Raw genomic sequence first — 72,089 nt, 5'->3', positions numbered from 1 at the left:
GTTTCCAACGGAAGACCTTATTGTTTTCGTACTGTTTCTTATTATTATTATTAAGGTCTTCCGTTTCCAACGGAAGACCTTATTGTTTTTCTAAGGTTTCTTTTTCCCTATTATTTTTATTGTTTTTTTTTTCTGTCACGTTTTCTCAAAAATGCTTCAGCCAATTTTCATGAAACTTTTAGATCTTATTCATGACAAAATTTGTAAGAAAAGTACAAGGGCTTTTTTTGATCGTCACTTCCGGTACCGAGATATTAAAGATTTTACGTTTTTGCTTGTTCACAATTTTTCTCAAAAAGTATTTACGATAGAAACTTCAAATTTTCAGAGAAGGTAGAGAGTGAACGGCCGCAGTGTCCTTTGCATATCCGAACGTCCGCCGTCACTTCCGGTCGTCACCGGAAGGAAATGAAAAACCTTAATTTTTCAAATTTTTAGATTTGAATTTTATTTATGTTTTTATTCGATAGAGACGCTTAAAACACTTCAGAATATGAAATTCGTGTTAAAATCGATCCAGGCATTCCCGAGATTTTGAGTTCAAAAGTTCTGAAGCGAGAGTCCGCGTAGCTCAGTCGTTAGAGTGTTGGACTTATGCCCAGGCGACCCGGGTTCCATCCCCGAGTGCCGATTATTTGTTCTTCCCTAATTTTCTTTTGTTTAACGATTTTACCTTTAAAATGAAGGTTTTTATTGTTTTCCGTTTTATTTTTATCATAAATAAAAATAATAACAGTTTTTTTAGTACAAATATAGAGCTCGTTTTTGTCAGCAGTTCGCATCGCCGCCATCAAAGACATGCCGCCGAAGCGCCCCTGCAGTACGACCGCATTAGAGTTCACTGGGTCGCTTTGCCGGCATCAAAGAAATGCCGCCATCTCAATGACTGTATGCACACAACATTTAGCAATGCACCAACGTTATTCTACATGACCTTAAAAGGAGGACTGATTAGTATTTGTTCACATATATAGATACACGCTTGCATGTATGCATGCGTTTATTGACATTCGTTGCTGATATACTGATTCCCTAAACACTATAAAAAACTAGAAAATCTCTCTCTCTCTCTCTCTCTCTCTCTCTCTCTCTCTCTCTCTCTCTCTCTCTCTCTCTCTCTCTCTCTCTCTCTCTCTCTAAAGTACTTGTACAGGTAACATGCAGTAAATTGGATAGAGGCTAAATGTACATTGGCGTCCAAAAAGTATACATGTATTTATTTCAAGTTACGGGATAATGTCTATGGATTCAAATAATTTGAAATTCATTGCTTAATGATTGTCTTCATACTGATTGGAAGTCAACGCTAAAATTAAAGATGGTGGACTTTTTCCTTTTTTTGTGCATGTCTATATACTGATACAAATCTGTTGCCTGTCTGGGATTAAGAAAAGCCTCCAAAGTTTATACACGTAACTATACAAACGAACGGGTGACTGCGACAAGGTTTGAAAACTGACCAGCCGTTTATGAGTGTTTGAGCCTAAGATAAACAGATGTTAAAAAATCAATAGTTACATCTTTCAAACAACGCTTATACATTGTTCTAACATATGTATATTGTTTAGAAATTGTGTAATTTGTGATATTTAGAATTTAATAGTCTACGTTTAATATAGAAGTCACCGACCGACCCCCCCCCCCATTCATAAAATCATTTAGTTTTTCTGGCCCGATTTTCCTTGATCTTTGATCTTGGGCCTTTAACTTCAACTAATTACCATTCTAGATTACTGTACTAATTACCAGACCAATTCGTTCATTATTAATAGAGTTATGAAGTTTTTGGCATCTGAGTTTCAATTGTCGTGATTGACATGTACTGTAAAAAAAATCATAACTCCCAAGCCCTTCACTCAATCCTAATGAAAATTCGTGAAAATGAACCTCGGACACCATTCTTATTGTCTGCCAAATATGCAGCGGATTGAACAATCAAGTCGAAATTCCTGAGATTAAACGGCGCTTATTGCCTATACCGGAAAATTAAATTTACACAGTACACGCACCGACCCCCCCCCCCCCCCCTCCTATTCAGAAAATCATTTAGTTTTTCTGGCCTGATTTTACTGGATCTTTCATCTTGAACCTTTATTTTCAACCTAGTTCAATTCTAGATTACTGTACTACATGTAATGACCGAATCCGAGATCCACACCTCAAAATTCTATTTTCGATTTATTTACGACGAAAATCAAGCTCAGGTTTTTTCACCCCCCCCCCCTCCAGACACCCCTGCGAATGTTATTGTCATTCAAATTTTAGACCACGTGGTTTTATTTTACCCTTTCAGTTTCGCAGTAAAAATCGTACCTCGTGTATAAAGTCTATTTCACAGTACATGTATTTAGGTTCTTAATATAGGTAGTCAAATATAAAATCTAGAGGTTTATTGATTTTAAACTTTATCTTCATTAATTGGTGAATAAAATGTGTTCTAGAAATAAATGTGACTATACAAAAATTAGTTTTTGTTTGCTGTTGCAACAACTAACATGTTTAAAAGAGATCCCTCCTGAGGATTAATTTTTGATCCGCGCCTGACCTAGTAATAACATCAATAGTGAAACAGACTATACCATTTTATGCAGAATGTTCCTTGAAAATGGCTCGATATACTAAGTTTTAATGCAAAACAGACACCCACTATTTTTTTTTAAAACATGGTATTGCACACCACAAGCATCAAACATGGCTATGATTTTATTAAGCAACCCAATGGTTATATTTTCAACCACTCTACACGTGTTTGAACACGAACGATAACTCTGTTCTGAATATTATCGTTTAATATAAATAACTGCTAGATGGTAAAATAAGACATACATCTTGAAAGCTTTTCCTGTTTTAACATAAATCATAGTAGGATGTGATATGAAAAACGACCAGTACTTACGTATTTTGAGAATATTATCCGAACACTTATACTTCCGCTCGAAATTTCACAGGAAGTGAACAAATATCGGTGAAGTCTCGTGAACTTTCATTCGAGCACCTCTGGATTTATTACTTACTTAGCAACGATAAAGAAAACATTCCGAACACATTCGCAGGGGTGCAGACACAAACACGCATAAATATTTCAAATGACCTCGCACTGTTACCAAACCTGAATAGTCAGACATCTTACACGTTGTTTTTCATCTCATACAAAAACTCAGCTCTTCTCCCGGGCGGAAACGCCCCAAATTCAAAGACAAATTCGGGAATTATTTCGCGTCAGCCATGTTTTGAGACATCTGCAAAGGCTGTGTGTTCTAATCTCGCCGGAGCCAAGATTTGTTCTTTCTCTCTATTTCTTTCTCTCCTTTTTATTTAATTTCTAACTAAAATATTCAACATAAAAGGGTTTTTGGACTAAAGTTCAAGTTGAAAAACACTCTTCAATTAAGATTCAGACAAAAACAGTCTTTTATTATTAGGGTCTTCCGTCTTCAGCGGAAGACCCTTCTATTCTTATTGTTATTAGGGTCTTCCGTTTACAAAGGAAGACCCTCTTTTTTTTCTTCGGTTTCTTTTTATTACAGGTTATTAGACGTGTTATTAGGTCAAAAGACCTCTTATTTAATATGAAATATATGGGGCTGGTCCTTCAAATTAGGGATCCAACGGGGTGTATAATCCTTCATCCATCGCTCTTTAAGATCACATCTGCATTTCCTGATATGTTTCGTTGATGAAGATAAAAGTCAAGGTCATTTCCTCTTCTAAAGATCGGACGGAAGACCTCCTCGTTGCTCGCAACGAGATCGTGTCTAGTTATTATTTTTTTTTTTTCTTACCGATTTTGTGCACGCGATTTCTCGGAAACGGCTCAACCGATTTACGTCAAATTTTCAGTTCTGATAGGTATTGATCTGAACCATGTTGGAATTTTTTTTGTTGATGACGTCACTTCCTGTCTCGAGATATCGTGGATTTATCAGTTTTTATAGGGGTATTTTGTACCGAGAACTCCTCTTTTACCATTGAAGATATGATGTTGAACTTTTCAGGGCTGATAGACGAAAGACTGAAATAGTGTCTAATGGTCATTAATCATCTTTATCTCAAAGAGCGCCGAAGCTCGCCCGAGCTTGAAAATTAAGATAAAAAAGGCGTCATGATTTTTCTTGGTTTTCTTTGAATATCTCTTTTCTTGAAAGCATTTTGTTAAAACATGTAGAACAAAAAAACTTAATTAAATCAAGAGCTTTCATTTGAGATCATGAAAAAGGGGCTGGCCCTTCAAATTAGGGGCTGAGGGGGATCTAAAGTATTTTAATGATAACTTTTTACCGTGAAATATTTTGTGATGCGTTATAGAAGCAATTATGTTTATTCTTAGGTTATTAACCTAATCATGGCAATCATTTACTCCTATGTTACGTAATTAGGGATTTTAAGGGGCCAGAAGTCCAAAACTTTGATGTTCTATATCTCAAAATTAAGAAACATTTGGATAAGCAATATTTAACAAAAGATGCTCAAAATATTGAGCTTAACAATCTGAAACCATAATTTCCTTGTTATGCGGTCCCTAAAAGGAGTTACGGGGTCGGCCCCTAAAACGACCCTCTCCCGATATCTCGAGAACGGTACAAAATTTGTAAACACCTTTTGAACAAAAAGTGTTAGAATTGACAAGAGCTTTCATTTGAAATCATGAAAAAGGGGCTGGCCCTTCAAATAAGGGGCTGAAGGGGCTCTAAAGTCTTTTAATGATAACCTTTTACCGTGAAATATTTTGTGATGCGTTATATAAGCAATTATGTTCATTCTTAGGTTTTTTACCTATACATGGCAATCATTTACACCTATGTTACGTAATTAGGGATTTTAAGGGGCCAAAAGTCCAAAACTTTGATGCTTAATATCTCAAAATGAAGAAACATTTGGATAAGCAATATTGAACAAAAGATGCTCAAATTATTGAGCTTAACAATAATCAACCATAATTTATTTGTTATGCAGTCCTTAAAGGGAGTTACAGGGTCGGCCCCTAAAACGACCCTCTCAAGTAATCTCGAGAACGGTACAAAATTTGTAATTACTTTTTGAACAAAAAGTGTTTGAATTGACAAGAGCTTTCATTTGAAATCATGAAAAAGGGGCTGGTCCTTCAAATAAGGGGCTGAGGGGGCTCTAAAGTCTTTTAATGATAACTTTTTACTGTGAAAGATTTTGTGATACGTTATAGAAGCAATTATGTTCATTCTAATGTTATTTACCTATACATGCCAATCATTTACTCTTATGTTACATAATTAGGGATTTTAAGGGGCCAGAAGTCTACAACTTTGATGCTCAATATCTCAAAATGGAGGAAAACTTTGGAAAGCAATATTGAACAAAAGATGCTCAAAATATTGAGCTTAACAATGTACAACCATATATTGTTTGTTATCTGGACCCTAAAAGGAGTTTTAGGACCGGATATCAAAACAATTTTTCCCAGATATCTCAAAAACGGTAACCAAATTTCTAAACACTTATTAGTGGTACACAAAAATACCTTTTGACTAGACTGAATGAAAAGGAGCTGATCCCTCAAATAAGGGACACCAAAGGGATAGATAGTCTTTCACCCATTACTCATAGATCCCGCCTCATTTTCCGGATCATTCCGTTGGCGGAGATCAAGCGTAAGGTCATTCCATATTCTAAAAATCGGACGGAAGACCTCCTCGTTGCTCGCAACGAGATCGTGTCTAGTTATTATTATTATTTTTTTCCACGAATTTTGTGCACGCGATTTCTAAAAAAAACTATTCGGCCGATTTCGACCATTTTTTCTCAGATGATAGCCAGTGGTCATAATTCTAGAAGTTTTTTGAAATTTTGAAATCGGCACTTCCGGTTCCGATTTACGGCCGATTTTGTCAGTTTTTACGACCCATTTTGTGCAGACATAAACTCAGAGACTATCAGAGATAGGAATATGAAATTTTCAGGATAGGTAGACCATAGGTTGAAGTTGTGCACAATGTAGTTTTTTGGCGCCAGTGGCGCCATTTCTATGAGCTCGCCTAGGCTCGAAAATTGGGTACGAATTTCGAATCAAATTTTTCATACGTTTTGATCTGTATCTTTTTATGAGTTGATATTTTGTCAAAACATATATAACAACTAGAGCAGAGCTCGTGGCAAAGCCCCGAGTAGGTCTTCCGTTGTTGCTGCGAGTTGAAAATATATATAATCTAAAGTTGTTTAAACTCATGTGAATATTTACTAAAATAATCATCGAATGCCTCAATTCAGGGCATTCCTTTATCGTGCTAGCACCTACCGCAAACATGTAACATGAAACTTTGATTATAATTTGATTTGATTTTTAAACTACCTTGTACGCTATCGTATAAATCAATGCTTAATCAACTGTAAAAGTAAAATAACTTTATCTTAAACCAATATAATAGTTGAAAACATAATAAAATAAAGTTGTGTCCGTGCAAAATATGAAACATAAACGCGTCATAAGGTACATGTAGAACAACACGAACCGACCGCGGATCACTTAACCACTCGCGCCGGATCTCCTCAGCCATGTGCGAGGGATGATCATTATTTAAAGGTTTAATATTTGAGGGGGGTGGTGTGGGGGTGTTGATTTAAAACATTAATTGTACAGTTTTTAAAGTAGTTTACATAAACCAACCAACCATTAGTTTATGTCTAACGATTTTTCCGATATGGAGTAATATCGTTCATTAATATTCATTTACACTCAAATATTTAATTCAATATATACAAGTAGGACAAACCTTTATAACATAAAATTAAAACAGTTCTTGTATATACGGCTATATTAACTCAAACACGTTCATATGCATGCAAGTGTAAGTCGCGGTGTGCGAATCTTGTGTATTAAATAACCGCTTACCGCTAGGTAATGCAGCCGTGGCTGATCTCCTCGGCCGTGGGCGAAGGATAGATTACGTAAAGGTACAACGCACAGAAACGCACAGCTCAGAAACAAGGAAGATTTGAAAAGTTTGCAGTATAATGACCTTACTCTATCAAATAGAAGTTCTTTATTTTAAACTAAAAACCCACAATTGATCTATGTCTATTATTGCTTTAGAGAATGACATTGCTTTTATTAATTAAATGAACTACATGTATTTCTTACTTGACATCCAATCGTTTAATCCACAAAAGATTTTGTGTAATCAAAACTAAAACAATTCTTGAGTTCGCAGCTAAATAAATTCATATATGAGAGACGCAACTCTCGTGTATTAGATAACCACTGACCGCTAGGTAGTCCAGCCGCGACCACGGTGACCGACTTTCTCGGCCGCGGGCGAGGGAGAGCTTACGTAATGGTACACACACAGCTCTGATTCAAGGTAGATTTTGAATGCATGATGTTTATATTAAAAAGGTAATGCATATATTTTTTCATTCCATATTTTGTGTTTTACTAGAAAAGAAAAAGAATGTTTTGTTTTCCAATTCCCGTTTTTAAGGATTGTGTACTATAAGAACTTAACAACGACTTAAACTCCTTAAAAAAAGCATGTATTCTAAAAAAAAAAATTCTTATGAATTAATGCCTCCTGTATAAACCAGCATACTTTCTGCGGTAACTTCATGCCAGTTGTACGCACAAAGTCTTTCGTTAACTTGTCAAATAAAAACAGGTACATGCTAACATGTAAAGCTTTTTACACTCATACTACACAAACCACTTACAAAATAACATTGAAACGACCTTCATGAGATCCCAACAAACAACTTTTCCAGCGACAGCCATATCAAAATCCTAACCGTTTTTGAGTTATTAAGCAAAATTTTTTAGGGGCCATTGGCCCTTAATTTAAGGGGCCAGCCCCTTTTTATTGGTGTCAAATGAAAGCCCTTGTTATTTTGCACAACTTTTATTCTACATGTCTTTACAAAATTTTTTTCGTTCAAAAGATATAAAGGAAAACAATTCTAAATTTTTGCACTTTTTTGAATCCTGTTTTTTGACCCCCTACCTTTTCCTAAATAAAAAACGTAATCTAAAAACATAAACAAATGTGCACAACTACAATGTCTCTGTTATTCAAATTCGTTGGATTCCCATTCCCTGCTATCATAGTCTCGGAGCCTTTGTCTGGAAACAAAAGGCCCTAAAAAAATTTAAAAGGGGAATAACTCTTTAACGGAAAGGGAATTCTACATTTTATGAATTGCTTAAGATTGTGTATTGTAAAGTACATTAGCCCTGAAAATTTGAGCAAAAACCGTTTAGAAATGAGCAAGATATGAAGCCTCAAAGTTCGCGTCTAGGAAACAAAAAAAAAAAAGAAAAATAAGAATAATCTTAATTTTTTTCCCGCACAATAATAGAAAGGTCTTCCGTTGGAAACGGAAGACCTTAAAAAAGGTAGATAATCGAAAGTTCTTTTCAACAAAATCAAGAAATAGGGGCTGGCCCCTTAAATTAGGGGCCAAGACACTCATTAACTCTATTACAAATAACATAAAAACGATAAAGATTTTGTAATGCATTATAGAAGCAAAGTTGTTGATCGTACCAATATCTATTAGGAAAAAAACATTGCCACGCCCATTTATTACGTAATTAGGGATTTTTAGGGGCCAAAGTACTTAAACTTTGACGAAAAATAACTAGAGAAGTATACATATTTTGTTAGACATCATAGAAGAGAAAATGTTTGAATAAATGATTTAAATTGATTCCACTTATCAAAACACGCATTTCTGTCCCCATTAAGGATCTAGAGGGCTGGCCTCTAAAATATTCAATCATTTGTATCTCAAAAGTGATCAACAATTTTAGATGGATGTAAGAACAAAAAATGTTAGTATTCATGAGACCTTTCGTATAAAATCAAGAAAAAGGGGCTGGCCCCTTAAATTAGGGGCCAAGGCACTCTTAAACTCTATTACAATTAACTTAAAAACGATAAAGATTTTGTAATGCATTATAGAAGCAAAGTTGTTGATCGTACCAATATCTATTAGGAAAAATCATTGCCACGCCCATTTATTACGTAATTAGGGATTTTTAGGGGCCAAAGTACTTAAACTTTGACGAAAAATAACTAGAAAAGTAGAAATACTTTGTTAGACATCATAGAAGAGAAAATGTTTGAATTTATGATTTAAATCGATTCCACTTATCAAAACACGAATTTACGTCCCCATTAAGGATCTAGAGGGCTGGCCCCTAAAATATTCAAACATTTGTATCTCAGAAATGATCAACAATATTACATGGGTGTAAGAACAAAAAATATTTGTATTCTCAAGACCTTTTCAAACAAATCAAGAAAAAGGGGCTGGCCCCTTAAATTAGGGGCCAAGGCACTCGTTAACCCTATTACAAATAACTTAAAAACGATAAAGATTTTGTAATGCATTATAGAAGCAAAGTTGTTTATCGTACCAATATCTATTAGAAAAAATTATTGCCACGCCCATTTATTACGTAATTAGGGATTTTTAGGGGCCAGAGTACTTAAACTTTGACTCAATATAAATAGAGAAGTAGACATATTTTGTTAGACATCATAGAAGAGAAAATGTTTGAATTTATGATTTAAATCGATTCCACTTATCAAAGCACGAATTTCTGTCCCCATTAAGGATCTAGAGGGCTGGCCCCTAAAATATTCATACATTTGTATCTCAAAAATGATCAACAATTTTAGATGGGTGTAAGAACAAAAATTGTTAATATTCTTAAGACCTTTTCAAAGAAATCAAGAAAAAGGGGCTGGTCCCTTTTTTTTGGGGGGGGGGGGGGCAAGAAACTCGAAAAGTCTATTACAAATTACATAAAAACGATTAAGATTTCGTAATGTATTATAAAAGCAAAGTTGTTAATTGTAGCAATATCTATCTGGAAAACTCATTGGCACACCCATTTATTACGTAATAATGGATTTGTATACAGTATCTGAAAGTGGGAGGGGGGGGGGTAATTCTAGAATTGTATTGATTATTCATGGTATGATTTAAAACAGAAATCGCAAGGAAGACCTACTCGTTACTCGTAACGAGATCGTATCTAGTTAGGGTTTTCCGTTTTTCAACGGAAAACCCTTCTGTTATTCTACTGTTTCTTATTAGGGTCTTCCGTTTCCAACGGAAGACCCTCTTGTTATTCTATTGTTTCTTTTTATTAGGGTCTTCCGTTTCCAACGGAAGACCCTCTTTCTTTTTCTTTATTAGGGTCTTCCGTTTTCAACGGAAGACCCTCTTGTTATTCTTCGGTTTCTTTTTAGGGTTTTCCGTTTTTCAACGGAAAACCCTTCTGTTATTCTACTGTTTCTTATTATTAGGGTTTTCCGTTTTTCAACGGAAAACCCTTCTGTTATTCTACTGTTTCTTATTATTATTTTTTTTTTCCCGCAAATTTTGTGCACGAGATTTCTCGAACATTTTTTGTCGGATTGCTATGAAACTTTCAGGGTATGTAGATGATATTAATATCTCTAGACGTTTTTTTCAAATTTTTAAAATTCACTTCCGGTTATGAGTTATTGCCCTTTAATTGAAAATTGGGGGGTCTTTTGTCCAGAGTTGATCTCGGGAACTACAGATGATAGATGCATAAAATTTGGCGAAATTGTCGGTAACATTTTATAATTTTGCTGGCATGAAAATTTTGGTAATTTCTTTGTTAGTTTTTGAGCTATTTGTCGCCAAAGTTTAAGATTTTTTCGGGGCTGAAATTTTGTTGCTTTTTGTATTATAAACTTTAAACTAAAAATATTTTGTTAATACATATAGAACAAAAGTTGTTTAGAATAACGAGAGCTTTCATTTAAAATTAAGAAAAAAGGGCTGGCCCCTATAATTAGGGGTCAGCAGCTCATACACGTATTTTTCTGATAGCAAAAATCGTTATCATTTTATGAAAAAAAATTAATTTAGTTATTGTTAATATATTAAATAATGTCATTTGGTATCAAATTAAACAAGTTCTGTCCTATATTTTTTTTCAAATTTCATAAAACAAATATGTAAGAATCGTACATGAACGAGTTAATATGTCTACATAGACACACAAGCGAACAAATGCCACATTAAGGCCCAGGCATTTACTGCATTACGTTGTGTTGCGTCTTAGATAAATTGTTGTGGTTCAATTTCATTTTTTTCATCTATATCATTTATGAATTCAATGAACACACATTATTTAAACGTTCTATGTGCAACTATTTGTCGGGGCGCCCCTGTTTGTGACCCCCGCGCGCGCGCGCCGAATGTAAACAGTAACGAACGGCATTGTAGAAAAGAGAGAGCCGTAATGCAGAAGAGAAGTTGTGTATTCTTTCGGTGTACACATGCATTTTCAATTTGCTGTGAAACATATGAACATGCACAGGGAACAATACTACATATTTGTTTAAGGAGGATATTTTTCTCGTGTGAATCGTTTACGAGGAAATTCTGACAGCCACACTTCTGTCGACGATCAGCCGTTGATAAGCTACGAGTAATAAAGGAGAAAAGATGGACATTAAAGTGTGTGATTTATGTGGATGTTACTGAAGAAGGTGAGGCTTTTACTCCTTTTAAAGTTTCTTGTTAACTGGTTAAAATTAAGTATATAGTATAGATGTACATGTAAGTACGTGCACACTGTTGGATGTTTTTGTTATGGTGTGGGTGTTTGTTTACTAACGTGTAATTTTTACATGTTTCATGGGTGTTTAGACTCGCTCGAGGTTCATGGGGGACTGGAAAGGGTAACTGAATTTATCAATTTAAAAAAATAACAGATTGTGAATTTTCAACTCAAAATTCAAAGCAGGGTCTAATTAGAAACATATCATATATTCTTGTGCAGAGCACTCCAAATGTAGTCATGAATACCCTGTAGACATAACTTCAAGTAAATAAAATTGTATACTTCAGACTTCAGAGTTAACATGACTTTAATATCTTTATGATGCCGATCATTGTATCATTAAAGAGGTATAGCAGACCAACGGGTACCCGGTACATGTACTTGTACATGTAGGTTACAAGTTAGAACTATGCCTACCATTCTACCAGTTCACATAATTTTTCTTGTTTAGCAGTTATGATGTGTACTTAAATTGTCCTTGTTAATGTTTTAAATGTAATTTTTTATTCTCTTTTTTTAATCTGACTACTGGCAGTACTGGCGTGCGAGCAGTTCTCGCCGAGGACCATTTCTCGCTGGTGCACTGTTACATCATATTTTCGTATATAATTTTATGTGTTGATAAAATGACGTAACAATACACTGGTGAGAAATGGTACTCGGCGAGAACTGATCGCACACCAATATTGATTAATTACAGACAAAAACTGAAGGTTGCGAGTGTTATTTTTAATTGAACAACATTGTTTAAAATAATTCTTTATATATGTGACGATCAGACCGGTTTGAATACCAGTGCCAGATAGCTCAGTTGGTAGAGCACCTGACTAGAGATTCAGGGGGCCCAGGTTCAAATCCCTTCATTATTTCTCCCATCCTGTTACAATATTGGTGTTGTGACCAACCCCTGGAACTAACAGGTTAACTCGATCCTGCCAGGGATGATCTTCGAGGGTGAAGATCATTTAAGGGGGAGGAATGTGACGGTCAGACTGGTTTGAATACCGGTGCCAGATACATGAAGCTCAGTTGGTAGAGCACTTGACTAGAGATTCAGAGGGCCAGGTTCGAATCCCACTTTGTTCCGTCGTTATTTCTCCCATCTTTTACATATACATGTATATCAGATATATGACAGATGATTAAGGTCATCACATGTTTTGCAAGATGCAATAAGTGTTAAAAACCTTTACTTTCCAACAGAATACATTTAAGTGAATATTTATGTTTCTTGTTATTATTTGGTGTGGTTTTCTTGACAGTGTCGCATAAACAATTTACCCGCTCCTAAAACACAAACTTCCTTTCTGGGATTCAGCTTACCGCTGATTGGCTGCTGTTGCAGCAGACAAATAAGATATGCACGCACAAAACACAATGAACTTATCAGAGAATGAGTTGAGTTTATTTAAACTGTTGGAATTTGGGTATTTTTTTTTAAAATGTATACTTGTGACAAAACATATATGTGGTACATACAGCTGTAGCTTTATGAAGAAAATTTTGGTTAGACCATATATACCTATCATGCAAGTAAATGATATTTACAAAAAACTTGCAATTTATGGCGCACGAAATATACGCTAGTTTTATAAAGATTGACATACATGTAATGTACCACATTCTTTGAAAAATAATCTATTAAAAATTCTTCATTAAGTTTACTCATACATGTTTTATGCTTATTACACGTAGTATTGTTTTTAAAACATGTAATTTATAAGAAAATAAACAAAAACCCTCGCTAAATTTATTTGCAAACAAAAAATACACAGTAGAATTGATAAAAAATGGTATACCAGAAGCTAATACCAGTACATGTACTTTGACGCTGTTCGGTGGGTAATATTCGTTTGTAATTTACGAATTGAAATATTGACTGTTGCACTACAAGTATGGTAATAAACTCTCTCTCTCTCAAACTCTCTCTCTTTCTCAATTTGATAAGTGTTTATACCTATGAAAATATTTTAATATTATATTATGACTTGATATGCAAATTTTTGATCTTGTACTGCCTAAATGTTATGTCATGTATTGGGATATGTCATACTTATTACACTGCATGGTCAGTGTATTTTTTACAGAAATACTATGCATATGTTAATGTAAACACAGCTATTACTAGTACATGTATGTAAACACAGCTAATTATTTTTTTTATTTATTTCAGACTCTTGTTACCACATGGCTTTTACCGGTACCTGTTGATTCTTGTGGGTCAGCTCCTGAGATTAACCTGTCACCTCTATCCACATGCATATTCCTTGTGTTCTACAGACTATTTACTGGTAATTCAAATTAAATCCGATAATGCATGAACAATAATGGAACTTGAAGAAAGCATCATGCCATGTTGTGGTTTGTGTTTGATAAGAAATTATGAAAACAAAATTAAGGCTGTTTAAAGAAATTCATAATTGCTGTGAAAATTTGTTTTTCAATAAAAGTATACAATTATGTTTCCTTTATTTTTTATTTCATAAAGATATTTAGATGTGTTTACATAATTGAACCCCCCCCCCCTCTATTTAATTGTCTGCATTAAGATTACATGTAGGATATGTAAATGTACATTTGACTTTGAAATAACATCTGCTATGATAATTACTTTTGAAATGAACAAGAAACAACCTATTTCTACCTTTCTAAGGTATATATGCATAAAAAGTAGAAAAACATGTCAAATTTGAACATTTCTAAGTGATGTGAAGCTTTTATCATGATTATATCATGTAGGCATATGTTGTATTGAATAAGGTTTCTTTTTAAAGGTGGTTGAACAAAAGTTGACCTCTTAAAGGTCAGATAAAGATGTTTTACTATGGAGAACCCTGTAAATCTGTGTTTACTAAAGGAAATTGGAAATGGTGGGTTCACTTAAATGGCCATATTTTTATTAAACCTCAATGGAATTGGCAATATGTGGTATTCTTTTTCTCAGAATTGCATTAGCTTTCTTATTCTAAGACAAACCGTCTTTTCATTAAAATGTTAGTGTACTAAGTTAAAGATACAAGGAACAGTTTCGGATAAAGTACCGTCAATATTTTTGTAAAATTGAGAGTGACTGTACTTGAAGGTTTATCATTGTTGCGTAGATTCATGAAATGAATTTTAATGATTACCAATAGTTAGAGGGATGTATCTTGTTGGAATTGGTAAGCAATATTAAGGCCCCTAATTTTAAGTACATGAGAAGCAGAAATAAATTGTGAAACTTGCGGCTATGACAGATATGTTGACTTTACAGTGAAATTGAAGGTTACAAACGGGAGGTTATATAACATGAAATGTAGGTGGATAGGATATTATATGCCTATTTAGTATTTACTGGGTATGAGGACAATAGCAAGTTTATTGTCCCCCAAGACAGCAAATATTTAATGAGGCAAAGCCAAGGGAAATAGTAGCTGTTGAATGGGACAATAAACTTGCTATTGTCCGAATAGTCAGTTAATTGGTATTTCATTATACAGGAGAAAACTTTATTTGTCAGCGATGCAGAATTTCTTGATGATAAACAAATTAGAGTTAAATCAAACTTTGTATTTAATGCGGCGATCTTATTAGGTCAGAGGTGTTCCGACTTTAAGGTGATATGGGACACTTCCATGTTGTGACGTATTGATTATCGAAATAAACAATAAAATAAAGTGTAATTATATAAGTACATGTAGTTTCTTTTCAAAAATGGTCACCTAACTCCTTAGCACAGTGGGTTAGAGGGTTTACTAGGAACCTGTAAGTCATGAGTTCAAATCCCGCTGGGGTTTTTACAATTTTTACCTTTTCAAATATTTTTAAACGCTATTTTTTGGTTAAATATTGTAAAATTTGAAAATTCTAAACCGGTGAAAAGTTTTCAATTATATAGTACTTTAATCCACATTAATATCGACAGATGTCCCATACCACCTTAAAAAGGAGGGAAATCAAATTCTGCTGATGAATGGTTTTGATGACTATTCACCATGGGCAGATAGCATGGATACTATTTTAAATTAGATAAAAAGGCATGTTTATGCGGGCGCCTTCTAGTGATCAATTTGTCCGTCTGTCCATCCGAGATGGCTTGACAGGAGCATAGCTTCTCTCCCCTTGGCCCAATCTGGCTCATACCTCATCCACAGGGTTCCTTTGGTTGAAGGATGTGCAGTGACCTTGAACCATGTTTTTAGGTATAAGGTTAAGGTCATAGCAGAATTATATATATAAAATCCTTGTCTGGGGCATATCTTTTTTCCCTTTGGTCCAATCTGGCTAATACTCACAGAGTGTCTCTATGGTTAAACGATGTGCAGTGACCTTGCATGAAATTTCTAGGTAACGGGTGAAGATCATATCGGATCATGCAAAAATCCTTTTTTGAGAGCATATATAATTTCTACTAACCCCTATTTGGCTCAGAATTCACATAAGCAGAGCTTTTGAGTAAAGGGTGAAAGGGTGTTGTAGTGACCTTGAACCTATTTTCAGTGAAAAGAAACTGCGAAGGTCATACCAGAATTATATTTTTAAAAATCCTTGTCCGGAGTATAGCTTCTCTCCCTTTGCTCCATTCAGCCTCATACTTCACCCACATGATGCCTTTGTTCAAAATATATGCAATGACCTCGAATGATATTTGTAGATGAAGAGTCAAGGTCATATCAGATCACACAAAAATCCATATTTTAAGAGCATAGATATATGCCTTTTAGCCCCTATTTGGCTAATATTTTACCTTTACAGAGTTTATTGGTTAATGGCGTGCAGTGACCTTGAACCAAGTCCGTCAATGTGAAGGTCATAGCAGATCTTTTTAAAATTAGTTTTAAATAGTAGATTATTTTCCAAATATGCTTAATCTTGGTCAGATTGAACAAAAATGCATGTATGTTAGGGGGAATGAAATTGAATTAAAAGTTCTATGCCAGCTGGAAAAATTTCAAGTTATAGGTCAAGGTCAAAGCAGAATTCTCTGAAATAAACATAAGCGGGGCCCTTTCAAATGTTCACCATTTCAATGTTGTCTGGTTCATAGTAATTTTACATAGAAAATATTCACAGAAGTACAGTAAAGTAAACTTTACATCGATAAGTTTCTGACAATTAATGACGCAACGAGCACACAGTACGAAAGGTCAACCTTTTGAAAAGCAGTGAAGAGGAAAAGTTGCTCAGAATTATGTTTTAAACAAAATTGATTTTTTACATAAATTTTAATTTTGTATTCTGGGTTAAGAAAAAAGATGTTAGTTCAAGGTAAAGTAAACTTGTACCTAAAATGAAGTCAAATAAGTTAAGTCGTACTTAAACACATTGTTTTTTTTTGTTAAGTCGTTCTTGAAATGGTTAAGGGTTTTTGGTTAAGTCGTACTTAAAAACATTCGGATCATGTTAAGTTGTACCAAGAATCATTCGATTTTTTTTTATCATTTTGTACTTAGGTTTCTTTGTTTCTAGATTAAGAACTCTGCTTCTTAGACGTACTTCTAGCGTTGCTTTCGACATTAGCGGAAAACCCACTCGTTGCTTTGCAACGAGCTTTGCTCTAGTTATTTTTTTTTTTCCCGCAAATTTTGTGCACGAGATTTCTCGAACATTTTTTGTCTGATTGCTATGAAACTTTCAGGGTATGTAGATGATATTAATATCTCTAGATGTTTTTTTCAAATTTTTAAAATTCACTTCCGGTTATGAGTTATTGCCCTTTAATTGAAAATTGGGGGGTCTTTTGTCCAGAGTTGATCTCGGGAACTACAGATGATAGATGCATAAAATTTGGCGAAATTGTCGGTAACATTTTATAATTTTGCTGGCATGAAAATTTTGGTAATTTCTTTGTTAGTTTTTGAGCTATTTGTCGCCAAAGTTTAAGATTTTTTCGGGGCTGAAATTTTGTTGCTTTTTGTATTATAAACTTTAAACTAAAAATATTTTGTTAATACATATAGAACAAAAGTTGTTTAGAATAACGAGAGCTTTCATTTAAAATTAAGAAAAAAGGGCTGGCCCCTATAATTAGGGGTCAGCAGCTCATACACGTATTTTTCTGATAGCAAAAATCGTTATCATTTTATGAAAAAAAATTAATTTAGTTATTGTTAATATATTAAATAATGTCATTTGGTATCAAATTAAACAAGTTCTGTCCTATATTTTTTTTCAAATTTCATAAAACAAATATGTAAGAATCGTACATGAACGAGTTAATATGTCTACATAGACACACAAGCGAACAAATGCCACATTAAGGCCCAGGCATTTACTGCATTACGTTGTGTTGCGTCTTAGATAAATTGTTGTGGTTCAATTTCATTTTTTTCATCTATATCATTTATGAATTCAATGAACACACATTATTTAAACGTTCTATGTGCAACTATTTGTCGGGGCGCCCCTGTTTGTGACCCCCGCGCGCGCGCGCCGAATGTAAACAGTAACGAACGGCATTGTAGAAAAGAGAGAGCCGTAATGCAGAAGAGAAGTTGTGTATTCTTTCGGTGTACACATGCATTTTCAATTTGCTGTGAAACATATGAACATGCACAGGGAACAATACTACATATTTGTTTAAGGAGGATATTTTTCTCGTGTGAATCGTTTACGAGGAAATTCTGACAGCCACACTTCTGTCGACGATCAGCCGTTGATAAGCTACGAGTAATAAAGGAGAAAAGATGGACATTAAAGTGTGTGATTTATGTGGATGTTACTGAAGAAGGTGAGGCTTTTACTCCTTTTAAAGTTTCTTGTTAACTGGTTAAAATTAAGTATATAGTATAGATGTACATGTAAGTACGTGCACACTGTTGGATGTTTTTGTTATGGTGTGGGTGTTTGTTTACTAACGTGTAATTTTTACATGTTTCATGGGTGTTTAGACTCGCTCGAGGTTCATGGGGGACTGGAAAGGGTAACTGAATTTATCAATTTAAAAAAATAACAGATTGTGAATTTTCAACTCAAAATTCAAAGCAGGGTCTAATTAGAAACATATCATATATTCTTGTGCAGAGCACTCCAAATGTAGTCATGAATACCCTGTAGACATAACTTCAAGTAAATAAAATTGTATACTTCAGACTTCAGAGTTAACATGACTTTAATATCTTTATGATGCCGATCATTGTATCATTAAAGAGGTATAGCAGACCAACGGGTACCCGGTACATGTACTTGTACATGTAGGTTACAAGTTAGAACTATGCCTACCATTCTACCAGTTCACATAATTTTTCTTGTTTAGCAGTTATGATGTGTACTTAAATTGTCCTTGTTAATGTTTTAAATGTAATTTTTTATTCTCTTTTTTTAATCTGACTACTGGCAGTACTGGCGTGCGAGCAGTTCTCGCCGAGGACCATTTCTCGCTGGTGCACTGTTACATCATATTTTCGTATATAATTTTATGTGTTGATAAAATGACGTAACAATACACTGGTGAGAAATGGTACTCGGCGAGAACTGATCGCACACCAATATTGATTAATTACAGACAAAAACTGAAGGTTGCGAGTGTTATTTTTAATTGAACAACATTGTTTAAAATAATTCTTTATATATGTGACGATCAGACCGGTTTGAATACCAGTGCCAGATAGCTCAGTTGGTAGAGCACCTGACTAGAGATTCAGGGGGCCCAGGTTCAAATCCCTTCATTATTTCTCCCATCCTGTTACAATATTGGTGTTGTGACCAACCCCTGGAACTAACAGGTTAACTCGATCCTGCCAGGGATGATCTTCGAGGGTGAAGATCATTTAAGGGGGAGGAATGTGACGGTCAGACTGGTTTGAATACCGGTGCCAGATACATGAAGCTCAGTTGGTAGAGCACTTGACTAGAGATTCAGAGGGCCAGGTTCGAATCCCACTTTGTTCCGTCGTTATTTCTCCCATCTTTTACATATACATGTATATCAGATATATGACAGATGATTAAGGTCATCACATGTTTTGCAAGATGCAATAAGTGTTAAAAACCTTTACTTTCCAACAGAATACATTTAAGTGAATATTTATGTTTCTTGTTATTATTTGGTGTGGTTTTCTTGACAGTGTCGCATAAACAATTTACCCGCTCCTAAAACACAAACTTCCTTTCTGGGATTCAGCTTACCGCTGATTGGCTGCTGTTGCAGCAGACAAATAAGATATGCACGCACAAAACACAATGAACTTATCAGAGAATGAGTTGAGTTTATTTAAACTGTTGGAATTTGGGTATTTTTTTTTAAAATGTATACTTGTGACAAAACATATATGTGGTACATACAGCTGTAGCTTTATGAAGAAAATTTTGGTTAGACCATATATACCTATCATGCAAGTAAATGATATTTACAAAAAACTTGCAATTTATGGCGCACGAAATATACGCTAGTTTTATAAAGATTGACATACATGTAATGTACCACATTCTTTGAAAAATAATCTATTAAAAATTCTTCATTAAGTTTACTCATACATGTTTTATGCTTATTACACGTAGTATTGTTTTTAAAACATGTAATTTATAAGAAAATAAACAAAAACCCTCGCTAAATTTATTTGCAAACAAAAAATACACAGTAGAATTGATAAAAAATGGTATACCAGAAGCTAATACCAGTACATGTACTTTGACGCTGTTCGGTGGGTAATATTCGTTTGTAATTTACGAATTGAAATATTGACTGTTGCACTACAAGTATGGTAATAAACTCTCTCTCTCTCAAACTCTCTCTCTTTCTCAATTTGATAAGTGTTTATACCTATGAAAATATTTTAATATTATATTATGACTTGATATGCAAATTTTTGATCTTGTACTGCCTAAATGTTATGTCATGTATTGGGATATGTCATACTTATTACACTGCATGGTCAGTGTATTTTTTACAGAAATACTATGCATATGTTAATGTAAACACAGCTATTACTAGTACATGTATGTAAACACAGCTAATTATTTTTTTTATTTATTTCAGACTCTTGTTACCACATGGCTTTTACCGGTACCTGTTGATTCTTGTGGGTCAGCTCCTGAGATTAACCTGTCACCTCTATCCACATGCATATTCCTTGTGTTCTACAGACTATTTACTGGTAATTCAAATTAAATCCGATAATGCATGAACAATAATGGAACTTGAAGAAAGCATCATGCCATGTTGTGGTTTGTGTTTGATAAGAAATTATGAAAACAAAATTAAGGCTGTTTAAAGAAATTCATAATTGCTGTGAAAATTTGTTTTTCAATAAAAGTATACAATTATGTTTCCTTTATTTTTTATTTCATAAAGATATTTAGATGTGTTTACATAATTGAACCCCCCCCCCCCCCCCTCTATTTAATTGTCTGCATTAAGATTACATGTAGGATATGTAAATGTACATTTGACTTTGAAATAACATCTGCTATGATAATTACTTTTGAAATGAACAAGAAACAACCTATTTCTACCTTTCTAAGGTATATATGCATAAAAAGTAGAAAAACATGTCAAATTTGAACATTTCTAAGTGATGTGAAGCTTTTATCATGATTATATCATGTAGGCATATGTTGTATTGAATAAGGTTTCTTTTTAAAGGTGGTTGAACAAAAGTTGACCTCTTAAAGGTCAGATAAAGATGTTTTACTATGGAGAACCCTGTAAATCTGTGTTTACTAAAGGAAATTGGAAATGGTGGGTTCACTTAAATGGCCATATTTTTATTAAACCTCAATGGAATTGGCAATATGTGGTATTCTTTTTCTCAGAATTGCATTAGCTTTCTTATTCTAAGACAAACCGTCTTTTCATTAAAATGTTAGTGTACTAAGTTAAAGATACAAGGAACAGTTTCGGATAAAGTACCGTCAATATTTTTGTAAAATTGAGAGTGACTGTACTTGAAGGTTTATCATTGTTGCGTAGATTCATGAAATGAATTTTAATGATTACCAATAGTTAGAGGGATGTATCTTGTTGGAATTGGTAAGCAATATTAAGGCCCCTAATTTTAAGTACATGAGAAGCAGAAATAAATTGTGAAACTTGCGGCTATGACAGATATGTTGACTTTACAGTGAAATTGAAGGTTACAAACGGGAGGTTATATAACATGAAATGTAGGTGGATAGGATATTATATGCCTATTTAGTATTTACTGGGTATGAGGACAATAGCAAGTTTATTGTCCCCCAAGACAGCAAATATTTAATGAGGCAAAGCCAAGGGAAATAGTAGCTGTTGAATGGGACAATAAACTTGCTATTGTCCGAATAGTCAGTTAATTGGTATTTCATTATACAGGAGAAAACTTTATTTGTCAGCGATGCAGAATTTCTTGATGATAAACAAATTAGAGTTAAATCAAACTTTGTATTTAATGCGGCGATCTTATTAGGTCAGAGGTGTTCCGACTTTAAGGTGATATGGGACACTTCCATGTTGTGACGTATTGATTATCGAAATAAACAATAAAATAAAGTGTAATTATATAAGTACATGTAGTTTCTTTTCAAAAATGGTCACCTAACTCCTTAGCACAGTGGGTTAGAGGGTTTACTAGGAACCTGTAAGTCATGAGTTCAAATCCCGCTGGGGTTTTTACAATTTTTACCTTTTCAAATATTTTTAAACGCTATTTTTTGGTTAAATATTGTAAAATTTGAAAATTCTAAACCGGTGAAAAGTTTTCAATTATATAGTACTTTAATCCACATTAATATCGACAGATGTCCCATACCACCTTAAAAAGGAGGGAAATCAAATTCTGCTGATGAATGGTTTTGATGACTATTCACCATGGGCAGATAGCATGGATACTATTTTAAATTAGATAAAAAGGCATGTTTATGCGGGCGCCTTCTAGTGATCAATTTGTCCGTCTGTCCATCCGAGATGGCTTGACAGGAGCATAGCTTCTCTCCCCTTGGCCCAATCTGGCTCATACCTCATCCACAGGGTTCCTTTGGTTGAAGGATGTGCAGTGACCTTGAACCATGTTTTTAGGTATAAGGTTAAGGTCATAGCAGAATTATATATATAAAATCCTTGTCTGGGGCATATCTTTTTTCCCTTTGGTCCAATCTGGCTAATACTCACAGAGTGTCTCTATGGTTAAACGATGTGCAGTGACCTTGCATGAAATTTCTAGGTAACGGGTGAAGATCATATCGGATCATGCAAAAATCCTTTTTTGAGAGCATATATAATTTCTACTAACCCCTATTTGGCTCAGAATTCACATAAGCAGAGCTTTTGAGTAAAGGGTGAAAGGGTGTTGTAGTGACCTTGAACCTATTTTCAGTGAAAAGAAACTGCGAAGGTCATACCAGAATTATATTTTTAAAAATCCTTGTCCGGAGTATAGCTTCTCTCCCTTTGCTCCATTCAGCCTCATACTTCACCCACATGATGCCTTTGTTCAAAATATATGCAATGACCTCGAATGATATTTGTAGATGAAGAGTCAAGGTCATATCAGATCACACAAAAATCCATATTTTAAGAGCATAGATATATGCCTTTTAGCCCCTATTTGGCTAATATTTTACCTTTACAGAGTTTATTGGTTAATGGCGTGCAGTGACCTTGAACCAAGTCCGTCAATGTGAAGGTCATAGCAGATCTTTTTAAAATTAGTTTTAAATAGTAGATTATTTTCCAAATATGCTTAATCTTGGTCAGATTGAACAAAAATGCATGTATGTTAGGGGGAATGAAATTGAATTAAAAGTTCTATGCCAGCTGGAAAAATTTCAAGTTATAGGTCAAGGTCAAAGCAGAATTCTCTGAAATAAACATAAGCGGGGCCCTTTCAAATGTTCACCATTTCAATGTTGTCTGGTTCATAGTAATTTTACATAGAAAATATTCACAGAAGTACAGTAAAGTAAACTTTACATCGATAAGTTTCTGACAATTAATGACGCAACGAGCACACAGTACGAAAGGTCAACCTTTTGAAAAGCAGTGAAGAGGAAAAGTTGCTCAGAATTATGTTTTAAACAAAATTGATTTTTTACATAAATTTTAATTTTGTATTCTGGGTTAAGAAAAAAGATGTTAGTTCAAGGTAAAGTAAACTTGTACCTAAAATGAAGTCAAATAAGTTAAGTTGTACTTAAACACATTGTTTTTTTTTGTTAAGTCGTTCTTGAAATGGTTAAGGGTTTTTGGTTAAGTCGTACTTAAAAACATTCGGATCATGTTAAGTTGTACCAAGAATCATTCGATTTTTTTTTATCATTTTGTACTTAGGTTTCTTTGTTTCTAGATTAAGAACTCTGCTTCTTAGACGTACTTCTAGCGTTGCTTTCGACATTAGCGGAAAACCCACTCGTTGCTTTGCAACGAGCTTTGCTCTAGTTATTTTTTTTTTCCCCGCAAATTTTGTGCACGAGATTTCTCGAACATTTTTTGTCTGATTGCTATGAAACTTTCAGGGTATGTAGATGATATTAATATCTCTAGATGTTTTTTTCAAATTTTTAAAATTCACTTCCGGTTATGAGTTATTGCCCTTTAATTGAAAATTGGGGGGTCTTTTGTCCAGAGTTGATCTCGGGAACTACAGATGATAGATGCATGAAATTTGGCGAAATTGTCGGTAACATTTTATAATTTTGCTGGCATGAAAATTTTGGTAATTTCTTTGTTAGTTTTTGAGCTATTTGTCGCCAAAGTTTAAGATTTTTTCGGGGCTGAAATTTTGTTGCTTTTTGTATTATAACCTTTAAACTAAGAATATTTTGTTAATACATATAGAACAAAAGTTGTTTAGAATAACGAAAGCTTTCATTTAAAATTAAGAAAAAAGGGCTGGCCCCTATAATTAGGGGTCAGCAGCTCATACACGTATTTTTCTGATAGCAAAAATCGTTATCATTTTATGAAAAAAAATTAATTTAGTTATTGTTAATATATTAAATAATGTCATTTGGTATCAAATTAAACAAGATCTGTCCTATATTTGTTTTCAAATTTCATAAAACAAATATGTGAGAATCGTACATGAACGAGTTAATATGTCTACATAGACACACAAGCGAACAAATGCCACATTAAGGGCCAGGCATTTACTGCATTACGTTGTGTTGCGTCTTAGATAAATTGTTGTGATTCAATTTCATTTTTTCATCTATATCATTTATGAATTCAATGAACACACATTATTTAAACGTTCTATGTGCAACTATTTGTCGGGGCGCCCCTGTTTGTGACCCCCCCCCCGCGCGCGCGCCGAATGTAAACAGTAACGAACGGCATTGTAGAAAAGAGAGAGCCGTAATGCAGAAGAGAAGTTGTGTATTCTTTCGGTGTACACATGCATTTTCAATTTGCTGTGAAACATATGAACATGCACAGGGAACAATACTACATATTTGTTTAAGGAGGATATTTTTCTCGTGTGAATCGTTTACGAGGAAATTCTGACAGCCACACTTCTGTCGACGATCAGCCGTTGATAAGCTACGAGTAATAAAGGAGAAAAGATGGACATTAAAGTGTGTGATTTATGTGAATGTTACTGAAGAAGGTGAGGCTTTTACTACTTTTAAAGTTTCTTGTTAACTGGTTAGAATTTAGTATATAGTATAGATGTACATGTAAGTACGTGCACACTGTTAGATGTTTTTGTTATGGTGTGGGTGTTTGTTTAATAACGTGTAATTTTTACGTTTCATGGGTATTTAGACTCGCTCGAGGTTCATGGGGGACTGGAAAGGGTAACTGAATTTATCTATTTAAAAAAATAACAGATTGTGAATTTTCAACTCAAAATTCAAAGCAGGGTCTAATTAGAAACATAATATATATTCTTGTGCAGAGGACTCCAAATGTAGTCATGAATACCCTGTAGACATAACTTCAAGTAAATAAAATTGTATACTTCAGACTTCAGAGTTAAAACATGACTTTAATATCTTTATGATGCCGATCATTGTATCATTAAAGAGGTTTAGCAGACCAACGGGTACCCGGTACATGTACTTGTACATGTAGGTTACAAGTTAGAACTATGCCTACCATTCTACCAGTTCACATAATTTTTCTTGTTTAGCAGTTATGATGTGTACTTAAATTGTCCTTGTTAATGTTTTAAATGTAATTTTTTATTCTCTTTTTTTAATCTGACTACTGGCAGTACTGGCGTGCGAGCAGTTCTCGCCGAGGACCATTTCTCGCTGGTGCACTGTTACATCATATTTTCGTATATAATTTTATGTGTTGATAAAATGACGTAACAATGCACTGGTGAGAAATGGTACTCGGCGAGAACTGATCGCACGCCAATATTGATTAATTACAGACAAAAACTGAAGGTTAAAATTGCGAGTGTTATTTTTAATTGAACAACATTGTTTAAAATAATTCTTTATATATGTGACGATCAGACCGGTTTGAATACCAGTGCCAGATAGCTCAGTTGGTAGAGCACCTGACTAGAGATTCAGGGGGCCCAGGTTCAAATCCCTTCATTATTTCTCCCATCCTGTTACAATATTGGTGTTGTGACCAACCCCTGGAACTAACAGGTTAACTCGATCCTGCCAGGGATGATCTTCGAGGGTGAAGATCATTTAAGGGGGAGGAATGTGACGGTCAGACTGGTTTGAATACCGGTGCCAGATACATGTAGCTCAGTTGGTAGAGCACTTGACTAGAGATTCAGAGGGCCAGGTTCGAATCCCACTTTGTTCTATCGTTATTTCTCCCATCTTTTACATATACATGTATATCAGATATATGACAGTTGATTAAGGTCATCACATGTTTTGCAAGATGCAATAAGTGTTAAAAACCTTTACTTTACAACAGAATACATTTAAGTGAATATTTATGTTTCTTGTTATTATTTGGTGTGGTTTTCTTGACAGTGTCGCATAAACAATTTACCCGCTCCTAAAACACAAACTTTCTTTTTGTGGATTCAGCTTACCGCTGATTGGCTGCTGTTGCAGCAGACAAATAAGATATGCACGCACAAAACACAATGAACTTATCAGAGAATGAGTTGAGTTTATTTAAACTGTTGGAATTTGGATATTTTTTTAAAAAATGTATACTTGTGACAAAACATATATGTGGTACATACAGCTGTAGCTTTATGAAGAAAATTTTGGTTAGACCATATATACCTATCATGCAAGTAAATGATATTTACAAAAAACTTGCAATTTATGGCGCACGAAATATACGCTATAGTTTTATAAAGATTGACATACATGTAATGTACCACATTCTTTGAAAAATAATCTATTAAAAATTCTTCATTAAGTTTACTCATACATGTTTTATGCTTATTACACGTAGTATTATTTTTAAAACATGTAATTTATAAGAAAATAAACAAAAACCCTCGCTAAATTTATTTGCAAACAAAAAATACACAGTAGAATTGATAAAAAATGGTATACCAGAAGCTAATACCAGTACATGTACTTTGACGCTGTTCGGTGGGTAATATTCGTTTGTAATTTACGAATTGAAATATTGACTGTTGCACTACAAGTACGGTAATAAACTCTCTCTCTCTCAAACTCTCTCTCTTTCTCAATTTGATAAGTGTTTATACCTATGAAAATTTTTTAATATTATATTATGACTTGATATGCAAATTTTTGATCTTGTACTGCCTAAATGTTATGTCATGTATTGGGATATGGCATACTTATTACACTGCATGGTCAGTGTATTTTTTACAGAAATACTATGCATATGTTAATGTAAACACAGCTATTACTAGTACATGTATGTAAACACAGCTAATTATTTTTTTTATTTATTTCAGCTCAAAACAGACTCTTGTTACCACATGGCTTTTACCGGTACCTGTTGATTCTTGTGGGTCAGCTCCTGAGATTAACCTGTCACCTCTATCCACATGCATATTCCTTGTGTTCTACAGACTATTTACTGGTAATTCAAATTAAATCCGATAATGCATGAACAATAATGGAACTTGAAGAAAGCATCATGCCATGTTGTGGTTTGTGTTTGATAAGAAATTATGAAAACAAAATTAAGGCTGTTTAAAGAAATTCATAATTGCTGTGAAAATTTGTTTTTCAATAAAAGTATACAATTATGTTTCCTTTATTTTTTATTTCATAAAGATATTTAGATGTGTTTACATAATTGAAACCCCCCCCCCCCCTCTATTTAATTGTCTGCATTAAGATTACATGTAGGATATGTAAATGTACATTTGACTTTGAAATAACATCTGCTATGATAATTACTTTTGAAATGAACAAGAAACAACCTATTTCTACCTTTCTAAGGTATATATGCATAAAAAAGTAGAAAAACATGTCAAATTTGAACATTTTTCATTGAAATCAACTCTGTCTCCAGCTACCTGGGTGTGTTTGAATTTAATTCTAATTTAAGGCAGATGTCTAACTTGTAGGTTGTAACTTACTGTTTTAGCATGGTTAGAAGAAGACTAGAAATCAGAATAGATTAGATATTCACTAAATATGATTGTTAGCTTACTTTTTTCATGAAAACAAGAAATCACAAGCAGGACAGCTGTCTATTTGTTAATTAAAATGGTACAAATCATACAATAAACAAATAAAGATCACATTTTAGAATCATTGATGATTGTTTTCAAATATGTGTGAGAAATGACTCAAGGAAATTGCCACATGTTTCATAAAATTAGGTAAAACATTTCAAACCATGACTTTTTATGAAAATCAAAAGATTGGGGGGTGGGGGGTATACATGTAAGGGTATTTCTAAGTGATGTGAAGCTTTTATCATGATTATATCATGTAGGTATATGTTGTATTGAATAAGGTTTCTTTTTAAAGGTGGTTGAACAAAAGTTGACCTCTAAAAGGTCAGATAAAGATGTTTTACTATGGAGAACCCTGTAAATCTGTGTTTACTAAAGGAAATTGGAAATGGTGGGTTCACTTAAATGGCCATATTTTTATTAAACCTCAATGGAATTGGCAATATGTGGTATTCTTTTTCTCAGAATTGCATTAGCTTTCTTATTCTAAGACAAACCGTCTTTTCATAAAAATGTTAGTGTACTAAGTTAAAGATACAAGGAACAGTTTCGGATAAAGTACCGTCAAAATTTTTGTAAAATTGAGAGTGACTGTACTTGAAGGTTTATCATTGTTGCGTAGATTCATGAAATGAATTTTAATGATTATCAACAGTTAGAGGGATGTCTCTTGTTGGAATTGGTAAGCAATATTAAGGCCCCTAATTTTAAGTACATGAGAAGCAGAAATAAATTGTGAAACTTGCGGCTATGACAGATATGTTGACTTTACAGTGAAATTGAAGGTTACAAACGGGAGGTTATATAACATGAAATGTAGGTGGATGGGATATTATATGCCTATTTAGTATTTACTGGGTATGAGGACAATAGCAAGTTTATTGTCCCCCAAGACAGCAAATATTTAATGAGGCAAAGCCAAGGGAAATAGTTGCTGTGGAATGGGACAATAAACTTGCTATTGTCCGAATAATCAGTTAATTGGTATTTCATTATACAGAAGAAAACTTTATTTGTCAGCGATGCAGAATTTCTTGATGATAAACAAATTAGAGTTAAATCAAACTTTGTATTTAATGCGGCGATCTTATTAGGTCAGAGGTGTTCCGAGTTTAAGGTGATATGGGACACTTCCATGTTGTGACGTATTGTTTATCGAAATAAACAATAAAATAAAGTGTAATTATATAAGTACATGTAGTTTCTTCTCAAAAATGGTCACCTAACTCCTTAGCACAGTGGGTTAGAGGGTTTACTAGGAACCTGTAAGTCATGAGTTCGAATCCCGTTGGGGTTTTTACAATTTTTACCTTTTCAAATATTTTTAAAAGCTATTTTTTGGTTAAATATTGTAAAATTTGAAAATTCTAAACCGGTGAAAAGTTTTTAATTATATAGTACTTTAATCCACATTAATATTGACAGATGTCCCATACCACCTTAAAAAGGAGGGAAATCAAATTCTGCTAATGAATGGTTTTGATGACTCTTCACCATGGGCAGATAGCATGGATACTATTTTAGATAAAAAGGCATGTTTATGCGGGCGCCTTCTAGTGATCAATTTGTCGGTCTGTCCATCCGAGATGGCTTGACAGGAGCATAGCTTCTCTCCCCTTGGCCCAATCTGGCTCATACTTCATCCACAGGGTTCCTTTGGTTGAAGGATGAGCAGTGACTTTGAACCATGTTTTTAGGTATAAGGTTAAGGTCATAGCAGAATTATATATATAAAATCCTTGTCTGGGGCATATCTTTTTTCCCTTTGGTCCAATCTGGCTAATACTCACAGAGTGTCTCTATGGTTAAACGATGTGCAGTGACCTTGCATGAAATTTCTAGGTAACGGGTGAAGATCATATCGGATCATGCAAAAATCCTTTTTTGAGAGCATATATAATTTCTACTAACCCCTATTTGGCTCAGACTTCACATAAGCAGAGCTTTTGAGTAAAGGGTGAAAGGGTGTGTAGTGACCTTGAACCTATTTTCAGTGAAAAGAAACTGTGAAGGTCATATCAGAATTATATTTTTAAAAATCCTTGTCCGGAGTATCTCTTCTCTCCCTTTGCTCCATTCAGCCTCATACTTTATCCACATGATGCCTTTGTTCAAAATGTATGTAATGACCTCGAATGATATTTGTAGATGAAGAGTCAAGGTCATATCAGATCACACAAAAATCCATATTTTAAGAGCATAGATATACTCTCCTTTTAGCCCCTATTTGGCTAATATTTTACCTTTACAGAGTTTATTGGTAAATGGCGTGCGGTGACCTTGAACCAAGTCTGTCAATGTGAAGGTCATAGCAGATCTTTTTAAAATTAGTTTTAAATAGTAGATTATTTTCCAAATATGCTTAATCTTGGTCAGATTGAACAAAAATGCATGTATGTTAGGGGGAATGAAATTGAATTAAAAGTTCTATGCCAGCTGGAAAAATTTCAAGTTATAGGTCAAGGTCAAAGCAGAATTCTCTGAAATAACATAAGCGGGGCCCTTTGAAATGTTCACCATTTCAATGTTGTCTGGTTCATAGTAATTTTACATAGAAAATATTCACAGAAGTACAGTAAAGTTAACTTAACATCGATAAGTTTCTGACAATTAATGACGCAATGAGCACACAGTACGAAAGGTCAACCTTTTGAAAAGCAGTGAAGAGGAAAAGTTGCTCAGAATTATGTTTTAAACAAAATTGATTTTTTACATAAATTTTAATTTTGCATTCTGGGTTAAGAAAAAAGATGTTAGTTCCAGGTAAAGTAAACTTGTACCTAAAATGAAGTCAAATTTGTTAAGTCGTACTTAAACACATTGTTTTTTTTTGTTAAAGGAAGTGAACATGAAAAAAATGATTGTTGCTTAATAAATTTTAAAAGCCTTTTGAAACTTAAAAATGAGGTCTATTACCTTTTTGTTTATTTCTATCAAGAGATGTTATCAATTTAACACTCTCAGTGAAAGGTTTATGGAGGTAATACATTATTCCCCAGCATGCATCTGTTCTCTGACGTAGATAAGCCACATTGCTGCTGGTGACTGGTTCAACGTTTACGTTGGAACTAGGCCAGTGTTTATGTACAGAGTTGATAAAAGTTACGAAGAAAAAAATATGCCTTGATGTGAAGAAAAGTTTTGTGTACTGTCATGAGAAGACAAGGATTTAGTACATTTCTATAAATGAACCTCAGATAACTATTCATGATTTGTACAAAAAATGAATAGATAAATTAATTTGTGAAATATAAGACCATCACATTCCAGATGTTTGTACGGAGATGTGGCAGTCAGTGTTTACATAAATTAAATGCTGTTTTTAGATTTAAATTTAAATTAATATAAAATTGTAATTTCATTTTCTTGGTGGGGTTTCTTACCGTTACTTTTTATTTAAATGCCCTGGAAATTTTTCTGATTTGTTTTTTTTATACATAAGATCTTGATGATATGTACGCCGGTTCTGTTTATGCTGTTTAAGAATAACAGGACTAAGACACTTTTTAAAAGTCAGGATGCTGTGCAATGCACCTTGTGTGCTCATTTATGTAGCACACATAATGTTCAAACTCATAAACAAGAAATTCCCGAGTGCAATGAAAATTAGGTCACAATAACACTGATCCACGGACATTCCATTCTAGTTACATGTCACATTAACTGCTGGTGGGAATGCATTATTCTGAGATCCAAAATCTTCCTCCATAAACACTGTTTAAAATGACAACTCTTTACATTCCTTTCCAAGTTTCCATTCACATTTTGATGATGGCATTTTATCTCTGTTACTAAACGTGTGTAAAAATGCAATGTGTCTCACTGACGGCAGCATCAGTGCTGCCCTCTCTTAGATGCTTAGAGATAACCCAGCAGGGAGGTAATGATTTTAACAATATGGCAGCGCTCATGGATTGCAAGAATTAGTTATTCTAAGTGGTATATCTTTTTACTGAGGAAAGCTCTGTCTAAACGGTTTTCAGATATCATTATACACATCAAACAGACAAATTTGAGCCCTTGATAATTTTTTCATGTTCACTTCCTTTAAGTCGTTCTTGAAATGGTTAAGGGTTTTTGGTTAAGTCGTACTTACAAACATTCGGATCATGTTAAGTTGTACCAAGAATCATTCGATTTTTTTTTATCTTTTTGTACTTAGGTTTCTTTGTTACTAGATTAAGAACTCTGCTTCTTAGACGTACTTCTAGCGTTGCTTTCGACATTAGAGGAAAACCCACTCGTTGCTTTGCAACGAGCTTTGCTCTAGTTATTATTATTTTTTTTCTTTTTCTTTTTTTTCTGACTCCTTTTCGGCTTCATAACTCAAAAAGTTTTCAACTTATTTAAAGGAAACTTTCAGGGATTATGTGCAATTATAATGCCTCAAAGATGTTAAAGTTTCCATAACAACGTCACTTCCGTTTTGACGTTACGTCATTTTTAAACTTTAAAAAAAGTCATTTTGTTCGCGACATTTATCAAAAACGCTTTAAGATAGAGTCTTGAAATTTTCTGTAGTAATGAATTTGGCAATTTACATATGCAATAAAGCTGGAAATAAAAATCCGTCTCTTCCGGTCGAAACCGGAAGTAAAACAAATTTTTCGAAAAAATAAATTCTCTGATCAAATCAAAAATGAATATGTGTTTCATAAAGCTTATCAAGCTGAATCTAACACTGAAATCCGTTTTAAAATCGGACAATGCATTACAGAGATATCGGGGTTTAAAAATTGATTTTTCCGGAAATTTTGTTTCCGCGTCCTTGGTTTAAAAAATAGCGTCATGTTCAAAGTAATGTTAACTCGTACCAAAAATAATTGTTAAGTCGTACTTGAACACATTCGGATTTTTTTTGTTAAGTCGTTCTTGAAATCGGAAAGGTTTTCGTTAAGTCGTACCTAAAATCATTCGGATTTTGTTAAGTCGTACCAGGAATAATTCGATTTTTTTCATCTTTTTATTTTAGCTACTCTTGTTATTGGTTTAAGAGCTCTGCTTCTTACAGGAACTTCCAGCTTTACTTCTGACATTAACGGAAGACCCACTCGTTGCTTTGCAACGAGCTTTGCTCTAGTTATTCTTTTTTTTCTTTTTCTGACTTTTTTGGAGCGCTATTTCTCAAAAACTATCCAACCGATTCGCACAAAATTTTCAAGACGGATAAAGCATGATCGGTGCTACATATTATAAAATTTTTAAATGATGACGTCACTTCCGGTTTCAGATATTGACGATTTTGTAAATTTTAAGGGTCGTTTTGACCACGCATCTCCTCCGAAACTAATCAAGATAGAAGCTTGAAATTTTCAGGGATTGTAGATGAATGTCTGTAGATGAACCCCCATGCTTCCAATGATGAAAATTGCTAAAGGCCTCAAAGCTCGCCTGAACCTGAAAATTGGCACCAAATTGTTTCACGAAATTTTCGCACATTTTCTGTGATATCTTTTGATGTATAAATATTTTGTTAAAACATGTAATGCAAAAGTTGTTTTAAATTACACGGGCTTTCGTTTAATATCAAGAATTAGGGGCTGGTCCCTCAAATTAGGGGCCAAGAGAGCTGTAAAGTCTTCGTACAATAACTCTCAACTGAATAATAACTTGTTATTAATTATAGAAGCAAAAATGTTCATTGTTCGGCTGTTTATCTATACAGTACCATACCTAAGTCATTTGTTACGTAATAAGGGGTTTAAAGGGGCCAGATATTCAAAATTTCGATCATTAATATATGAAAAAGGAGAAATATTTTGATAAGCATTGTAGAACAAAAGTTGCTTAAAATAATGTTCTGTAAAATATGCCACCTCAATTTTTTTTGTTCATGACCCCATTTAGGAGATAAAGGGCCGGCCCCTAAAACACATTTGTAAAGATATCCTAAGAACGGTTAACATTTCGTGAACACTTGTTGAACAAAATATGTTTATATTTGCAAGACCTTTCATTTGATATCCAGAAAAAGGGGCTGGCCCCTCCAATTAGGGGTCAAGAGGGGTCCTAAATCTTCTTACAAGAACTCTTTACTGAACAATAATTTGTTATTAATTATAGAAGCAAAAATGTTCATTGTACAGCTGTTTATCTATACAGTATCATACTTTAGTCAAATATTACGTAATTAGGGGTTTCAAGGGGCCAGAACTTCAAAACTTTGATCATTAATATCTGAAAAAGGGTAAATATTTTTAAAAGCAATGTAGAACAAAAGTTGGTCACAAAAATGTTCTGAACAATATGATACCATAGATTTTGTTGTTAGTGGCCCCGGTAAGGGGTTAAAGGGTCGGCCCCTAAAATACAGTTGTTTAGATATCTCGATAACGGTTAACCATTCGTGAACATTTGTAGAACAAAATATGTTTATATTAGCGAGAACTTTTATTTGATATGAAAAAAAGGGCCTGACCCCTCAAATTAGGGGCCAGAAGGGCTATTAAGTCTTTTTATAATAACTCTTTTCTGACCAACAATTTGATAAAAAATCATGAAGCAACAAAGGAGCTTTTATTAAACTTAATTTAAAACTGAAATTCGTTTTAAAATCGGACAATGTATTACAAAAATATTGGGATTTAAAAATTGAGTTTTCCGGAAATTTTAATTCCACGTTCTTGGTTAAGAAAATAGTGTTAGGTTAAAAGTTAAATTAACTCGTACCTAAAATTATTCGGAAATTGTTAATTTGTACTTGAAGACATTCGGGACTTTTTTTATTAAGTCGTTCTAGAAATTGTAAAGGTTTTTGTTAATTCGTTCTTGAAATCATTCAGACATTGTTAAGTCGTACTAAGAATTATTCGATTTTTTAAAAATATTTTTTTTTATTTTCTTTGTAGTTGGTTTTAGAACTCTGCTTCTTACAGGAACTTCTATCTTTACTGTCGACACAACCGGAAGACCCACTCGTTGCTTTGCAACGAGCTTTGCTCTAGTTAGGGTCTTCCGTTTTCAACGGAAGACCCTCTTGTTATTCTATTGTTTCTTTCTATTATTATTAGGGTCTTCCGTTTTCCAACGGAAGACCCTTTTGTTTTTCTTCGGTTTCTTTTTATTATTATTATACTTTTTCTTTTTTTTCTGACTCTTTTTTTGCTTCATAACTCAAAAAGTTTTCAACCGATTTCAATGAAACTTCCGGAGATTTTAGCAAGTTATCGTCCCTCCAAGATGTTAAAGTTTTAAAGACAACGTCACTTCCGTTTTGACGTTACGTCATTTTTTAATTTTTAAAAAAGTCATTTTGTCCGGGAGTTTTCTCAAAAACGCTTTAAGATAGAGGCTTGAAATTTTCAATGGTTATGATTTGGTCGATTTACCTCTGTAATGAGGCTATATGATAAAAATCCGTCACTTCCGGTCGAAACTGGAAGCGAATCAAATTTTTCGAAAAATTGAATTTTTTGATCAAACAAAAAACGTATACGTATTTTGTAGAGCTTTTTAAGCTGAATCTAATGCTGAAAACCGTTTAAAATTCGGAGGATGCATTACAGAGATATCGGGGTTTAAAAACTGATTTTCCCGGAAATTTTGATGCCGCGTTCTTGGCTTCAAAAATAGTGCAAAATTCACACTGAAAGTAACTTCTACTGTAACAATTCGTACTGATCATAAAACTTTATAAAAAACATCAATTTATATGCATAGTGTATAGTTTGCAAAGCTAAATACAAAACTTAAATTGGTTTTAAAATCGGATACTGCATTGCAGAGATATCGGGGTTTAAATATTTGATTTTTCCGGAAATGTTGATTCCTCGTTATTGGTTTAAAAAATAGTGTAAAATTCACACTTAAAGTAACTCCTGCTGAAAAGATTTCGTACAGGTCATAAAACCGAACTCCTTTTTTATATAGTTAATCAGAGTGTTTATTGAAATAATTTCGTTAATTCGGTCGATAATTACGTTGTTAGTTTTTTATAAGTCTTATTAGCTTTAATCGAAATAATTATCGTACGATTCACCATGTCAACTCGCCATGTTTTGACTGCGAACAACAGCTGATAGCGGTTTGTTAGAAGAAAGGCCTGCAAGACGGCGATAGTGGAAATTTCAGCTCAACTAACGTATGACAAATTATAAAGGTATGTTTCAATACAGGATATGTCGTATTGACTTTTTCTTTTCAAAGTGTTTGTGCCCTTTTCAATCTAATCCGACATTCCTCTGACTCTAACCTCCGCTTTTGGCGTGCGTAACAATATAAAAGCGGGTATTTGAGTCAGAGAAATCTCGGGATATTATCTGTCCAATGTATTTTCATGTGTATGTTTTGCTCACTACTCTTTTGAATTTCTATTTATATATTATGTATATGTATGTCTTATTTTGTATTGAACAACACACCACACACTGTAAAACAGTGCAATTAAAAAGGGTGGGGGTCCAAAGGCACACAAGAGTAGAATGTTGTAATTAGAGTGCATGTTTGCATGATGATAACTTTACCCTAAATATTTGAATATAGCAGATCTTTACCATATCACCTCCACTTAATTAATGAATTAAAGAACTCGGACAGGCTTGTGCTTGATTAAATAAATATATTTGACATGGTAAATATTCAGTCTAATTAAAATTAGAACTTTTGTCTGGCTCGCCGTTATATATGATTATCGCCTGTGAAAGAGCATGTAAAACAGAGTGCAAGATGAAAAGAACTTTAAGTTCAGATTTTAGGTTAATGTTCCCTGATATCTATAAAACATTCTTCTCAAGATTTGATTATTTCGCAGAACCATTGTAAATTCTTTGAGATTAGTTTATCTTTTATATATATTGAATTTTATTGATTCATTTTAGGTAAACTTTACATGCAGAACACATCTACATTGTAAACAATTTTTACAGTAAGACAAATGTATGTAATAATGTTTACTACATGTGCCTCAGATCTCTCTCTCTCTCTCTCTCTCTCTCTCTCTCTCTCTCTCTCTCTCTCTCTCTCATGCTTTTAATCTTTGCAAAGCATCACAGAGCAACATCATTTTGTGCATATCTCTATCTAGTAAAAGAAATCAACAATGCTTTAAATTTCAAAATGAGCATGTATTATCGTGCAATCCCTCATTTTTTCATTGTGCAACTAAAATCCAAAGCTTTGTAAAATTGTTTATGGAATTTTATACATGCTAAACATAATATTGTTTTTAAAACCTGTCATTAATAAGAAAAGAGAAAAAAATCCTCGCTAAATTTCTTTGCAAAAAAACCCCAGTAGAATTCATTTAATAAAAAATGGTATAGCAGAAAATTATACTTTGAGGCTGTTCGGATGAAATACTGTAAGTCGTTTTAATTCCACTGTGTTAAAATTTCATAATTTTTACTAAAATATCTATTGCGACGGTTTTAATTTCACGCTGCTTAAAAATTCAATTGATCAGAATAGAAGCATTTAAATTTCATAATATTTGGTTAAAGTGTTCAAACTAATGCTTCTTAGGAAAATCAAAAAATAGGGGGATGGTATACATGTAAGGGTATTTCTAAGTGATGTGATGCTTTTGTCATGATAATATCATGTATATGTATGTAGTTTTGAATAAGGTTTCTTATTTAGGAAGGTTGAACAACAGTTGACCTCTAAAAGATTAGGTAAAGATGCTTTATTTATGGAGAGCCCTATGAATCTGTGTTAAATAGAGGAAAGTGGAAATGCTGGGTTCACTTAAATGGCCATATTTTTCTTAATCCTTAATGGATTTGACAAAATGAGGTATACTTTTTCTCGGAATAGCATAAGCTTTGTAAGTTTAAGACAAGATGACTTTTCAGAGAATGTTAGTGTAAGTTTCAAGACTACATGGTATTTTCAGATTTCTCATTTAACTGTAAATTTTAGTGGATTTTGCACCAAAAGTAGTTTTTTTTTTGGGAAAATGGATAATTTTGTTGGTAATATATGTCATTACATGATTTTTTAGCTATAATATACAAGGGAAGTAACTCCCTTTTAAATGTGTAGAATGACCACCACTAGAGTAAATTGGCTTAGAGAGTAGGCATTTCATACCCTGATGACAATTAATAGGCTTAAGTTAATTACCGAGATAAGAATTAATATTGTAAAAGAGTTTTGATCAATTGAATTATTTAAATTATAAATTTGCAGCAATTTTGCTGTCTGATTTCATGAAATAACATTAAGCAATTTGACTTTATATAACTCAATTTTTTTAAAACAGCATATTTTTCTTTCAAATAAAATTCACACGTAGACAAATACAGTTATCAAAATATACAATATGTCAAAAAACTCAAGTTTTTGCTCCTTCCTATCCAAAAGTGATATTTTAGATATATTAATTTACAGAATTCAAAAAGCCACCCCCTCTTTCCAGTAAATTGTCTCCATTACCATTACATGTTTGATATGTAAATGTACATTTGACCTTGAAATAACATCTGCTATAATAATTACTCTCGAAATGATCAAGAAACAACATATTTTTACCCTTTTATTGTATATATGCATCAAAAATGTTGGAAAACATGTAAAATTTGAACATTTATCATGGAATTCTCATCCGTCCCCAGGTACCCGGTTGTGTTTGAATTTCATTTTAATTAAGAACAGACATCACACTTGTAGGTGTTACTATTTTAGCAAAGTTAAAAGGAGACTAGAAACCAGAATAAATAAGATATTCACTAAATATGATTATAAGCTTACTGTTTCATAAAAACAAGAAATCACATGTATGGCAGCATGTCTTTTTGTGAAAAAAAATGTTACATTTCATCCATTTATCAAGAAAAGATCAATTTTCAATATCAGTGATGGTTGTTTTCAAATATTTGTGAGAAATGACTCAAGGGAATTGCCATAAGTTTCATAATATTTGGTTAAAGTGTTCAAACTAATGCTTCTTAGGAAAATCAAAAAATAGGAGGAGGGTATACATGTAAGGGTATTTCTAAGTGATGTGATGCTTTTGTCATGATAATATCATGTATATGTATGTAGTTTTTAATAAGGTTTCTTATTTAGGGAGATTGAACAACAGTTGACCTCTATAAGATTAGGTAAAGATACTTTATTTATGGAGAGCCCTATGAATCTGTGTTAAATAGAGGAAAGTGGAAATGCTGGGTTCACTTAAATGGCCATATTTTTCTTAATCCTTAATGGAATTGGCAAAATGAGGTATACTTTTTCTCGGAATAGCATAAGCTTTGTAAGTTTAAGACAAGATGACTTTTCAAAGAATGTTAGTGTAAGTAAAAGGTAGCAAGGGACAGTTTCGGATAAAGTACCCGTCAATATTTTTGTAAAATTGAGAGTTGCTGTACTAGTAGGCTTATGAGTGTTGCTAAAATTCATGAAATGATTTTTAATGATTATCATTAGTTAGAGGGATGTCTCTTGTTGAAATTGATATTCAATATGTAGGCCCTATATGTTAGGTACATGAGATTCAGAAGTAAAATGCGAAACCTGCGGCTATGACTGTTGTGTTGACTTTAGACAGTGAAAATGCAAGTTACAGACGGGAGGGTAAATAACACGAAAAGTAGGTGGATGGGGCATTATAAACTATACACCGGTAAGTTTCTGACATGTGATGGAGCAGCATGCACATGGTACGGAAGGTCAACCCTTTCCAGGGAATTGGCTGGGGGAGGTATAAAAAGCTGAAAAATTAGCAAAATATGGAAGGGTCAAAATCTCATAAAAACCAATATGTAGAAAATTTTACAGGTTTTGACTAGTAATTTTCTTCCGAAATTGGTGATTGGCCTTATAAAGAGTGAATTAAAGGTATTTGTGCTGAATGGGAACTGAGGAAATTCTAGTTACAGGGTTCCGAAGACACACGTCCCCAGGCTACAATGGAATGTATAAAAAAAACTGTCCTGTGCCATCTAATGTCACGTATCGGGATATGTCATACTAATTACACTGCATGGTCAGTGTATATTTTTTTCAGAAATACTATGCATATGTTAATGTAAACACAGCTATTATTAGTACCGGTACATGTATTAAAACAGCTTATTGATTTTTTTAATTTCAGCTATTGGTGGCCACGTGGTTTTTACCTGTTGATTCTTTTGAGCTCTTGAGGTTAACCTGTCACCTCTACCCACATGCATATTCCTTAATGTGTTCTACAGACTAATTACCAGTAATTCAAATTATTAATCGGATAATTCATGAACAGTTACTGTAATGGAACTTTAAGAAAGCATCATGCCTTGTTGTGGTTTGTGTTTGATAAGAAATTATAACAAACAAAATTATGGCTGTTTAAAGTAATTTACAATTGTTAGCTATGAAAATTTGTTTTTCAATAAAAGTATGCAATTATGTTTCCTTCATTTTGTTTTAAGCTCACCGGAGCCAAAGGCTTAAGTGAGCTTTTCTGATCACAATTTGTCGTTGTCGTTACTGTAAACTTTTCATATTTTCATCTTCTTCTCAAGAACCACTGGGCAGATTTCAACCAAATTTGGCACTAAGCACCACTAGGTGAAGGGGATTCAAGTTTGTTCACATGAAGGGCCACGCCCTCTTTAAAGGGGAGATAATTGAGAATTATTGAAAACTTGTTGGTATTTTTCAAAAATCTTCTTCTAAAAAACTATTCGGCCTGAAAAGCTTGTGTGGAGGCATCCTCAGGTAGTGTAGATTCAAGTTTGTTCAAATCATAGTCCCAGGTGGTATGGTGGGGTCACAATGGGGGAATGGATTTTTACATAGGAATATATAGAGAAAATCTTTAAAAATCTTTTTCTCAGAAACTAATCAGCCAGGAAAGCTGAAACTTATGTGGAAGCATCCACAGGTAGTATAGATACAAAGTTGTGAAAATCATGATACCGGGGGTAGGTTTGAGCCACAATGGGTGGGGGGGGGGGTCAAAGTTTAACATAGGAATATATAGAGTAAATATTTAAAAATCTTCTTCTCAGAAACTAATTAGCCAGATGATTCTTTATAATTGTTAAGTTCTTTGGCCTCACAAGAAGGTTAAGAGTTTGATGTAGGTTTATATCCCATATATAAACTATTGTTAAGGATCTTTTTGAGAACTGCAATACTCAACATGTGATATGACTATAAAATCATCCAAAAGGGACAAATGATTATAAACATAAGAGTATCCAGGGGGAAATGGATTTTATTTATACAGGATCTACATGTATTATTGTACATTGTCCAGATAGTTTGTATTGGGACTCCATTAAGCTAATTTTATCATACCTATTGTTCATCAGGTGAGCGATGTGGCCCATTTGCCTCTTGTTTTAGTTTTTCATGTTTTTCAATAGTAAAAATTAAACATATGTAACTTTTGGTAATTTTTATGATGAGTACAAAACTAAAATCCGTTTTTAAATCGGACGATGCATAACAGATATCGTGGTTTAAAAATTGATTTTTCGGAAATTTTGATTCTGCGTTTTTGGTTTCAAAAATAGCGTAAAGTTCAAAGTTAAATAACTCGTGCCAAAAATAATTCGATTTTTGTTAAGTACTTTGATACCTTCGGAATTTTTTTTTTTAAGTCGTTCTTAGAATGGTTAAGGTTTTTGTAAATTCGTACAAAGTATCATTCGTATTTTGTTAAGTCGTACCAAGAATTATTCGATTTTTTTAATGTTTTAGTTTAAGTTGCTCTTGTTATTGATTTAAACACTCTGCTTCCTGCAGGAACATCAAGCTTTACTCTTGACATTAACGGAAGACCCACTCGTTGCTTTGCAACGAGCTTTGCTCTAGTTATTATTCTTTTTATTTTTTTTTCTGACTCCTTTTCGGCTTAATAACTCAAAAAGTTTACAACCGATTTTGATGAAATTTTCAGAGGTTGTGTGCAACTATAATACCTCAAAGATTATGAAGTTTCCTTGAAAACGTCACTTCCGTTTTTACGTTACGTCATTTTTAAAATTTTCAAAAAGCCATTTTGTCCGCGGCGTTTCTCAAAAACGCTTTAAGATAGAGGCTTGAAATTGTCAATGGTTATGATTTAGTCGATTTACCTCTGTAATAAGGCTGGAAATGAAAATCTGTCACTTCCGGTCGAAACTGGAAGGAAATCAAATTTTTCGAAAAAATGAATTTTCTGATCAAATCAAAAAAGAGTATGTGTTTTATAGAGCTTATTTAGCTGAATCTAACACTGAAAGCCGTTTTAAAATCGGACGATGCACTACAGAGATATACGAGTTCAAAAAATGATTTTTCCGGAAATTTTGATTCCGCGTTTTTGGTTAAGAAATTGGTATCAAGTTCTTGGTTAAATTAACTTGTACCTAAAAATTAATTGTTAAGTCGTACTGTAACACATTTGGATTTTTTTTGTTAAGTCGTTCTTAAAATCGGTAAGGTTTTGTTAAGTCGTACGTAAAATTATTCGGTTTTTGTTAAGTCGTACCAGGAATAATTCGATTTTTTCATCTTTTTAATTAAGGTACTCTCGTTATTGGTTTAAGAGCTCTGCTTCTTACAGGAACTTCCAGCTTTACTTCCGACATTAACGGAAGAGACACTCGTTGCTTTGCAACGAGCTTTGCTCTAGTTATTATTATTATTCCTTTTTCTTTTCTTCTGACTCCTTTTTTGCTTCATAACTCAAAAAGTTTTTAACCGATTTTGATGAAATTTTCAGAGATGTTTGCAAGTTGGCGTCCCTCAAAAATGTTAAAGTTTTATAAAGAACGTCACCTCCGTTTTGACGTGACGTCATTTTTAAAAATTTCAAAAAGTCATTTTGTCCCGGACTTTTCTCAAAAAGGCTTTAAGAAAGAGGCTTGAAAATTTCAATGGTGATGATTTGGTCGATTTACCTCTGTAATAAGGCTGGAAATGAAAATCTGTCACTTCCGGTCGAAACCGGAAGTGAAACAAATTTTTCGAAAAAATGAATTTTCTGATCAAATGAAAAATGAATATGTGTTTTGTAGAGCTTAATTAGCTGAATCAAACACTGAAAGCTGTTTTAAAATCGGACGATGCATTACAGAGATATCGGGGTTTGAAAATTGATTTTTCCGGAAATTTTGATTCCGCGTCCTTGGTTTAAAAAATAGCGTAATGTTCAAAGTAATATTAACTCGTACCAAAAATAATTGTTAAGTCGTACTTGAACAATTCGGATTTTTTTTTGTTAAGTTGTTCTTGAAATCGGAGAGGTGTTTGTTAAGTCGTACTTAAAATCATTCGTATTTTGTTAAGTCGTACCAGGAATAATTCGATTTTTTTATCTTTTCATTTTAGTTACTCTTGTTATTGGTTTAAGAGCTCTGCTTCTTACAGGAACTTCCAGCTTTACTTCCGACATTAACGGAAGACCCACTCGTTGCTTTGCAACGAGCTTTGCTCTAGTTATTATTATTTTTTTTTATCCGCAAATTTTGTGTAGGCCATTTCTCGTACATTTGTTGTCTGATTGTTATGAAACTTTCAGGGTATGTAGACAATGTTAATATCTCGAGACGTTTTTTTCAAATTTTTAAAATTCACTTCCGGTTATGAGTTATTGCCCTTTAATTGAAAATTGGGGGGTCTTTTGTCCAGAGTTGATCTCGGGAACTATAAAAGATAGTTGCATGAAATTTAGCAGAATTGTTGGTAACATTTTATAGTTTTGCTGACATGAAAAGTTTAGCAAAATGTTTTTTAGTTTTTAAGCTATTTGCCGGTAAAGTATAAGGTTTTGGGGGGTCTGAAATTTTGTTGTTCTTTGTATAATAACCTTTAAACTAAAAATATTTTGTTAATACATATAGAGCAAAGGTTGTTTAGAATAACGAGAGCTTTCATTTAAAATTAAGAAAAAAGGGCTGGTTCCTATAATTAGGGGTCAGCAGCTCATACACGTATTTTTCTGATAGCAAAAATCATTATCATTTAATGAAAAAAAATGAATTCAGTTATTGTTAATATATTAAATAATGTCATTTTGTATCAAATTAAACAAGTTCTGTGCTATATTTTTTTTCAAATTTCATAAAACAAATATGTGAGAATCGTACATGAACGAGTTAATATGTGATTGTCTACATAGACACACAAGCGAACAAATGCCACTTTAAGGCCCAGGCATTTACTGCATTACGTTGTGTTGCGTCTTAGATAAATTGTTGTGATTCAATTTCATTTTTTTTCATCTATATCATTTATGAATTCAATGAACACACATTATTTAAACGTTCTATGTGCAACTATTTTGTCGGGGCGCCCCTGTATGTAACCCCCGCGCGCGCGCCGAATGTAGCATGTCACGATATTTCAAACATTACCTGTCAACCTTGTTAGTTATAAAATTGTCAAATTTTGTAGATATTTATATTAAAATAAAGCAACTTATTTTTTTCAAATTAAGTGTTTTTAATTTTTTTTTCTCAATAATTTAGTTCATTATATAAAATATAATGATTTTTTACAATGTATATAATAGCAAGCCTTATTTTTTCCTAATTTTTCATAGATCAACGTTTTATTCTCTATTTTTTAGTTCTAATTTTTAAATCATCTTTATTCCTTTATAATTTTTTGTTTTTTTATTTTTGTAAAATCATATTTTTTAACTGGTATTTAGAAAATATTTTATTTAATCAATGCAATCTTTGGCTTTAATATTTTTTACTATTTTTTATTCAAAATTATGCCTCTTAACGAGGCGGCCTCCACGTGGCAAGAGCTGGGCAACTTTATCTGAATTAAAATCTTGTTTTAAAAAATATAAACAGATACCACAAACTACCTCATCCCTAGATTAAAATTGTTTTTAACGTTTTTTATTAATGTAAAATTTCCATGAGACATTGGGGTATTTCTGCTGGCCGTGTATATTTTTATACTGGAATTATCGTTCTTCTAGCTTTGCTCACTCGGTTACATAATGTAAGCAAATGTGAAATAATAGTAATTTCTTAACATAGTTCTATTAAACTAATATAAATAATCTCCCGGGCGCCTATGTTTGCTCCTCGGGCGCTATTTTATCATCCCGGGCGCTCTCGGGCGCTCCCGGGCGCTTTTTAGTGAGACCCTGTAAACAGTAACGAACGGCATTGTAGAAAAGAGAGAGCCGTAATGCAGAAGAGAAGTTGTGTATTCTTTCGGTGTATACATGCATTTTCAATTTACTGTGAAACATATGAACATGCACAGGGAACAATACTACATATTTGTTTAAGGAGGATATCTTTCTCGTGTGAATCGTTTACGAGGAAATTCTGACAGCCACACTTCTGTCGACGATCAGCCGTTGATAAGCTACGAGTAATAAAGGAGAAAAGATGGACATTAAAGTGTGTGATTTATGTGGATGTTACTGAAGAAGGTGAGGCTTTTACTCCTTTTAAAGTTTCTTGTTAACTGGTTAAAATTTAGTATATAGTATAGATGTACATGTAAGTACGTGCTCACTGTTAGATGTTTTTGTTATGATGTGGGTGATTGTTTACTAACGTGTAATTACGGGCCGCCGGAAGGCGGTCCGTTATTTGATACACATTTAAATATTGTTACTGCGTTTCTGCGGGATAGTTCTTTTTAATAGAATTAATACCATGCATATTTTTTATGAATTAAAAGTAAATTTGCATATATGTAATAGGGTGCATTTTATGATAATTACATTCATGCATATTATTCATATTTCATCTTCAACATCATCATCATCATCCTATATTCCATATTTTACATGTACATATTTAGAAACAGACTACTATCCCTATAACTCCCTGTCTTTTATGCATCTATCAAGTAATCATTACTTAATTACCTTTTCTAGTGGTTTCTAATATTTTATAGCCTTAAGTCATTTCACCTGTATGGTCACTTACATACATGTGGACAGGATCAGGTGGTTTACTTAGCCAATAGTATGTTTTTATGATTTTTTCCCGCTTTAACTGAGTAGCCTTTGTGACAGACCAAGGCTAGTATTCCTAGGAGTAAGACCTAATTTCTTCAAGAGACGATTTCACTTATTTATTTATTTCATTAACATATTTGAAGCAGTCATTTATAGTAAGTGTTCTATTTTTTGGTATTCTTGAACTTTAATATATAATTTAATAGATGATAATGATATTTTCTATTAATTGGTACATTTGGCTAATTCTACTTGTTTGAGGTTATAATACCTTATTTATGAAAGAATGTATTTTATAAATTATCCCAGTAATTCATAGTTCTGATATCTAAGCTATAGTATCTCATTTCTAATATATGTGAAAGGTTAGTTATTGTTACCATATTTAATACTTGTAGTTAAAGAGTACCATTCTCAGAGTAATCAGGATTGTGCATGAAACCTTGTTCCATAAACAGGTGATCGTTGCAAAGTTATATTTTTATATTTATTTTATGTATCTTGATAAAATGTTATCTACAAAGGAGTTACATTGAAAGTATATGTTTTTATTTAGTTAAATATTGATAAAGATGTAGAGCATATTTCTATATTTTTGTAAATTGTGTTCAAGGGCAGTAACTCTTCTTGACACTGAAATTATGATGCATTTTAATCAGAGTTATCCTTCTTTACAAATAGTTTGATTAGTGAACTCTGAGCATTTATGTATTTCATGAATATGTATTTTATGATTGTATATTTTTATGCTGAAACTTATTGTCAACAATTGATCCTTTTTATGCTGATATCTATGAATTATATTACAGGGTTTAAATCCTTTAAATCCTTTATCCGAATAAATGAAGAACCCTTAAAGTGGATTTGTATGTTTCTTTGGGACAACCCACTATCACATTTGGCGCCCACTCATGTTATGCATGTAAAGCACATGCATCAAGGGCAGATAATCTTCAAATGAATACTATATGACTATTAACATTTACTTGAATCATTCATTTGAGTGAACTGTGAACACTATGCTGTGATTTTCAAGGAGACGCTGAAATTCAAGTGATATAACTGTGAAATTTAGTGAAAAAGCAGATATTTGTGATTTGCATTTAAATATTGTGAATTGTGTACCAACTGAAAATTCAGCATGGGAGACAAAATTTCTGAGGAGGAAGGAAAGAAAATCATTGAAGCATTTGAAGCTTTGAAATTAAAACCAAAATGCGATACACCAGACGATCTCAAGAAATGGCTGGAGGAGAAGTCGCAACTTGGAGCAACAGCGAAAATAAAAACTGAACAAACAGATGAGACAACCAAACAGTATATGAACTTTCCTAGGATTTCAACATTTTCTGGATCGCCGAGAGGAGAAACAAGTTATGAACTATGGCGCTACGAAATCCAATGTTTACTCAACGAGAAAGTATACAGACATGATCAGATTCTACAAGCCATCCGGAGATCAGTGAAAGGAGAAGCAGCCAACATCCTCATGAGACTCGGACCAGGAGCAACAATAGATAGCATCATTCAGAAAATGAACTCCATCTACGATACTATTGACAGTTGTCAAAGAATACTTGGACAATTCTATAGTGCTCAACAAGAGGAAAATGAAAGTGTTTCTGACTGGGGATGTAGACTTGAACAGATCATAAATAAAGCTGTGATGCATGGTGAAGTTCGACATTCTCAAGTTGACAATATGTTACGTCATGCATTCTGGGATGGACTTCGATCTGACTTGAAGGATATATCTGGATACATCCATGATAAAATTCTGTCATTTGATGAACTTAGATCAGAACTAAGAGCAATTGAACAGGACCATGAGAGAAGAAAAGTAAACAAAGGAAAGAAAACTGGACCAACCGTTATGAGTGTAACTCACGAAGAAGATGAAGCTTCCGGTATGGATGACATCAAAGGGATGCTACTCAAATTAACAGCTGATGTGCAACAACTGAAAGATGATCGTCTACAGCAACCTCAGCCTCCATATCATAGAAACTTCTTCCCTAGAAACAATGGAGCACGCTTTCAGCATCCAGTTGCACCTCGTCCACAAGTACCCATACAACAACAACAGTTTGGACAACAACAACAAAGTTCATTCGGAGGTCAACAAGGAAATTACTTCCAAGCAAGACACCAAAGACCTGGACGAAGTTCAATGGGACCTAATGGACTACCCATATGTTATAGATGTGGACAGGAAGGACACGTTCAGTATGGATGTCGAGTGAGAACAGACCATGTCAGCAGACCGTTAAACTACAGAGGACTAGCATCGAGAGGCAGACGCTAGGCCATGGTCAACCAATACAGAGCCTCACTGAATTACAACAACAAATACCAGGACTGATGGGAGAACAGAATATTATACACCTTAACATTAATGGTGTAGATACCGCAGCTTTACTTGACACTGGAGCTACAGTGTGTACCATCAACACTGACTTTTACAATTCTTACCTACAAGATGTTCCACTTCATTCGTTGGACGATATTATTAAAATCAAATGTGCAGACGGAGAGAACATGCCATACTTAGGATATATCAAAGTAACTGTCAGCACTGAAGATATTAGTTCACCAAATACGAATGACTGTCTTATGTTAGTTGTACCGACAACTGATTACAGTAAGAAAGTTCCAGCTATAATTGGTACAAACTTTATTAAGAATATCATGAACTGTGTGAAACAACAAAATGGCGAAAGATTTCTGCAAAATACCCAAATGAAAACACCATGGTACTTAGCATTTAGATGTGTCGCTCTACGAGAGAAAGAACTTAACCGTAATAGAAACATTCTAGGCATTGTTAAATCAGCAGAGACTTGTAGTATAATCATACCACCAAACAAGGAAGTGACAATATCTGGATTCATAGATAGACAGATACCATACCAACCTGTTTGTGCAGTACTTCAGAAAACTAGTGGATCTGTTATACCAGATGACCTTGACATTTCTCCATCTTTAGTGTCGTACAAATACAAAGACAACTATGAAGTAGAAGTCAACATCAGCAACATCACTACAAGAACTGTCAAGATACCGCCTAAAGCGTTGTTGTGTGAGCTACATCCTGTACTTATTGAAGATGTTCAACCACAAACTACCTCTACAGATTCAGAAAATCAAGATGTAATGAATTTAGTGAAAATTTCATCAACCAATCTGACACAAAATCAACAGCAATATGGATACAGAATATTGGAACAAAACAAAGACATTTTCTCGACTAGTGATACAGACATTGGTCACAGTAACAGAGTACAACACAAGATAAACATGAATGATGAAGTTCCTTTCAAGCAAAGACACAGGAGAATTCCGCCATCAATGTTCCAAGAAGTTCGAGACCATCTACAGCAATTATTAACAGCAGGAATCATAAGAAGATCAGAATCACCATGGACTAGTAACGTTGTACTGTGTAGAAAGAAAAACGGTGATCTGCGCATGTGTGTCGATTATAGACAGTTAAACGCAAGAACAATTAAAGATGCATATGCACTTCCTAGAATAGAAGAAATATTAGACTCTCTTGGTGGAAACTCATACTTTTCTGTCCTCGATATGAAGAGCGGATATCATCAAGTTGAATTGTTTGAAGATCATAAACAGAGAACAGCATTCACAGTAGGACCTTTGGGATTTTTCGAGTATAATCGCATGCCATTTGGTTTAGCTAACGCCCCCGCAACCTATCAACGACTCATGGAAAACTGTTTAGGAGATCTAAATCTGAACATTTGTTTCATCTACCTTGATGATCTTATAGTATTTTCAAAAACTTTTGAAGAACACGTTAAAAGACTGCAAAGCATATTCCAATGTATCAGAGAGAACAATTTAAAACTTTCACCTAAAAAATGTCAATTTTTCATGGATAAAGTGAAATATGTAGGTCATGTAGTTTCTAAAAATGGAATTGAACCAGATCCAGACAAGATTGAAAAAGTTGTGAATTGGCCTAGACCAACCAAACCAGATGAAGTAAGACAGTTTGTTGGATTCGTTGGTTATTATCGACGTTTCATCAAAGACTTCACAAAGATTGCGAAACCATTAAATCAGTTGATGCCACCCACTTCACAGAAGAGCCGAAAGAATTCCAAAGCACCGCCATCTTGGGAATGGGGAGAAGATCAAGAGAAATCATTTCAACAACTCAAGAGACATTTATCATCACCACCAATATTAGGATTTCCAAATTACAATGAACCATTTGAACTTCATACAGACGCCTCTTTGTTAGGACTTGGCGCAGTTCTCTATCAGCTACAAGACAACACAAAGAGAGTAATAGCTTATGCAAGTCGAGGTTTAAGCAAATCTGAAAAACGTTACCCTGTACATAAACTGGAATTTCTAGCCTTAAAATGGAGCGTTTGTGAAAAATTCAAGGACTATCTCTATGGACAAACCTTTAAAGTTTATACAGACAATAATCCTCTAACTTATGTTCTATCAACAGCACATCTTGATGCAACAAGTCAACGATGGATAGCAAATTTAGCATCATTTAACTTTGATATTATTTATCGACCAGGAAAATCTAACAATGATGCAGATAGCTTAAGCCGTTTACCTGGACTGACAAACCAAAACCATGAAAAAACTTGCAACATCTCAAGAGAAGCAATCCAATCCATTTGCAATGCCATTAATGTGTCACCTTACGCAGAATGTCTTGCCATAGATTGTGAATCTATAAAAGAAGATTTGATTCAGCCAGAAATTGATGAAGAAATAGACATCACTACCGCCCAATACAACGATCCAGTTTTGAAATTTTGGTTTCCATACATTAGGAGCAAAGTCAAACCATTCAGAAAAGAGATGCCAACATCTCCAGAACATATGACAATATACAGAAATTTTGAGAAGCTGAAAATCATCAATGAAATCATATACAGAGAAACTCTTGTCCAGAAAAAGAAGAAGTATCAACTACTGTTACCATCATCGTACATACCAACAATTCTGAAATCACTACATGATGATATGGGTCACCCTGGGAGAGATAAAACAACATCATTGATACAAGACCGATTCTTCTGGCATAGAATGACAGTTGACATAGAGGAATACATTAAAAAATGTCAAAGATGTATATTGAGAAAATCACCTGAAAATCACAAAGCACCTCTTGTAAACATCGAAACTTGTCAACCTTTGGAACTTTTGTGCTTAGATTTTCTTACCCTAGAAACATCTAAAGGAGGTTACGAAAATGTACTTGTCATCACCGACCATTTTACCAGATATGCACAAGCCATTCCAACAAGAAATCAAACCGCAAAAACAACAGCTGATGTTTTATTTAATAACTTTATCATCCATTATGGAATACCAAAGAAAATCCACACCGACCAAGGAGCAAATTTTGAAAGTAACCTTATCAAAGAACTATGTGAAATTACTGGTGTGATGAAATCAAGAACTACACCTTATCACCCAATGGGAAATGGACTCTGTGAAAGATTCAATCGTACTTTAATCAAGATGTTAGGAACTCTACACCCAGAACAGAAGAAAGACTGGAAGAAACATATTGGTCCGATAGTCCACTGTTATAACTGTATGAAACAATCTTCAACAGGACAGACCCCATTCTATCTTATGTTCGGCAGAGAACCCCGACTACCTATTGACTTAGCTTTTAAAACAAATCCATATGAAGATAAACAGACAATGACTCATTACATAGAGAAACTTAAAGAGAGACTTGAAACATCCTACAATTTGGCACAACAGAATGTAAAACAATCTCAGGAAAAGCAGAAAGATTTTTATGATAGAAAAGTAAGAGGGGCAACACTCAAAGCAGGAGATAGAATTCTCGTCAAGATAGTGTCTTTCACTGGAAAACACAAAATTGCCGACAAATGGGAGAGTGAACCGTACCTAGTACTTTCACAACCAAATCCTGATATTCCTGTTTATAGAGTCCAGCGAGAAGACAAATCAGGAAAAGTACGAACTTTGCATAGGAATTTATTACTTCCTTTGAATTTTATACCACCAGAAAGAATCGACATATTACCAAAGCCAGTACCAAGAAAGAGGAAATTGAAAAACAAATCAGAAGAGCCAACTCCAACTGAGCCTGTTAAATCAGACACAGACAGTGATGAAGACATGGACTTCCCACATGACGTCATACATGTTCCTCACACTGCTGCTGAGAAGATCTTGGGAGAAGATGTTGGTGATTTGGATGCAGGTGATATTGTGGAACCTGTCCATGAACCACATATTGCAGAAGAGGACTTCTTACATGATGCAGATGCAGACGCAGATGCTGAAGAAGATGAAGAACAACAGCCGGCTGATCGAAACGCTATCCAGCATTTGGATACTAATGATGAGGAGGAAGATGCAGAATCCCAGGAACTTGAAGATTCACCAGAACCTCAAGTTCGTAGATCATTAAGAGTTAGAAGAAAACCAACATGGATGAACACAGGCCAATTTCTTGTAAATCAACATGTAGTAGAAACAAGTTGGAGAGACAAAGCTGAATTCCTTCTCAAAGTAACTAAAGAACCAGCTTTGAAAGACCATCGTGATAAACTTTTGGATGGACTTTTAAAAGTTATTGTGAAATAGACTTTTATACTTTTTTAAACCAGCAAAATGATGGGACATCATTTTCAAGCAGGGGGGAGAGTGTAATAGGGTGCATTTTATGATAATTACATTCATGCATATTATTCATATTTCATCTTCAACATCATCATCATCATCCTATATTCCATATTTTACATGTACATATTTAGAAACAGACTACTATCCCTATAACTCCCTGTCTTTTATGCATCTATCAAGTAATCATTACTTAATTACCTTTTCTAGTGGTTTCTAATATTTTATAGCCTTAAGTCATTTCACCTGTATGGTCACTTACATACATGTGGACAGGATCAGGTGGTTTACTTAGCCAATAGTATGTTTTTATGATTTTTTCCCGCTTTAACTGAGTAGCCTTTGTGACAGACCAAGGCTAGTATTCCTAGGAGTAAGACCTAATTTCTTCAAGAGACGATTTCACTTATTTATTTATTTCATTAACATATTTGAAGCAGTCATTTATAGTAAGTGTTCTATTTTTTGGTATTCTTGAACTTTAATATATAATTTAATAGATGATAATGATATTTTCTATTAATTGGTACATTTGGCTAATTCTACTTGTTTGAGGTTATAATACCTTATTTATGAAAGAATGTATTTTATAAATTATCCCAGTAATTCATAGTTCTGATATCTAAGCTATAGTATCTCATTTCTAATATATGTGAAAGGTTAGTTATTGTTACCATATTTAATACTTGTAGTTAAAGAGTACCATTCTCAGAGTAATCAGGATTGTGCATGAAACCTTGTTCCATAAACAGGTGATCGTTGCAAAGTTATATTTTTATATTTATTTTATGTATCTTGATAAAATGTTATCTACAAAGGAGTTACATTGAAAGTATATGTTTTTATTTAGTTAAATATTGATAAAGATGTAGAGCATATTTCTATATTTTTGTAAATTGTGTTCAAGGGCAGTAACTCTTCTTGACACTGAAATTATGATGCATTTTAATCAGAGTTATCCTTCTTTACAAATAGTTTGATTAGTGAACTCTGAGCATTTATGTATTTCATGAATATGTATTTTATGATTGTATATTTTTATGCTGAAACTTATTGTCAACAATTGATCCTTTTTATGCTGATATCTATGAATTATATTACAGGGTTTAAATCCTTTAAATCCTTTATCCGAATAAATGAAGAACCCTTAAAGTGGATTTGTTTGTGTGATGTACCTTTTAAAAAATATCACATATTTTTTGTTTCACTCGTAATTGAAAAATACTAGTAGGTCATACTTAATAGATTGTCATGTTTGGCGCGTTTTTATCGAGACTATAATCTATTCGGAAAACTTCGGAGTTTTTACATTCTTTTCAAAACAATGCATCGGGATCGGTATGCGGTACATACTAAAGACCTAAAATACTAAAGACCTGAATGTCATTAAATTTTTTATAAATGATATATTTGAATTTCTGTGTGCCGTGTCAAATAAAATGACTTTGTGTGTGTATTTATTATATTTCCATGTAAAATGTGGTAGAAAATATCATGAAATGACATCAATTTCAATTATTTACGCAAAAATATGACAGAAATGAAAATTTGAATTGACTGGAAAATTTAAACTAATCAATTTCTATTTTATCATGTGGTCTCTTAAATTCATATAAACTAATGCATTAAGTTTTCATTCAATACGATGCAACAAAAAAAAAACAAATTGGTTTGAAATACATAATCTCCAAGAGAAAAATGATGAGTTGAACTTTGAATTGTACAAATCAATGTGTTTTCCATTACTTCATACTATGGCAATGATCAAACAATTACCGTTAGAAATGCTTACAGTAACGAACTCGATTCTTTGTGATAATAGTAAAAAGTTAAATTTCAAAACAAGTTGCTGAAATTATATTAAAATTTACCATAAAAATTAGTACAACCAAATTTTATTTTCTATTATGTGGTTGGTTTTAATGTAAACAACCAATGACTCATACAACAATTATATTTTTTGCGGCCCATTTGACGCTTGCGTCAAGATGATTTCTTGTTTTTACATGTTTCATGGATGTTTAGACTCGCTCGAGGTTCATGGGGGACTGGAAAGGGTAACTGAATTTATCTATTTAAAAAAATAACAGATTGTGAATTTTCAACTCAAAATTCAAAGCAGGGTCTAATTAGAAACATATCATATATTCTTGTGCAGAAGACTCCAAATGTAGTCATGAATACCCTGTAGACATAACTTCAAGTAAATAAAATTGTATACTTCAGACTTCAGAGTTAAAACATGACTTTAATATCTTTATGATGCCGATCATTGTATCATTAGAGAGGTTTAGCAGACCAACGGGTACCCGGTACATGTACTTCTACATGTAGGTTACAAGTTAGAACTATGCGTACCATTCTACCAGTTCACATAATTTTTCTTGTTTAGCAGTTATGATGTGTACTTAAATTGTCTTTGTTAATGTTTTAAATGTAATTTTTTATTCTCTTTTTTTAATCTGACTACTGGCAGTACTGGCGTGCGAGCAGTTCTCGCCGAGGACCATTTCTCGCTGGTGCACTGTTACATCATATTTTCGTATGTAATTTTATGTGTTGATAAAATGACGTAACAATGCACTGGTGAGAAATGGTACTCGGCGAAACTGATCGCACGCCAATATTGATTACTTACAGACAAAAACTGAAGGTTGCGAGTGTTATTTTTTATTGAACAACATTGTTTAAAATAATTCTTTATATATATGACGATCAGACCGGTTTGAATACCAGTGCCAGATAGCTCAGTTGGTAGAGCACCTGACTAGAGATTCAGGGGGCCCAGGTTCAAATCCCGGTTTGCTCCTTCATTATTTCTACCATCCTGTTACAATATTGGTGTTGTGACCAACCCCTGGAACTAACAGGTTAACTCGATCCTGCCAGGGGTGATCTTCGAGGGTGAAGATCATTTAAGGGGGGAGGAATGTGACGGTCAGACTGGTTTGAATACCGGTGCCAGATACATGTAGCTCAGTTGGTAGAGCACTTGACTAGAGATTCAGAGGGCCAGGTTCGAATCCCAGTTTGTTCTATCGTTATTTCTCCCATCTTTTACATATACATGTATATCAGATATATGACAGATGATTAAGGGTCATCACATGTTTTGCAAGATGCAATAAGTGTTAAAAACCTTTACTTTACAACACAATACATTTAAGTGAATATTTATGTTTCTTGTTATTATTTGGTGTGGTTTTCTTGACAGTGTCGCATAAACAATTTACCCGCTCCTAAAACACAAACTTTCTTTTTGTGGATTCAGCTTACCGCTGATTGGCTGCTGTTGCAGCAGACAAATAAGATATGCACGCACAAAACACAATGAACTTATCAGAGAATGAGTTGAGTTTATTTCAACTGTTGGAATTTGGGTATTTTTTTTTTAAATGTATACTTGTGACAAAACATATATGTGGTACATACGGCTGTAGCTTTATGAAGAAAATTTTGGTTAGACCATATATACCTATCATGCTTGCCAAGTAAATGATATTTACAAAAAACTTGCAATTTATGGCGCACGAAAGGGTGTGTCTTTTAACCCCAAGGAACCCCAAGGAAACCCCAAGGAAACCCCAAGGAACCCCAAGGAACCCCAATGACAAAAATTAATAAATTTTAATACCCAAGGGGTCTTATTGGACTTCAAGGGTCACCTCTTAGTACCCCAAGGGTACCCCAAGGAACCCCAAGGAAACCCGTAAGAACCCCATGGAACCCAAATGATAAAGTTATTAACCAGTGATACCCCAGGGGTCTCATTCGAATCAAAGGCTCACCCCAAGGTACCCCAGTGATAGAAATTAATAACTATTTATACCCAAAGGGTCTCATTTGAATCCAAGGGTCACCTCGTAGTACCCCAAGGATACCCCAAGGAACCCCAAGTATACTCATTAGAACCCCAAGTAACCCCAATAATAGAAATTAGTAACTAGTGATACCCCAGGAGTCTCATAATACCCCTATACCCCCACAAATGAAGTTTAAGGGGGTATATTGGTTTCACCCTGTCCGTCCGTCTGTCCGTCTCTCTGTAGATGCAACTTTGTCCCCCTATAGAATTTTTTACTACTGCATGGAACAGTCTGAAAATTTGTACATATGTTGATCACCATCTGAAGATGTGCACCTGTAATTTTTTTAGGATCAGACAAGATTTAATGATTTTATGACAGTTTTCATTTTCCTCATTCTATATATTGTTCACTGATGTTGAAAAGTAAGGGAGGTAATCCTTACAGATTTTATTAATTTATAGCATTAAAACACCCTTAAATATATTTATATAAAATACATTCAAATGGAGGTTTTTTGTCTTTATGCGTTAACTAAATTTATCATTTATAAGTATTCTATCAATTGACAATGCAGAATTTTTGTTTGTCAATGATAAATTCTTAGGAGCTGGCTGAATTCATTTATCCCAAGGGGGCCATTATCTGAGCCATGGTTTAGATGGAGCATGTGTGTATGGAAAATTGATAATCTGTAAAATGGGCAGTGGCTTTGGGGCTAATTTAAAAGGAAATAAATAATATCATTATTAAAATAAAGAAGTGAACTATTTTTAGAAGTTGTTTAAATTTATTAGTCATGCAAGTAAATTGATGAAAAGACCCTACAGGGAATCTAATTTAAATTAGATTTATTAAAATTACTGATATGATTGTAGTGTTTCTGCAATTTTAAAATTGTTTGTAATATTAAATTTTCTTTCTTACATATTTTTACATAGTATGGTAATTATGGTAATGTTTTGGGAGTTTATTAAATTTAAAAAGCCTGTCAAAGAAAATCATATATAAAGTCCTATGGGATCAATTTTCTGATATGGAGTTCCATTGTACCATAGGCCATAGCAGAAAGTGAGGAAAATTTGAAACAACTAACTGCATCTGTTAAGACTCTTATTAGAAAGATATTCAAAGTTTTATCAACAGAAGAGCATTGCTTGGCTACCGGTATTTCCATTTACTGCAAAGGGTTGGATTATTGTCATTTTGTTGGTTTTTCATTAAAACAATTAAATAAAAAAAAATATCATCAGATACATTAATTTGTAAATATATTACTGTTATACATATGTATTTAAAGTGATAAGTACCCCAAAGAACCCAAATGAATCCCAAGTATACCAATGAGAACCCATTAAGGATACCCTTGAGAACCCCATAGATACCTCAAATAAAGTCAATGGTGGAAAGTAAATTTGATGACCAAGGCCGGTCTCATTAAAAATCAAAGGGTCACTCCTGATACCCCAAGGATACCCCAATTATAAAAATTGATAACTATTGATACCCCAGGATACTCATTGGAGTCCAAAGGTCAACTATTGGTACCCCAAGGATACCGGTAGGAACCCCAATTGCAAGGTACCCAATTGATAGAATTTAATAACCACCACAGGATGAATGACCATCTTTAAGTCCTCCTTAAAGATAGCTTATAGGTGTTTAAAGGTAGCTTAAAGACGATCTTTAAGCCACCTTTAAGCTACCTTTAAGCTATAAGTATTGCTTAAAGGTGGCTTAAAGAAAGCGTAAAGATGGCTTAAAGGCAGCTTAAAGACTATCTTTAAGCCACCTTTAAGCCACCTTTAAGGACAACTTATAGGTCCTTAATGTCCAAACTTCTTTAAGCCACCTTTAAGCCACCTTTAAGCTACCTTTAAGCCACCTTTAAGCCATTAAAAAAAATTTAATTCAATATTGTGCTTAATTTCCAACAAAATGTATTAACTTTATGAAAGAAAAGGTATTAAAACGGTTTTTGTTCTAGAAAGAAAAATGAAAAAAAAAAACACAAAAAAAAAAACGGCCACGGCGAGAATTGAACACGGGACCCTTAGTTTACAAGCATCACCACACATCCTCTGCGCCACAGCAACTTACATATATATGAGCGTTTTTTTATCCTATATATCAGTGGATATTGAATCACTGTATTGAATGTGTTTACTTGAAAAGATTTTGACAAACCATTCAGTTTGTAACAATCAATTATATCTAATTTATAAATTACATGCATGCATGTATTTAGAATGAAATACGAAACTTGGTCTTCAGTGAACAAAAATATATTATACCTAAATGGAAACCGTTAGGTTCACTATAGTAGGCTTTCTTAGTTAATAAATTTAAACCGAGTAGATATACGTTCATCTAATTTATAGCTATAAAAATGTAAGAAAGAAAATGAAATCATTTCTTTTATTAAATGCATTGATACTATTAGGGTATTTGTTCAATTTCCCGCAATTTCCCGGTTTTCATGATCGCGGCGCCGTTCCAATATGTTTAAATAGTTACATGTAATTGTATGTACATGTACATGATTTTTAAACTATCAATTCTATAACAAACAAAATTACCAATTACCGGTGACGTATTTACTGCATGTGGCAATTGCAAATGACTTGTACATACAATTATATGATGTGCCAGGCCGGGTATATTTGACATATTTACCCTTATACATATATTTAAATAATCAACCCTTATTTATGATCACCGGTACATTAATTAATTAGCCTCAAGATTTTACTCTTACATACATGTATCGTTAATTTGTAGACGTAACATCTTTGAAACCCAGAGCTAGGAAATAATACTTTGAAAATGAATTACAAATGTAAATTAACTTTTACTCGTACATACTAAGATTCAACGCCTTTAGAAACTCTGACGTGCACCTGGGCACACGACACACCTGTTGTGTATATCTTGTATATTCTGTGTTAGTTCCAGGGGTTTTCTTAAGTTGGACAAACAATAGACTTTAATTAGATATACACAAACATGCACCTGGGCACACGACACAACTGCTGTGTATATCTTGTATATTCTGTGTTAGTTCCAGGGGTTTTCTTACGTTGGACAAACAATAGACTCTAATTAGATATACACAAACGAACAAAACTATGTCTAGACAAACAAAGCAGTAATATCCTGCCCGATATAACAAAGGCAGTTGAGAGTCTTTTCATCTTTAACATGTATCTAGCAGATCTAGAGTTAGAAATAATGAAAATTGAAAAAAAAAATACAAACCTTAAACCGATTAACAAATTAAATCATGCATTTTTGGTTCATTATCTTTATTTTGTTTAATAACCGGATGAACTGAGAGAGAGAGAGAGAGAGAGAGAGAGAGAGAGAGAGAGAGAAGGAGAGAGAGAGAGATTTTTTTCACCGATTAATTTATAATAGGAAACAAACATACTTTAATTAGTTTTATGCACATATTAAGATACAGAGACTGCGCTCATACCTACAATAATTTTGAAACCCCCAAAAACTTATAAAGAATTTTATAACGGCAATCTGTGTCCATCAGAGCGGTGCTGATGATAGCGATCTGTGTTTAATGGAGCGACGATTAAAACCGCCTGGAACACCCCCCCCCTTCCTTGGAAATTATATTATCACTCGGATGACCCCCACCCATCTCCATAAAAGAGCATTTTGCATTTAATATATGTTTTTATTGTTCAGCTTGATCAATATTGACTTAAAGGCCACTTAAAGACAGTGTAAAGGCAGTGTAAAGAGAGCGTAAATGCCACTTAAAGATGCTTAAAGGTGGCTTAAAGGTAGCTTAAAGAAGTTTGGACATTAAGGACCTATAAGCACTTGCTTAAAGGTGACTTAAAGGCGGCTTAAAGGTTGTATAGCCTTTAAGCTCCTTTAAGTCACCTTTAAGCCACCTTTAAGGACTTGCTTAAAGATGGTTTTTCGCCCTGTGCACCCCAATGGTTGTACTGTAAAACATATTACTAATTAATACCCAATTATACCCAATTACTCAATGGAATATCATAAAAACATCTGGGCAACCCAAGGAACACTTGTGATACCCCAATACATACTGGTATGATAAAAATAATGTTTCTCCAATATCTGTTCACTTTGGATGAATTTAACAATCAGTGTTGTCAAATCGGTTGAAAATCATAATCGAGTACCATTAATTGGCAGAATTTGTTGTCTCTTACCACTTGATGATCAGCCAATATTGAATCAGTAACAAATTATATCAAATTCATGAAAATAAGGCACTAAATTTTATGTCACCACAAGGAAGTCTGCAATTCTTCCGGTGAACCATTCATATGACAATGTTTCTTCGGTGAAATTTTCAAATGAAGTGGAGAAAGATATTGTTCAGTTACAAAGACCCAAACTTGTTTTACTATTGACATAGGGGGTGTTACCCTTATTGGAGTACTTTTGAGAAGTGATCATGGAAGTGTGGAGTGGGGCTATCTCCCCTTCGTGGGTACAACACAATGGATTGACCCATTATGCGTGCAGAATGTTCACCTGAGAGGCACCAAAATACCTGTTAATTGCAGGTAGACACCTGTTGTATATTGGTGGTAGCTCTTGGACAGGGATTAAAGGGCCAACATAACTCTTTACATGTATACACAATGGCTTCACCATCACTGTTGCAATATATTTACCTACACCTACATCTCCTTGTTTATTGGTAGACAACCCTTGTGAATTTTGGGTGTCTTCCCACTTTGCTATAATTCTGAAATTTTTATGGGTGACTGATTTTAGCTAAGTGGGAATGGTGCTCAGGTAAGGGTTTCAAAGAACAAAGGAAATTAATTACAGGTAAATTATAGTCTGTTCAATTATTGACCTTAAGCAAATTTTTAATAAAAAAAAAATAACAGGCAGTTTTTTTAGATTATGTTTAAAATAAAGTTAAAAAAATTAATTAGATACTTGTAATAGAAGTAAATTTTGATAATTAAAAAGGGTTTGTTCTATCATGATTGATTGTACAAGCTAATTTTTATTTCATGTAAAATTACTCAATATTCATTCTTTTGAGGAGAAGGAAAACTATGACATTACTACCCCTTCTATGTCCCTTATCAAAAACCTTGAAAAAATAAACATTATATGGTTCAAGTTTTGGGCTGTTGATTTTAATAATGAAAAAAACTATAAATGTGATGTTTTATAAGAAATGCAGAGGAATTATCACGTACATCATACAATTTGGCTATAGTTGGTTATGATATAAAAGAATTAAATGCTCAACAACATGTACATTTAGGACTACATTTTCAGACTGATGGAACTATTTCAATATTTTACCCACGAAATTCAGAAAAATTCTTGTAAAAGGACTATATATATGATATGGGCCTAAAATGGCCCCCTAAAATGAACATCATCATTTTTCTTTGTACAAATATAAATGTGATGTTTTTACATAATGTTCATTGTGATTCAACTGCCCAGAATTTAGAAATATGACATCGTAAAGACAACCTTTTCCTGCCATTTTTGCATTTTTAGCATACACATGATAAAACAGCTTGTTTTCAAGCAGTTTTTCTTTCAGAAAAAATAGAGAGCATGCTTGAACAAACAAAATATTTTAATCAGAGATGTATCTAGCCAAGGCTAATAAGTGACAAAAAATTTTCCCCTGTTCAAGCATGCCCTCTATATTTCCCATTCATAAAAAGATAAGAAAAATGTAAATTTTTGACTGATTTTGATTGAAATAGCGTCACTTCTGACGTCATTTTCTGCCAGTGAGTGCAAAAAAATCAAATAAATAGGTGAAAAATAAATTTTACATCTACTCTTCTAAAATATAACATAACATATTATTGTACCTGAAACACTTTAAAAAATTGCGAATAATGGGGGCCAAATTTAACTCATATCATATATATAGTTCTTTTGTACTTCAAATCACCATCTACCAGTTGAAGTGGGAAGATGGGAAGGTATCCCATTAAATGAAAGATTTTGTCCTCTCTGTTACAAAAAACGTATAGCCGATGAATTTCATTATATTTTAGAATGTAATGCAATATCACAAGTCCGAAACAAATTTATAGACAAAAATTTTTCGGCTAGACCAAATGTGTTTTAAAGTATTACATATTAGGGTATCCTTGGGGTTGTATGGTGTATCAAGAGTTATAAATCTGTATGATTAGGGTATCTATTGGAGTTCCTTGGGATTTCTGTGGGGTTCCCTAGGGTTTATAGAGGTTTTTAGAGGCGTGTCTGGGATACCAATGAGTCCCCAATGGTATCAAGAATTTTTAATTTGAATTATTAGGCTATATCCTTGGGGTTCCATTGGGTTCTATGGGGTATCAAGTTTTATGAATCTGTATTATAAGGGTATCCTTTCAGTTCCTTGGGGTATCCATGGGGTTCCGTGGGATACCTAATGGTGTCTGGGATATCAAAAAGCCCCGAGGGTGTATCCAGAGATATAAAATTGTGTTATTAGGGTATCCTTGGGGTTCATTTGGGTATCAAAAGTTATATTACTGGGTATCCTTGGAGTTCCTTGAGGTATCCATAGGGTGTGTCAGGGATAACAATGGGGTATCTGTATTATTACTATTAGAGTACTACATGTATTAGGGTATCCTTTAGGTTTCTTGGGGTACCCATGGGGTTCCTTGGGATACCTTGTGATTTGTCTAGGATATCAAAGTGACCCAAAAAGTATCAAGAGATATAGTGTATCCTTGGAGTTCCATAGGATATCAAGAGTTATAAAATTTATATAACCAATACATGTATAAGAGTATCCCTAGAGTTCCTTGGGGTATCCGTGGGTTTTGTCTGAGATACCAATGAGTCCCTACGGGTATCAAGAATTTAAATTTGTATTATTAAGTTATCCTTTAAGTTCCTTGAGGTATCCTTGGGGTTCTGTGGTGTATCAAGAGTTATGAATCTGTATTTTTAGGGTATTCTTGGAGTTCTTTGGGATATCCCTGGGGTTCCCTGGGTTTCTTAGAGGTGTATCTGGAATACCAATGAGTCCCCAGGGTTATCAAGAGTTTTAAATTTGTATTACAACGTATTACGGTATCCTTGGGGTTCTCTGGAGTATCAAGATTTATAATTCTGTATTATTAGGGTATTCTTGGAGTTCCTTGGGATATCCCTGGGGTTCCCTGGGATTCTTAGAGGTGTATCTGGAATACCAATGAGTCCCCAGGGTTATCAAGAGTTTTACATTTGTATTACAATGTATAAGGGTATCCTTGGGGTTCTATGGAGTATTAAGAGTTATGATTCTGTTTTATAAGGGTATTCTTGGAGTTCCTTGGGATATCTATGGGGTTCCCTGGGATTCCTAGAGGTGTATCTGGAATACCAATGAGTCCTCAGGGTTAATAAGAGTTTTAAATTTGTATTATTAGGGTATCCTTGGGGTTCTATGGAGTATCAAGAGTTATGATTCTGTATTATTAGGGTATTCTTGGAGTTCCTTGGGATATCCCTGGGGTTCCCTGTGGTTCTTAGAGGTGTGTCTGGAATACCAGTGAGTCCCCAGGGGTACCAAGAGTTTAAAATTTGTATTATTAGGGTATCCTTGAGGTTCTTAGGGGTTCTATGGTGTATCAGGAGTTATAAATCTGTATTATTAGGTTATCTTTGGGGTTCCTTGGGGGTATAATTGGGGTACCAAGGGTAAGGGGTGACCCTTGCACTCTAATGAGACCCCCTTGGGTATCAATAGTTATTTATTTCTGTCATTGGGGTTTCCTTGGGGTTCCTTGGGGTTTCCTTGGGGTTTCCTTGGGGTTCCTTGGGGTTAAAAGACGTGCCGCGCACGGGTGACGTGCCGCGCACGAAATATACGCTAGTTTTATAAAGATTGACATACATGTAATGTACCACATTCTGTGAAAAATAATCTATTAAAAATTCTTCATTAAGTTTACTCATACATGTTTTATGCTTATTACACATAGTATTGTTTTTAAAACATGTAATTTATAAGAAAATAAACAAAAACCCTCGCTAAATTTATTTGCCAAAAAAAACAAAACACAGTAGAATTGATAAAAAATGGTATACCAGAAGCTAATACCAGTACATGTACTTTGACGCTGTTCGGTGAGTAATATTCATTTGTAATTTACGAACTGAAATATTGTCTGTTGCACTACAAGTACGGTACCGTAATAAACTCTCTCTCTCTCAAACTCTCTCTCTCTCTCTCTCAATTTGATAAGTGTTTATACCTATGAAAATTTTTTAATATTATATTATGACTTGATATGCAATTTTTTGATCTTGTACTGCCTAAATGTTATATCATGTATTGGGATATGTCATACTTATTACACTGCATGGTCAGTGTATTTTTTACAGAAATACTATGCATATGTTAATGTAAACACAGCTATTACTAGTACATGTATGTAAACACAGCTAATTATTATTTTTTTTTTTTCAGCACAAAACAGCCTCTTGTTACCACATGGCTTTTACCGGTACCTGTTGATTCTTGTGGGTCAGCTCCTGAGATTAACCTGTCACCTCTATCCACATGCATATTCCTTGTGTTCTACAGACTATTTACCGGTAATTCAAATTAAATCCAATAATGCATGAACAATAATGGAACTTGAAGAAAGCATCATGCCATGTTGTGGTTTGTGTTTGATAAGAAATTATGAAAACAAAATTAAGGCTGTTTAAAGAAATTCATAATTGCTGTGAAAATTTGTTTTTCAATAAAAGTATGCAATTATGTTTCCTTTATTTTTTATTTCATTAAGATATTTAGATGTGTTTACATAATTGAAAAATCCCCCCCCCCCTCTATTTAATTGTCTGCATTAAGATTACATGTAGGATATGTAAATGTACATTTGACTTTGAAATAACATCTGCTATGATAATTACTTTTGAAATGAACAAGAAACAACCTATTTCTACCTTTCTAAGGTATATATGCAGAAAAAAAGTACAAAAACATGTCAAATTTGAACATTTTTCATTGAAATCAACTCTGTCTTCAGCTACCTGGGTGTGTTTGAATTTAATTCTAATTTAAGGCAGATGTCTAACTTGTAGGTTGTAACTTACTGTTTTAGCATGGTTAGAAGGAGACTAGAAATCAGAATAGATTAGATATTCACTAAATATGATTGTTAGCTTACTTTTTTCATGAAAACAAGAAATCACAAGCAGGACAGCTGTCTATTTGTTAATTAAAATGGTACAAATCATACAATAAACAAATAAAGATCAAATTTTAGAATCATTGATGATTGTTTTCAAATATGTGTGAGAAATTACTCAAGGAAATTGCCACACGTTTCATAAAATTAGGTAAAACATTTCAAACCATGACTTTTTATGAAAATCAAAAGATTGGGGGGGGGGGGGTATACATGTAAGGGTATTTCTAAGTGATGTGAAGCTTTTATCATGATTATATCATGTAGGCATATGTTGTATTGTATAAGGTTTCTTTTTAAAGGTGGTTGAACAACAGTTGACCTCTAAAAGGTCAGGTAAAGATGTTTTACTATGGAGAACCCTGTAAATCTGTGTTTACTAAAGGAAATTGGAAATGGTGGGTTCACTTAAATGGCCATGTTTTTATTAAACCTCAATGGAATTGGCAATATGTAGTATTCTTTTTCTCAGAATTGCTTTAGCTTTCTTATTCTAAGACAAACCGTCTTTTCATAAAAATGTTAGTGTACTAAGTTAAAGGTACAAGGAACAGTTTCGGATAAAGTATCGTCAATATTTTTGTAAAATTGAGAGTTACTGTACTTGAAGGTTTATCATTGTTGCGTAGATTCATGAAATGAATTTTAATGATTATCAGTAGTTAGAGGGATGTCTCTTGTTGGAATTGGTAAGCAATATTAAGGCCCCTAATTTTAAGTACATGAGAAGCAGAAATAAATTGTGAAACTTGCGGCTATGACAGATGTGTTGACTTTACAGTGAAATTGAAGGTTACAAACGGGAGGTTATATAACATGAAATGTAGGTGGATGGGATATTATATGCCCATTTAGTATTTACTGGGTATGAGGACAATAGCAAGTTTATTGTCCCCCAAGACAGCAACTATTTAATGAGGCAAAGCCAAGGGAAATAGTTGCTGTGGAGTGGGACAATAAACTTGCTATTGTCCGAATAGTCAGTTAATTGGTATTTCATTATACAGAAGAAAACTTTATTTGTCAGCGATGCAGAATTTCTTGATGATAAACAAATTAGAGTTAAAGCAAACTTTGTATTTAATGCGGCGATCTTATTAGGTCAGAGGTGTTCTGAGTTTAAGGTGATATGGGACACTTCCATGTTGTGACGTATTGTTTATCGAAATAAACAATAAAATAAAGTGTAATTATATAAGTACATGTAGTTTCTTTTCAAAAATGGTCACCTAACTCCTTAACGCAGTGGGTTAGAGGGTTTACTAGGAACCTGTAAGTCATGAGTTCGAATCCCGCTGGGGTTTTTACAATTTTTACCTTTTCAAATATTTTTAAAAGCTATTTTTTGGTTAAATATTGTAAAATTTGAAAATTCTAAACCGGTGAAAAGTTTTCAATTATATACAGTAGTACTTTAATCCACATTAATATCGACAGATGTCCCATACCACCTTAAAAAGGAGGGAAATCAAATTCTGCTGATGAATGGTTTTGATGACTATTCACCAAGGGCAGATAGCATGGATACTATTTTAAATTAGATAAAAAGGCATGTTTATGCGGGCGCCTTCTAGTGATCAATTTGTCCGTCTGTCCATCCGAGATTGCTTGACTGGAGTATAGCTTCTCTCCCCTTGGCCCAATCTGGCTCATACCTCATCCACAGGGTTCCTTTGGTTGAAGGATGCGCAGTGACCTTGAACCATGTTTTTAGGTATAAGGTTAAGGTCATAGCAGAATTATATATATAAAATCCTTGTCTGGGGCATATCTTTTTTCCCTTTGGTCCAATCTGGCTAATACTCGCAGAGTGTCTCGATGGTTAAACGATTTGCAGTGACCTTGCATGAAATTTCTAGGTAACGGGTGAAGATCATATCGGATCATGCAAAAATCCTTTTTTGAGAGCATATATACTTTCTACTAACCCCTATTTGGCTCAGACTTCACATAAGCAGAGCTTTTGAGTAAAGGGTGTGTAGTGACCTTGAACCTATTTTCTGTGAAAAGAAACTGTGAAGGTCATAGCAGAATTATATTTTTAAAAATCCTTGTCCGGAGTATATCTTCTCTCCCTTTGCTCCATTCAGCCTCATACTTCACCCACATGATGCCTTTGATCAAAATATATGCAATGACCTCGAATGATATTTGTAGATGAAGAGTCAAGGTCATATCAGAACACACAAAAATCCATATTTTAAGAGCATAGATATACTCTCCTTTTAGCCCCTATTTGGCTAATATTTTACCTTTACAGAGTTTATTGGTTAATGGCGTGCAGTGACCTTGAACCAAGTCTGTCAATGTGAAGGTCATAGCAGATCTTTTTAAAATTAGTTTTAGACAGTAGATTATTTTCCAAATATGCTTAATCTTGGTCAGATTGAACAAAAATGCATGTATGTTAGGGGGAATGAAATTGAATTAAAAGTTCTATGCCAGCTGGATTTTTTCAAGTTAAAGGTCAAAGCAAAATTCTCTGAAATAACATAAGCGGGGCCCTTTGAAATGTTCACCATTTCAATGTTGTCTGGTTCATAGTAATTTTACACAGAAAATCAGGGCTCGACATTAACGCTTGTCCGCTTGTCCGGTACCAGTTAAAAAAATATACGGACAAGTGAATATTGCTTGCCACTTGTCCGACTGGACAAGTGCATTTTTATGTAAAGAAGTCTCCAACATTTTAAAATGTAAAGAAAGTTTTGTGATAAGTTTATCCGTAGTCCCGTTATAAGTTTATCGATTAGTTATTTTGAATTTCGATCCCGACTTCAAATTGAAATGCAATTGAGTTACTCTTGATCGGGATTGAAGTTCACTACCAGTAATTACAAACAACTTTCAATATTGAACTGTAAAGGTGTGGATCTTAGTTCTTAAACAGTACCAAACACACATGTTATCAAAAAAAAAAAAAAAAAAAAAGAACAGGTAGCAAAGATAAACTTTAATAGGATTATGGAAAGAAATGTAATTCATATTAGGTTTCATTCATCATTGATAGACTATGATGACTTTCCATGTTTAGTTTAAAAAACAGATGAGAAATCAATATAAGAGTTACATGTTTTTTTAAAACCTGATGCTAAATTTAAAATGTCTTGTAATTTGCCATGACAAAGCTACAGCTGACAAATCATGTTTAATGTTATATGGAACCAATACATTTAGGAAAGACAATAAGTTTCCATTTAAGAAGTCAGGTTATTAATTATGGAAAGAATAATCAATAAATGACTTTATTTTAGTAATACAGAACTGTAGTTTTCAAGTTGACAATATTTGATCTTTAATATTGAAATTTTTTTGGACAAGTGAAGTTGAAGTTCGGACAAGTAAATATCTTGGTCACTTGTCCGATTGGACAAGTAGGAAAAAAAGTTAATGTAGAGCCCTGAAAATATTCACAGAGGTACAGTAAAGTAAACTTTACATCGATAAGTTTCTGACAATTAATGACGCAACGAGCACACAGTACGAAAGGTCAACCCTTTGAAAAGCAGTGAAGAGGAAAAGTTGCTTAGAATTATGTTTTAAACAAAATTGATTTTTTACGTAAATTTTAATTTTGCATTCTGGGTTAAGAAAAAAGATGTTAGTTCAAGGTAAAGTTAACTTGTACCTAAAATGAAGTCAAATTTGTTAAGTCGTACTTAAACACATTGTTTTTTTTGTTAAGTCGTTCTTGAAATGGTTAAGGGTTTTTGGTTAAGTCGTGCTTAAAACCATTCGGATTATGTTATGTTGTACCAAAAATCATTCGTTTTTTTTTTATCTTTTTGTACTTAGGTTTCTTTGTTACTAGATTAAGAACTCTGCTTCTTAGATCGACGTACTTCTAGCGTTGCTTTCGACATTAGCGGAAAACCCACTCGTTGCTTTGCAACGAGCTTTGCTCTAGTTAAGGTCTTCCGTTTCCAACGGAAGACCTTATTGTTTTCGTACTGTTTATTATTATTTTTTTTTTCCAAATTTTGTGCACGCGATTTCTCGAAAACTACTCAACCGATCTGAACAATTTTTTCACAGATGATGGGAAATTATCTGAATTTTATATGTTTTTGAATTTTATGTCGTTGTCACTTCCGGTCGGGATTTACGGTCGATTTTGTAATTTTTTACGACCAATTTTGTGCAGAGTTGATCTCAGAAACTATAAGAGATATGACTTTGAAATTTTCAGGATAGGTAGAGCATGGTTTGAAGTTGTGCACTATTTTGTTGTTTTGCACCAGTGGCGCTATTCCTTGGAGCTCGCTTAGGCACAAAAATGGGGTACAGATTTCGAATCAAAATTTCCATATGTTTTGATCAGTATCTTTTTATCAGTTGATATTTTGACAAGACATATAGAACAAAAGTAGTAGAGAATCAAAAGTTCTATCCAATAAAATCAAGAAAAAGGGGCTGGCCCCTTTAATTAGGGACCAAGAGACTCGTAAATTCTATTACGAATAACTTGAAAACGATAAATATTTTGTTATGCATTATAAAAATCAAAGTTGTTGATCTCTACACTATCGGTTTGAAAGAGTCATCGTCAGGCCCATGTCTGACGTAATTAGGGTTTTTATTCTTTATCTTCAATTTTTTTTTTTTGGGGGGGGGGGTAATTTTGAAATTGTATCGATATCTCATGGTATCATTTTATCTAAAAAAAAAAAATCGGACGGAAGACCTACTCGTTACTCGTAACGAGGTCGTATCTAGTTATTAAGGTCTTCCGTTTCCAACGGAAGACCTTATTGTTTTCGTACTGTTTCTTCTTATTATTAAGGTCTTCCGTTTCCAACGGAAGACCTTATAGTTTTCGTACTGTTTCTTATTATTATTATTATTTTTAGGGTCTTCCGTTTCCAACGGAAGACCCTCTTGTTATTCTTCGGTTTCTTTCTATTATTATTATTATTCTTTTTATTTTTTTTTCTGACTCCTTTTCGGCTTTATAACTCAAAAAGTTTACAACCGATTTTGATGAAATTTTCAGAGGTTGTGTGCAACTATAATGCCTCAAAGTTTTTGAAGTTTCTTTGAAAACGTCACTTCCGTTTTTACGTTACGTCATTTTAAAAATTTTCAAAAAGTCATTTTGTCCGCGGCGTATCTCAAAAACGCTTTAAGATAGAGGCTTGAAATTTTCAATGGTTATGATTTAATCGATTTACCTCTGTAATAAGGCTGGAATTGAAAATCTGTCACTTCCGGTCGAAACCGGAAGGGAATCAAATTTTTCGAAAAAATGAATTTTCTGATCAAATCAAAAATGAATATGTGTTTTATAGAGCTTATTTAGCTGAATCTAACACTGAAAGCCGTTTTAAAATCGGACGATGCATTACAGAGATATACGAGTTCAAAAAATGATTTTTCCGGAAATTTTGATTCCGCGTTTTTGGTTAAGAAATTAGTATCAAGTTCTTGGTTAAATTAACTTGTACCTAAAAATTAATTGTTAAGTCGTACTGTAACACATTCGGATTTTTTTTGTTAAGTCGTTCTTGAATTGGGAAGGTTTTTTGTTAAGTCTTACCTAAAATTATTCGGTTTTTGTTAAGTCGTACCAGGAATAATTCGATTTTTTCATCTTTTTATTTAAGGTACTCTTGTTATTGGTTTAAGAGCTCTGCTTCTTACAGGAACTTCCAGCTTTACTTCCGACATTAACGGAAGACCCACTCGTTGCTTTGCAACGAGCTTTGCTCTAGTTATTATACTTTTTCTTTTTTTTTCTGACTCCTTCTCGGCTTTATAACTCAAAAAGTTTCCAACCGATTTTGATGAAATTTTCAGAGTTAATGTGAAACTATTATCCCTCAAAGATGTTAAAGTTTTCTTGACAACGTCACTTCCGTTTTTACGTTACGTCATTTTTAAAATTTTCAAAAAGTCATTTTGTCCACGGCGTTTCTCAAAAACGCTTTAAGATAGAGGTTTGAAATTTTCAATGGTTATGATTTAATCGATTTACCTCTGTAATAAGGCTGGAAATGAAAATCTGTCACTTCCGGTTGAAAGCGGAAGGGAATCAAATTTTTCGAAAAAATGAATTTTCTGATCAAATCAAAAATGAATATGTGTTTTAAAGAGCTTATTTAGCTGAATCTAAAACTGAAAGCCGTTTTAAAATCGGACGATGCATTACAGAGATATACGAGTTCAAAAAATGATTTTTCCGGAAATTTTTATTCCGCGGTTTTGGTTAAGAAATTAGTATCAAGTTCTTGGTTAAATTAACTTGTACCTAAAAATTAATTGTTAAGTCGTACTGTAACACATTCGGATTTTTTTTGGTTAAGTCGTTCTTGAAATCGGAAAGGTTTTTGTTAAGTCGTACCTAAAATTATTCGGTTTTTGTTAAGTCGTACCAGGAATAATTCGTTTTTTTTTCATCTTTTTATTTAAGGTACTCTTGTTATTGGTTTAAGAGCTCTGCTTCTTACAGGAACTTCCAGCTTTACTTCCGACATTAACGGAAGACCCACTCGTTGCTTTGCAACGAGCTTTGCTCTAGTT

The 72,089-nt window shown here is 33.7% G+C and overlaps 2 long non-coding RNA genes across 3 annotated transcripts; both read left to right on the top strand.

The window, feature by feature from the left end:
• The first annotated feature begins 16,576 nt into the window (after positions 1 to 16,576).
• LOC136273097 (uncharacterized) lies at positions 16,577 to 27,627 on the top strand. Of its 2 annotated transcripts, none has more exons than XR_010711274.1 (2): positions 16,577 to 18,284; positions 27,331 to 27,627. It is a non-coding gene; the product is annotated as an uncharacterized lncRNA (long non-coding RNA). The 2 variants fall into 2 exon arrangements; XR_010711273.1 differs by lacking the exon at positions 16,577 to 18,284 and adding an exon at positions 23,364 to 25,074.
• Positions 27,628 to 36,018: 8,391 nt separating this feature from the next.
• On the top strand, positions 36,019 to 40,392 carry LOC136272458 (uncharacterized). The gene is made up of 2 exons (XR_010710465.1): positions 36,019 to 36,163; positions 40,100 to 40,392. It is a non-coding gene; the product is annotated as an uncharacterized lncRNA (long non-coding RNA).
• The last annotated feature ends 31,697 nt before the right edge of the window (positions 40,393 to 72,089 follow it).

This window comes from Magallana gigas, chromosome 2, assembly GCF_963853765.1.
Source record: "Magallana gigas chromosome 2, xbMagGiga1.1, whole genome shotgun sequence".
NCBI classification, from domain to species: Eukaryota; Metazoa; Mollusca; class Bivalvia; order Ostreida; family Ostreidae; genus Magallana; species Magallana gigas.
The sequence above is the reverse complement of the archived record's forward strand: the minus strand, read 5'-3'. Positions and strand labels throughout refer to the sequence as shown.